Here is a 72,089-nt window from a genome sequence, read left to right on the forward strand (position 1 = left end):
AGTGAATAATGAAAACAGTTAAAGAAGGATGTGCACAACTCAGTCTGTTTCGTTTATGGAAAAGAACATTACAAATGTTTTCTTCACAGTTTAATCACCAATTTTCACAACTGCCATAACTAATGGCTCTTGCATTCAGCAACCAAACATACAGCAGGAATCAACTGATGGAAGTTGAAGCTAGAAAAAATTCACCCTAGAAAAAAAAAAACACAAAGCAGGAGTGGAATGACTGATCACTTGCATTACGTATCTCATACATTGTGATGGATCTTCCCTCATCAGAAATCTTAAACCAAGAAAAAGAAAAACGTAATCATCTGAAAGATATGCTCCAGATCAACCCTGAAGTGGACTTTGTGTTATAGTTAATTCTGGGGAATTGTAATGACCTCTCCAATACCAGAGCTAATCACTTACCTTCCTACATATTCTACAAGCAATTCAGCTTGCAACCCTGAAGACTGAAAATGGAAAGCAGTATAGTTCCCCCAAATAAATACTTTTAATCCATTTTGAGGCTTCTGTGCTATCCTATGACCTCACAGGGATATATATTTGTACGTCTGTTATGTGAATTACTGAAAGAGTAGGTTCCTGAAAGTAGCAGATATCAGCATTCAAATTCAATATTTGGCTCAATTCCATCTCAGCAACAATAGCTGAAAAGTCATGAAGTGAAAGAAATGAAAGAAAAATGTGTACCCACATACATCATGAAAATGGTCTTTCTAGCCGTCTTCGATAAGTTTGAGAGTAAGTGGGACAGATTTTTGAAAGCACCATAGGCTGCTCCATCTGAAGACAAGAGGCAGCTCTGTGCCTAAGGCTCTTCAGGCCTGAGACTTCAGTTGGACTGTGCCATGAACATCAGCAGTTTGTCCCAGCACACTCCAAGCTGTCCTGTCCTGCTTCCCCATACCGCTGTGCCATGAAGCTGGGTGCTTGTGACAGCTCTGCCATCCAGTTCCCCAACTCTCCCAGGTTTTAACTACTAAAACGGCTGCTGGCCACTTTTCCATTGCTCCCAGTAAGAGTGAACAGAGCACCTAAGCTGGTAGATCCATTTTGAGCTCTGAAACTCTCACACTTTTCTTTTGTTGGTAGATGAAACATAAAAGGGAGACATCCCACTTTGATTATGGATTTTCCTAGGAAAGTATTTTTTAAGGACAAAGATCTTTTGGTGACTGGGAAGCACAGAAACAACAAAGCATAGACCTGAAAGCCAGGCTAAATCTTAACCTGTTTGCCATAACCTGGTCACACTTGATTTACAATCCAGCAGACTGGGTCATCTCCTTTCCTCCAGAGGGAATCCAGTGTGCTGAAGCTTAACTGGCTGTATTGTGCTAGTCTGCCAAGCTCAAGTTCTGCTCCTTCAGTAAATCTCTTAGATTTGATACTCTAATTTCTTGGATTCCTGAAAGAGACTCTAAAGCTTACCTAAATCCAAAACACACTCAGTGCATTTCTGAGAGCTAAAGACAAGCTAGGCTGGGATTGAGGCACTGCCATTTCCTCAGCTCTGATGAGCTACACACTTAGGTCTCCAGGCAGCTGAACTCATCCTGTCACCCAAGAATCATTTCCCTGCCCGGAAGGTGAATAGTAGAACAACTCCCGCCTGTAGGTGGGAACCCTAAATTCAAGTTGGAATAAAGGAGCTGTGGGAGGATTTCAGAAGCCTCCTGCCAGTTGTATTGATCACTTCTAGCACTTCCCAAAGAAGCCACTGACACTTTGTGTCTCTCTTTAGTCATCTTCCAAACACAATTGGAAGGTGCTGTGAGGTATAATGAATCAAAATGTGTAATGCCATTTGATGCACAAGTTTCCTAACTACAAAACACCCCTAGTCTTCCCCTGAACATTTACAAAATGCTATGTACAACTCAAAGACTCTCAGAGAGAAGTGATGACCAAACTCTTATCACTGACTGCCTCAATGACTATAGTGTCAATAAGTCATTCAAAGTTAAGCCTGAAATACTCAAATGGAACTATCTTGGAAACAGCAGTCCTTTAGGCCATCAACAGTAAAGCAGATCATCATAAAAAGAAATTTTCATAGAAAGGGTTTTCCTATTTAAACACTAGGATAACAAAAAGTCAGAGGTAAGTGGTCTAGCAGAGAAATGTAAAGAAATTTCATGCTTTTCCCTGAAGAACAAGCATGAGATAAATAAAAAAAAGCTCTGGGACAACCCATACTACTACAGTCTGTTTTCTGAAGGGACTTAAGATGGCAAATTATTGTCTCTAATCTATGATATTCCTCAGTGTGACAATGAAAAGAGGAATTTGATTTTGGAGCCTGAGAAAATGTTGCAGATGTTTATCAAACCTTATCCATAATTGCTGCTGTTCATAGATGTGGTTATTCTAAGGAACAGGCAAATTAACTACTTTTCAGGAGGAAGAGGGCTCATCACCAGTCTGCTGTAGGCAGACCCATTCTGAGCAAGGTACAGTGCAATCAGAATCACTTAGCAATTCCAGCCAGGAAATGCCTAGATTTAGGTTGGAGCCAAAAACTAGAAAACACATCAGAAGAAATGAGTAGATGAGCATCCATCCTCCAAAAGTGTCATAAGGCTATTGACAAGACTGTACTGTTGTTTGACACTTACGGATTTGTCCGTGGCAGACCCAAGTCCCAGCCTCACTTTCTCTCTCTTTGGGTCTGATTCTCTGCTGAAATAACTCAGCTGAACATTTGTCTTTCAGTTGCTGCAGAAAATAGGAGACTAAGCCTACCACATAATAGAAAGCAGTAAAAGGAATAAAAATTGTCAGGATTATTACTTGCCTCTAAAGGGGTAGTCAAAGATCTTAAAAATCAAAGCTTGGCTGTCAGGAAAAACAATCTAGAAAAAAAAGACTAATTGCTGTATTTCCATGTGTTGAAGCGAGAGCAGTGTCTTTAAGGCTGCCTTTTTAAGAGGAGTGTGTACACTGATACATAAATGACTCACTGCTGCTGTGGGTCATGTATTCACCTTGACAGTGTGAATGTCAAGGGCAGAGGTTTCACGTACTGCACAAAAGACTCCTTGGACAAATGGGAACAGAGAGTATAAATAACTGCTGATATCTTCTTACCCTATTAATTCAAGAGCATACATTATGTTGTTTTTTCTTAATGAAGTGCATATATCTATTTTATGTGTTCATGTACGTTGTTTCTTCTTTCAGCATGTTGAATGCCTGACATTCAATCACTGAGAAGGATTTGCCATGACAGACCCAGAAGACACTTCCGTAGTCTGAAGAGGGAGAAGCTCAGAATTCCAATCCCCATTTAATAGTGGTGCTTCTGCTGTTTTCAGAGATCAGAAAGAGATTTATTATTTTCTAATATGACTAAAGATCATCACGAGCAGAAATCTTCCCCAAGATTTGTGGAGTCCTTCTCCATGTTCTTGCTGCAAAATATCCATTGTATATCCTCTGATAGTTCCAGTGAATTAAGTGCAGTTTCGGACAAATGGCAAATACAGCAGTCAGCAAAAAACATGAAGCACCATCTTTATATAAAGCTTCATTTAATGTCCTTTGAAACCAGTGTAAAGCCTTGCATTGACGTCAGTGAGCTTTCAGTCAGACTCATATAACTGTAAATGTAAATTCAAGCTTTCCAGTAGTAGAACTCATGTAATAAACCCCATTTTTCATGTATTGAGAGGCGCAATCAGGCTCCCTTTTGATCATCCACAGCAATCGCCTTCTGTGGGTTTTTAAGAGTGTTATGAAGAGAGGAAAGTATCATCAGCCTTGATTTACAAGTGAGAAAGAAGAGGCAGGAGGAGACAAAGTGATTAGCAAGGCTGGCTAGTACGTCAGTATCAAAATGAAAATATAGCACATGCTTCCCGATACCAAACTGGATTCTTATTAGAAAAGTCACACTGATAAGAGGATCTAGTTTGTTACTGATATATCAAACAATCCTTCCTCTTTATCTTCCTATGCAGACCTTTCAGAAGGAATGAGCTCTGAAAGTTTCTGACACAAATTCCAATAGAGAGATTAAAAAAACACAACCAACCAAGCAAAAAGGACCCCTTGAAAAGTAATTTTAAAAATTGAAATGGTCCAAAACCCCTGTAAAAATCTTATGTGAACTCTGCACAATTCACAATCCAGATCAGTCCACAGTGAAATTTCATATAGGAGCCTTCCCTTTAGCTCAGCAAGGTTCAGGCCAGCTATAATTTGGGTACCTCCTGGCTCATTTCTCCTCCTGGAGGTGGGCTCCCTGGCTGGATCACAGCTTGCATGATATACCATTATCTCACTTTTTCCTGAATGAGTCATCTCCATGTCTCATAATGTGTTCTCCCAAGAGGAGGTGGTGCTTCATTCCAGCCATCTAGCAATGTAGAGTAGCCACGGCTCCAGTTTGCACACAGAGGTTAACCAGAATTCAGAGGGGGCAATAGCTCTGTGCACAGCTCTGTGCCTGCCCAGCTGTGGGGTCACCCATCTCTGTGTTCATCTGCCCCAGCAGTTAGTGGTTCCTCTGTGAGCTTGCCTGCATGATGCTCTACCCTTCTGGCACCATAAACTTGTCACTGGGCTACTTAGCTATGGCACTGTTCTGCACCCCATCTTGGGAACTGCTCAGGGTCTGCTGGGGCCTTGCAAACCCTCAAAGTGGAGGAGGGAATAAAAAAATTCACTTTCACAATTGAAATTTTCCATTGTTGTGGTCAGGTATAGCACCATGTGTTGACCTTACACAGCACACAGGTACAAAAAGGAGTAAAGCCTGATCAATTTTTTGTAGGTGAAGAAATCATATAATTATTCAGGGTTGTTCTTTTTTAAAATCAGATTCATTCAAATAAAACACTATATAGTACTTTATACGTGATTTTCCCTTCTCAAAACCTACAGCACCATCTTGCACCACTGACAGTGATTTGCAGTAGTTTGCTTTCCCTAAATTTTGATGGACAGCATGAGGATAGTAATATCAGATTGCTTGCCAGAAATCCTCATCATTCATGCAGAGAAAAGCCTGATTAATTAATCAGTCTTTATTTAAGTACAGAAGAAGAAAGGAAAGCAGAGATGCACAGGCAGTCCAAAAGAGATTCTGTAAGGAAATGCTATTTTTAATATAAAAGATTGGCTCACAGTGCAGTGTTCAAAGTCAGAAGGACTTAAAAACTGTTTTCTATTTCTGTTAGCAGAGCAGTTGCAGTCAGGAGAGCTGGAGATCACTGCTGCATGTGCATCAGCAGCAAGCCTATTTATGTAAGCTGCCAAGCACTAATGTACACAAAATCACAGTGTGCAGAGTTTGCAAACAGGCAGACAATGCTGTAGTGCCAGGGACATACACATGCACATTCTCCAGCTCCTCTCTGAGACGAGCGGGAAATGCTGTGCGCTGAACGACCTGAACTTTGCATTCAAAAGTGCCTCCACAAGTCAGATCTAAAGCTGCCAGATAAATGTTCTCTCGGATGCATCCCTGCACATGGGTGTGACATCCTGTGGCAGGTTTAGTTAGGCTCAAGTGCTTGGTATTACCTATGTCTCCCCACTGCAGTACCACAGCTCCTGTCCTCCCTCCCTCCCTCTCCTGGCCCTGGGAGGACAGCAGCTGCCTCATTGCAGCATGCTGCACTCAAGGCCAGAATGAGTGAGGGGGTTTTACTTTAACCACCTCCTGGCTTAATTATTACCTTTCCCTCTTTTCTTGTTTGGTAGCCAGTGTTGCACTCCTCTTATAATCTCCCTTGCTGGGAGATGCAGGCAGCATCCCAAGCCCTCCTGTTATTTTCTCCTGCTGCCCTACAAGAGCCCAGGTTCTGCAAGAGGACACAGGGCACTGCCATGCTTGCTGCTCATTGCTCATCATGTCATTTTTCACTATTTTACATACAGATCCCTAAGTAGCAATGCATTTTTCTCTGTGACAGGACATCTACTACATGGCCAAGCTACTGCTACAGTCACCCTGTCCCCAGCATTTTGTGTTTCTCTAGGGTGCTGTTACATTTAATCCTAAAATCCGGTCCCCCTCTTAGGTATTTCCCACTCCTCTAGAGGACCATAAGCAATAGCTTTCCTCTGTGTCAGAAGAAAATGTTCCTTTAGGTTTTGAGCTATGCCTTGCCCCAGAGGGTATCTCAGATTGCTCAGAGACCTGGCTGGAAGCTTCACTGGCATGAAACACATGAGATCCTTTATACAGATGGCATCTGAGATAACACTGGTTGGACCTAAGGAGGTCAAAATCATAACTATTTTAAAAGAGGCTGTTGAGACACAGCTAGTGAACTGACAGACTGGGGAGCCAGGCTGTGTCCCTTTCTCCCTTGATGATGGTGACAGAGCCTGTTCACACCTCACACATGAACAGTTTTTCCATTAAAACAAAAAATAAAAGGCATTTCTATTTATTTGCAGGAGCACTTGCATAAGAACTGCCTGGAGCAATATTAGGACTGTGCCTCCACAGAATTTGCTAATCACACATAAAATAGGTACATCGTTCCCCTGGGACTTGTTAAGAGGGCTGGGGGTAGACAGGGCTGAGACTGCCCTTCTTGATGTCTAGGTGGGAAAGGGAGCTTTGCCTACTGGAAAGGCTTGAGAAGCAGTGCCAGAGTGGGTTGTGATTTAATGCCAGGAAAAACTGTATCCCCTCAGTAAATGTACTTGGACTAGATTTTATGTAAGCAAACTCAGAAAAACCTTACTCATTCTTATGTCACTAATCCACACACCTCATAATTTGCACAGGGTAGGGGGAGGAGAGGAAAATCGTCACACTGCTGCTTGCCAGCCAAAACACAACACTGATTTCTTACTACTCGGACTTCATTAATTTTCTGCAAGACAACAGCAGAGTATTTACTAATATACAGGAACCCACATATATACCCTGTAGACATTGCCTTTACTCATCGATAACTGCTCTATCTAATTAGGCGTCTATGCACAGGCAGATGCAGAGACACAGCTTTTTTTGACATGCTACATTTTAATGGTTGTAATGAAATGAAAGTATACCAGTGGCTGCTATAGGGACATCTTCCCTCTAATTCCATGTGGTTGAAGCTCAAATACTTTACAGATCAGTATGCAGTGTCTTAATATATTCTAGAGACAAGTCAATCTCCCTCTGCATCCTTGTGCCTTCTCTGCTCTTGAAAAGACAGATGAGTTATTTTCTCTTCTGCTTTTCCATTCTTCCCTCTACACACAAACACTTTGGAGGCATTGAGTAATTCAGTCACTGCTTTCTCAGAGCTGCTTCCTTACCACCCAGCCTACCATGAGAGCATACTTCTGAATGTCTTTGAGGAAGCAAGGGAGCCTGAATGCACAGTGTAGGTTTCTTAATCAGTAGGAATACACACACATCAAACTCCACATACCCCAATGCATGTCACATTAACAGTCAAACTCAGGGACTTTATAAGCTTTCACTCCATGAAGAAATGGATGTGTTTTAATCACCCACTGGCAGCACTAAAAGAGTATCTCCGCCTAAGCAGAAAAAGCAAATAATTTATTTGCCAAGATCTTTCACAGGATACACATTACCCTCAGATGTAATGATCTCATCTGCTGGTTGCTCGCTTTGTGGTTCTCCTTAACAACTTGGAATTGTCTTGATCCTCTTTCCCTAGGAATGCTTCATTTTTCATACACAGGCATGCAATTGTCAAGGCCAAATGGTAACATCCACTCTATTCAAAGTTATTGCTCTGCAAGTACACCACCATGTTATGAAAATGTCCCAGTACTCCCAAATCTGTCTTGTTCCTCCTTAACCAGGCAGGCCTACAAGACTTTTGGACTACAAGCATCAAGAAGAAACTGAACAAAAACACATACCAGGCAAGCCAAAACAGAAATATTTTCCAAAATGTTTCTACATGTTATCACCCCTGGAAAGTTTGATACCAAATACATTGTGGAAAGTAAAAGATATGTCTTGACCTCACTATCCCATCACTTGGTGTTTGGTCAGAGTGTCTCCCTGTCTCTTCAGTAAGGAGCAGCCCACCACCCAGATTTTCCTTTAGTGATCTCCCACACACAGGGCTCCATCTAACCAGCATCTGCCTCACCCATCCAGCAGTGAGAAATGCTCATACCATCAGCCCTGCCAGATCCTGTTCACAGCAGCACTTTAACACAACACAGACATTGGCACATGTGGAGCCAGAGGCACCCTTGGCATTTCAGCTGGCAACAGCACAGCCCTGCTGCCATGAACAGCAGGATTTCTTCCCTCCAAGGAGAGGAGAAGATGACGATGAGTACTCCTTACTCTGTGGTCATACTCTTGCAACCCTCCAGGAAAATGCAGTATAAGCTATGGGGAACTTCACCCTGCATATTTCCTGTTTTGTCTCCACAAAGTAGGCAAAAATGCGGACTTGGGATCATACGAACCTGAAGGAAGTTGACAAGTGCTCCCAGCTCTGCCTAGCCAAAAACAGAACTCTATGTTTTGAAAGAGACTAAGTCAGTCTGGAGATCCTCCTGAGGAGCCAGCTTTTTGTTTTCTAGTGTATAATCAAACCCCCAAACTCAGACATCTGTGAGTAGTCCACACCTCTCTGTCAGGTGTGTTTCACTGTAGCTGCTGCTTCAGTCACTTCTAGCAATGAATGCATGAAAACTGACACCAAGTTTCATAAGTTTTAGCTGTCCTCTGGTTCACACTTTCCTGCAACTATTATAATTTAATGATTTCTAACTGCTATATTTTGATCCTATTACACCTAATCATATAAGACATGGCTTTATGATGAGATGGTTTTTTACACCAGTTGATGGCTATTAAGTTCGATGTGACATCCAACAATTTTAAAATTTTGATTCCTATTTAATTTCGGCTTTATTCCCGACACAGTTATAATGAAAGGGTGGATTCCTGTTTGCCTTTGCCTTCCAGTCTGTAGGCCTGGGGAACAGAGCCCCCTGAGAGCAGAGGCAACACAGGAGCCACATCTCACCATTGTCGTGTCACCAAGGTTCAAGTCAGGAGTGTCGCAAACTTGCCACAGGGACAAGTGACTAAGCACATGGTAACACAGACTTCAGTAACTCACTATTGGCACTTCATACATGCATAAAACAGTATCTCACCCTCCCTGAGCACCTCTCTTGGCAAAGGAAAGCATTGGGAACATCAGGATCTCTTGGGAAATTTCACCATTAAGTTAGGATGAACGAGAACGTTTTTCACAGTATTTGGTGTAGATATTTTCAGTCAAAGTACAGATGTCTCAGACTCGAGACTGTTTCCAAGTCACCTTTTAAGCTCTGCATAACAATTCCATCAACCCATCATTTTCTCTGATGGAAATTTTTATTTACAACTGCCCATTTCCACCCTTTCCAATCTGAGATAAAATGTTATCTCTTGAGCAATCTCAGTCATAACCTATGTTCTCTTAACCAAATATCCCCTTTGGGATTAACAAGGGACAGATGTGGAGAGGATTGTGGTTCTGCTTATTATTCAGAAAGCTACTTTATCTTTATAATATCTTAAATTTGCTTCTTGCAATATATTTAATTCAACTTTTTCTCACCCCAAATTTTATGCCACTAAGAAACTATTCAGTCCTGCCTGGCAGCAATTACTATGGCCCCAGTTTGCTTCAGGATTTATGAAAGGGCTTCTATAGATTCTGGCAGCAGATTTGTTTGTTATTTTTATGGAATACTCATAGACTGTAAGTGATCACTGTGGGCAAGACTGTTGCTGCTAAAAAACTTCCTTCAGGCTGGCAGTAGCTCAGTTTCCCTGCCCATGCACACAGACCAAGAACAGCAATGCCTTTAAACAAACTGTGAAGACTGAGCTGCCACTCACTAAATTTCTCTCCATATTAAAAAAAAAAAAACAACAAAACCAAAACACACAAAAAAAAACAACAAGAAAAAAACCACCCCACATATTTTAATGGAGGACTGCAAGTTCCATCCGGCAGCTGGGTTTTAGTGATGCTGAAATCCATTGCCAACTGATACATTTCTCATATGCTACAGGTATCTCTCAGCTTTTGGAAAGTACCTGGCTGGTCTGGATCTGACAAGTGACCTGACAATATAAATGGACTTACCCTGTCACCCTTCTGCTGAGCCACATGGTCACCATAAGCTACAGAGTTTACACTCAAACTCAACACCAAATTAGTTTCTCACGTAGAAACCATGCTGTTCATTAGGGAGGAAGGAGATCACAGGAGCATGGTGCTTCAAAAATTGAATTTTTCAGATTGGAATAGCTTAGAAGTAAGGCATTTACTTCTTTCCAACTTAGAAGTTAATTTAAGATATTCACTGGAATTTCAAAACCCAGTGTTGCTATCAGGATTGTAATGCAGTAAGTACATAAAAATCTCAACACAATTAAGGTAAAAATGTTGTAAAGCACATTAATAAAATAATTACATTAAATAATTATCCCCTTACTTGCATTCAAAAAGAAATCCTCTAAAGGCTTGCTGAATAAGATTGAAATAAAATTAGTCGATCAGCCAGCTAGTATGTGATTAGGAGGACAGAAAGCAGGCTGGCTAATTGTTTGTGGAGGGTTATTTCTGTGGCATTCAACTTCAGGGTCAGGTAAGGAGAAGATTATGAAGGAACAAAGCTGAGCCAGTGTAAAATAAACAGCATGAACTACCAGTAGTGGGAAAAATACACTGTCAGTGGTTTTTAGGTGGAACAAATTGTGAGCATGACTGATGGTCACTATCCTCCATGGAGTCAGGAACTATAAGCAAGTGGTAAACAGTGGTGCTAAACATGGCAAGGTTTAACAATCTGGGATTATATATAACCATTTTCAGATAAATACAGAGATTTTTGGCTAGAACTGCCAACATTACTAAGTGATTTTAAAAGCATGGGTACAGCAAAGCAGACATATTTTGTAATAACTCCAATACTGTGATTTTGATAACCAGATTGGAATTTGAACTTTCACTGATTTTTTGTTTTGGGTTAGATTGGGGCTGATAAGGAAGAAAAAAGGACCACCTTTTCTGAGAAATATTGTGTTCTGCTTGGAACAGGGTAATCAAGCAGTCAAAACAAAATAAGAAGTGGGGATATAATTTTCTTTAAAAAATAGGGATTTTTCCTTATGAATTAGCTTGAACTTTCCATTTACAGAACAGAGACAGAACCTGGGGTAAGGAGCAAGAGGAACTAGGTCTGTGGAAAGGGCAACAAAGCTTCCAACTCCCTGAAAGCTTGAGCTTCAGGCAGCATCTGCAGGGCTTTTGAAATCAGTCATTTAAGAGCGTTTCACTTTGCAGGACCTTAGAAGCTTTGGGGAATTCAGCCCCAAGGCAGTAAAAGGAAAATAAGATATTTAAAAAGAGGTTTACTCATTGGTCACTTGGACTTCATTGGAGGGCATAGACCTATAATTGTAGAAGCACCAGACTGTCTCTCAATATGCATCATTTCCCACAACTGAGTCGTACTGTGCTGAGACATCATCTCTCCTTGAGAACAAAGGATCCCAGTGCCATCTTCACAGGGTCACCAGCTCGACAGGTTGGACACCCTCAGCCGTGCTCTCTGTTTTCCTGGTTTCTAAACTTGAGTTTGTTCATCTTTGCCATGCTGAATATTGGGACAGCTTCTAACTGGGGTCTTCAAGAAACCACACATATCTTTCCTGAGACCTCTGTTCAATGCTCTCATGCAGAAAATACCATGGCACAAAGACTCAGTGTCTCTTACTTCTTTAAAAATTCACTCAAATTACTAAGTGCAAGGATGCTTTTGAGGAAATTAGATTGGTAAATGCTGTGATCACAGGTTTGTAAAAATTTTGCTAGTAACATTCAAAAACCTCTATAAACTTTTAAAAAGTTAATTCAGAGGAGGCAAACCTAGTATCACCCATGCAAAGCCCAAACTATACAAACAAGACACGAAGTTCTGAAATTTACATTTTAATAGAGAAATGTTGCTGGAAAATTTTTTTATTATTTAAAATAATACTTTTTACCTCACCAGTGGTGTTATCTGTATGAAATATAACCAATGTCACTGACAGCTATCCGGCAAACAATGTGCAAATGCTTAAAAAAAAGTAAGAGGTAGATTATCAACTAAATAATATATGTCTAAATTATCAAGGTATTAAAATCTCTTTGAGGCATAGTTTCCTTGCTTCTAACTCGGCCTTAGATGGCAGGTTCTTCACAGAATTATGGTTTCATCATAATTATGAACCATTTTGTTCTTTTTGGCACATTTTCAGGTGATTTTCTTACATTGTATAGCAGGTCTTTGTATCAGCTTCTACTGCTTATCCTCTTTCATCACAGAGGAACCAATTTCAACATGACGCTTTCTTCCTTTCACAATTCTCTTGACTGCATTAAACATCAAGCCTCCTTTATTCAGCACTAATCATCACTAGTGAATACCTAAAACTTTTTGTCACACCTCTGAATGACCTAACATAATTATACACAAAGGCATGGGGGGCATAGAGCTGAAAAGACAACAGGAATGCTTTTCTCCCAGGATAAATTAAATGCTCTGAATTACAAAAGCCATGTGTTGCCTGTATCTCTAGCCTGGTGTTCAGGCATACCTTGATTTCTTACTAGCCTCTTGCAATGGGAAAAATATGCTTTTCTTCCAGCTCAGAACAAGCGCAGCATTTCAGACATACAGATGTCGGCCTAGCCAGGCACTAGGAAAGCAGAGCTGAACAAGTCCGCCATGGACAATGTGAGACCCTTGGCTTTCAAGCAAGGGAACTTTGATACTCCCTGCTTCTTGAGTTGCTCTTTGGCAATTCAAAGCACTGTATTGACTTTAGTTGCATAATATTGTTTCACAAACTTATTAATGTTCCTGCTCTAATAATAAGCATTCCTATCACATTACCACATGCAGCATGTCAAGTGCTTTCAGGGAGAACCCAGAGAAATGTACCATGGTGGAAGGGGAAATAGACGATCTTTAAGGTCCCTTACAACCAAAACCATTCTGTGTTTTCATGATTTGCTGCTTAGGCCAGTTTCTCTAGAAAGGCTTCCAACCTAACTTCTTCAATCCACACTTCCTATGAGGAGAACTGAGCCCAAGATGTAAGCAATTCCCTTCCCTCATTCTACAGATGAGAATGAGAATTAAGATCACAGATCAGCACATAAATACCTGCCTGCCCAGAAAGAGAACCAGAGACAAGGAAACCTCCTCTGACATAGCTGCAAGGTGAGATCTCAAGTCAGGGAAATCAGCCCCTGCACTGGCTGGTGGCCAGCCTTGGGTCAGGATGTCTTTCAGATAGGGGCGGAGGGAGTTCACATCCCTCAGAGTATGAGGACAGCATTGCAACAGCCAGAGCACCCCCACTAGCAGCATGATTTGCTCTTCATATTGGCTTGGAGTTGGAAGTTTCCAAGGTCCCCAGCTGGGCTGGACCCTCACCGGATCCAGCACTGAATGTCCAGCTCAAACACAAGTCTCAGGTCAATAGAAAACTAGGAATTGCATTTCTCAAGACTACAAACTTATAACTCCCAAGTCCTTCTCTCACATTTTCAAGATATCAGGTGAAGGCTTTTGCCACTAAACATAGCTGAGTGCTTCTAGTCTGAGTGCTCCAGAGAGGATCAGACAAACAAACATCAGTTTTGCGCATTGCAAAAAACTGTCATCTAGAAGGGAAGCTTCACTTTCCTCCAAGTCTGGTAGGCTGAAGAGACTGAAGTAGTTTGGGAAAGTCTGAAACTCTGGGAAGTCTCTGTAACTCAATATTTTGTTTTTAAGATATCTCATGAGCGTAAGAATATGTTATTTTCTATAAAAAGAACTTCACCTTCACATTAAGACACAATGCAGGGATACAAATCTATTTGCTCCATCCCCCCTTTATAACCATACAGTCCTGGTACAACAAATACATTGCCCTCCAGGCAAGGCACAGTCACCATGCAAGCACTGTCTGCCATTGACACAAACATTTTCCTTTCCCAGCCACAGCCCCACAAAGTCTAGTTTAGCAGCAGCATGACTGCAGAGACCATGCTGTGGGACATGTTGCTTGAAAACAATACAAACGGGACACAGGAGCCTCTTTCTGTTTTTCTTGTCCCCCACAACAGCCAGGCTGGACCCTTCTCCTACCTTGGTTCCAACCACAAGTGAAATCTTGGACTTGCCTGGAAGAGCAGCAGACACATTACAGGATGTCAGCACACTCTGACATAATTAACAATCTGGGTCACACTCACGAAGGCTGTGCACCAGTGGTCCTGCTGATGACCCACACCAGCCCTGATAAGGTACCTCCACACCCTCATGGTGCTTCAAAGACTGTAAAACAAACAAGGTAGGCAGACAAAGCTCCCCTCCCCCACATTTACTATTTGGTACTATTATTCAGTAGGAAATATTGACATTCCTTACTAAAAGAAACAGCATAATTTCAAAAACTACCAGCACTGAGCCATTTAAAAAAAAGGTTCATTTAGAGATTATCAAAAAGGTTTAAGAAAAGTCAAAGCACTTCTTTCCAACAGCAACTTTATTTCATTTTAGACATGTATCAGAAGATGAAGTCCTTTTTTGGGGTAAATGAACAGTTTCATTGCTAAAAATATCAGTGTTACACTCTGACCTTATCAAAGTTTTTCTTCCCAATTATTTTCTAAACAAAGACCACAGTAGCATTACGCATTCCATGCAGTGACTGGTGTTAATGAAATTGATGATTTTCCTAATGAAAATTCAATTATTTTCATTTCACTAATGAGTAAAATCAAAAGATCTTATTCCAAATATTCTCATCCGTTCAAGTTAAGAGAGAATTACCTAAGAGTACAATGGAAATAGAGCAAATCAGCTTCAGATGTGCACAAAGGGGTGCTCAGCCTTGGCACCCACCCACCCTGGAAAATTTTAGCCCCAAGTAGCTCAGGTTCAGTTATGTTATAAAGATGTGCTGGTTTAAAGGCGAACCAGCAGGGGAAATGAACTCACCACGAGAGAGATTATAAGTCCGAGCTAAAATTTAATAATAATATTACAATAACAACACTGACACACAAGGGAAATTGCTTTCAACTCACAAAAACCCAGCAATATAACCCAGTGTCCTGGGGCACAAACCCAAGGGGGTTTGTTTGCCCTTGTGCTGAGACCCCTGTGGTTCCCCCAAGTCCAAAACAAAAGGAAATGAAAAACCTGTTGGTGCAGGTGAGGGCTGTGGTCTGGGCGAGAGCGGTGATCTCCTCCTGTCAAGGTCCTGCTGCTCCTCTGGATCCGACGAGAAGTTACCAAAGTCTTCTTACCCACCACTTATGTACCCTCAGGGAGCACCCAGTCCCTCCCCCTGGGCGGGGACTCACACAATGGGTGATTAACTCTGGGAGCCAGGGGGTGTTGAGCTGTTGATGGCCCATTAGCAGCTCTGCCCCCTCAGGCTGAGTGTGAAGGTGATAATGGCTCCCTGGGCAGCTGCTGCTAATGGCCCATTGACCTTGGGGAATGAATAGAGGGGGTAGAATACACAGCTTTGATCACCCCCACACAGTGTCAGCTGGTCTCTCCTGCTCAACTAGGACAAAGGAACTGAAACATGAGGCTTCTTGTGATAAGTACAAGGAAACCACAGTAAGACTAACAGAGTCAGCAAGGTGATGACAAAGCTCCCAAGTCATCTCCATGAGGTGACAGAATTTAACCTTCATGGCAAAAGGGCTGCAGGAAAGCCAAAATGGCTCTCATGGAGGCAAAACTGCCAGTAGGCTGGATATCCAGCCTTGTCTCCCAGCATTAGGATTCCAGTTGGACCCAACTAGCTTCCAGTCAGCTAGCCCCAGGCCCACCCTGGGAAGCTGGGAATCCAGGAGATTCTCAAAACCTTGGCACACAACGATTCCATTGCCTTCTGCAGGTATCTGGTCTCAACCCAGCTCTCCCTATGACCTAGAGCAGGGAGTAAGGTAGACTTGGCCACATAGAACTTCCTGTCTATATGGTCACTATTTCTATCTCTCTGAACCAGGCTAATATCTTAAACAAATATATGAAGCAAAACTAGTGCCTTGCTCTAGCCCAGTTTCCAGAACCCATTTATTTCATTGTTCTGCAGCTCATCTCAAGAGGTCCAGCCATCAACTCCCAGAGGTGATGTTTTCAATTCTCCACCACTTGGCAGAGATCAGTCCGAGATTGTCCCTCAAATCCAGGTGAGAAGGAACTCTTACTTTCGCACCCAGTTTTCCATATGTGTGCTACCCTCTGTTTCTTCACATCTCCCTTACTTTTCAACAAAGTGGTTATATTTTTTCCACTCTCCAATCATTAAAAGCCTGATTTTCTTTTCACCTTAAAGGTGAAAAAGGAAGCAAATAGAGATACTATATCCAGTTGAAACAGAAAGGAAAATTTTAATAGACAAAACATCAATACTCGGTGAGTGTAGACCATGTGCCTGGAGTGCTACTGACGGCACAAGGCAGACAGAAACATAGAACAGAAGAGGCTAAAGAAGTAAAACTATGATCATATACTTCCTTGGGATCTTAGAATGGTCCAGAAATCCTTTTACCCAGTTTCTCCATACATGACCCTTACTCTTGACAGATTGCACCAAGTCATGGCTCCTCTGGTTCCTCATGCACAATGTGTGGTCATCCCAGCAAAAGCAAGGCAAAGGTAGCAGGAGTTAATTTTCTTAACTCCCCTGTGGTTTATCCAGCCACATCCAGCCCAGCCACATCAGGAATTCAGCTGGGAGTGCCATTATGTTGAGTCAACCCCAGATTGGACAGCCTGAAAGAAGCAGCTCCTTGCAAAGTAGTCAGTGGAGAAATGCTCAGCTCTACAGATGCCTGCCTTGAGGTGGGCTGGTGCTGACCAATGAGCCATAGCTGGCCGCCAGCATTCAGCCCACACATTCCCACCTCCTCAGGGTGTGCTGCAAGACGCTGCTGTCTAACCTGGCAGTTTTCAAAGCCACCATGATATGGACAATGAAGAAAATAGTTGAGGAAAGAATTCCTAGCTTCAACAGGCACTATTATCCTGTCCCCACACCAGAACTCCTGCCTGCTCAATACTTTGTGACCTGCACACCACATGGGTGCAGAAGACTAGATTCCTCTTGAGCAGTCAAAGCAGTGGTACCATCATATCTGTGCTTGTCCTGCACTATATGGTCCCTGGCTTTGCAAAACCTTCCTTTCTCCTGTAACACCAAGCAGGCAGCACCCTGCATCCTGATGCACTGTGCATCCTGCCCTAAGCAGGAACACTTCCTGAGTTACTGTCAGACTCCCACTTTGCCTTTCTTGTGTGTGTAATCCCTGACTTCAGGGTCCCATCACAAGGACTTCAGGATGACTACAATAGTACTGAGTGCTGCTAAAGACTCAGGTGCAGTTTTCAAGAGGATCTCACATGTATCTCCAGAGAAAATTTTAACAAACACAGTTTACACTGTAGTCACTGAGGACAGCAAAGAAACACAAATTTGGATTACTGACAGCACTCACTACAGCCCCTGGAAAAGCTTTGTGCAGGTGTCCTAGAGGAAAGGGGGAAAAAAGCAGGAAGAAGCACAATAGCATAGGCCATTTCCCTAAAAGTGCTCTCTGAATTACATCTGCAGGCTACAAAGCAGAGATTGTAGCAGTGTAAAGCCATGCCAGCTTTCTTCAGTGGAGTGAGGGAGTGCGGGTCCCACCACACAGCTGCTTGTGCTGCACAGGTGATGGTCACTGGCACAGGCAGCAGCCCCACCACACTCTCAGCCACAGGACATTCCGGTGCTATGGTTCACCGCTCACCATCAGTGATTAACAGTCAGACTCAATTGCCTTAGAGGTCTTTTCCAACCTTAACAATTCTGTCTCTCTGACTGCCTGCACTGCAGGACCTGCCAAACCAGTGCTCCTGCTCAGCCTAAAATCAGAGTTGAACAGACATCAGGGTATACTCTGACAGTGTCCCAAAATGCTGCAAAACCCCTCATGCCCTGTGTCATCTCTGCCATCAATGGGCAGCCCAGCCACAGAGAAGTCCCTCTAGGGCTGTGCTGGAAGCTCATCTTTTCCAAATACGTCAAAAACAGAAGGCCAGGGCTGGATGCAGGTTTGCTGAGATCAGGGCTATTCTGGTGCAGACAGGCTATGTGCTGCTGATAGGGAGGATTAATGAGCCAGGCTGCTCATCCGTTGTAATTAGAAACAACATTACAACTATTTTGGTGCCATTTCTCTGCAGAGTACTCAAACAGCTTACCAGCCCCTTCTGTATCTCCACATAATCGTGGCTTTGTTAAATATAGGATGGTAACAGTATACAATACTGTACATTTGGAGCTAAGGTGCAGAGGACCGTTTGCTAATGCTCATACAGCAGAAAAAGGGGTTTACTGAATGGCACTAGTAAGCCTACATAGAAGCTAAAATTGGTCTGGTAATTTCAGTACATATAGGACAGCTGGACACAATGAGGACCTAATTTGCTCTGGCTGCAAGGAGAAGGGCCTCAGTGTCTGAAGCTGCAGCTAATCATCACATTTATCAGCAACCAGCTGAAGTTTTAAGAAATGGCTTTGTGATGTTAGTAAAGTAAGAGGAATTCTATGTCCTGGGCTCTGTTCCTCTCTCTGACCTGTGGCCATGGACGTTCCTCTCATCTGCCCCAGCAGCAAAATGGGAGAGAACACTCATCTAAATGATGAGGTCTTGCCTCCTGCTTCCACATGGTTTGTTATTTACAAGTGTGTGTGATACTTCGAGGCAGAGAGGATTGCCAAAGAAACCCCGTCTTCTCATGTCCAACATACTATGTTTCATACACATCCTATGGAGCTGTAAACTTTTTATCAGCCTAGATTCCTTAACAAAGGTTATGTATTCATGACTGTGCATACAAGTCCTCAATACACATCAAAATTCAGAGTAGGAACTGGACTCTCTTCAAACTTTCTGAGATTTTTACTGATGCTTCAGGGACTAGAGTTTAGCTGAGGCAGCTGGAAGCAACAGCTCACCCAGCACACTAGTTCCCCTTCCAGGCACTGTCACAGACCCCAGCCCAGAAGGGCTAGGCCCAGAGGGGTTTCTCCATAGGTTATACTCCAGTTGGACTCCACATCATGACCTGAGGGTCACCACAGTTCTCATCACTCCAGGATCATGGGTGAAAACCCCAAGGAGTGTTTGGAAAAGGGGCATAAAGCATCAGTGTGCTCCTTAGCACCTGTTTGCCCCATGTGGGGAACGAATCCCTACAAGCTGCTGTCAGTTGCTGCACAAGTTTGATCTCAAGTGTTGAGACCTTACAAGAAAGAGCAAAGTATTTCAAGGCAGATGCACAACACTGCATCAAAGCTGGATGCCTTCAAAAGAACTTTCAAATAGAAGCTATCAGGGCAAAGCTTGATTAAGGACTGTCAGACCTCATTCAGACCTCTGAAAACTTAAATGGCTCCAGGCAAGCTCCTCAGGCAGGTGTCAATCTCTCACAGTTTTTCACACCAGCATCCCTTTCCATCACCCCAGTGGATTTTAACCAATGACCTGAACATGCCCTCAGGGAAGCTGCTGTCTATGCCTCTGATGAGACTTTTGCACCTACATGTGTCCTGGACCAGAGAGACACCTTACAATGCAGCAGCTCTCTGTTGAGAGGCCCTGCATCACAGACCATCCTTATAGCAACTTACTACTCTGCTCTACAATGTGATCTTCTTTAAACGCTCCACTGGAGTCTGCCAGAAGCGCAACTTGATATGAAACCCACAAGTGCCAGACAGCTCCTTCATCTCTCCATGACAAATAAATTTCATGATAAATCCATGCTCTCCAATGTCATCTCTGTATATATATAGACAATCAAAACAGATAAGGTACTGAAGTGTGAAGACAAGGCATATGAGTCAAATTATATTTAACCTCTGGCTTAGTGATTTTTATCTATCAGAAATAGTTTGTTACATTTTAAACTTTACTCCCTGATGCACATTATGGGGTTATTTTTAAATGTTTCTGTATTGTGCTGAACTCTTCCCCTCCAAGATACAGCCATTCTTATCCTCAGGACTAAACCTTTAGGTTATTTTTCCTCATCACTGAAATGAACTGAGCCCTGAGGCAGAAGCTCACAGGGTCTCTGCTCAATCTGAAAAACTCATGTCTCAGCCTGAGAAGATGCTGAACAGATGGGCATCTCACCATGGAGGATATCAGCCAGACTGGATCCAGCCAAATTCAACAGGACCTCAGACAGTTTCCAAGGCCAGGAACTGTATCTCTACATACTCTGGGATATTGGCTCCATAAAAGATGCATAAAGCAGATCACTCACTGAGACAACAGCAGGATTTCTGGCTGCACATTTGGCAAGCTCTGCTATGGCTCATGGCACACCTGACAGCCCTTCCCACCTCCAGTTCTGAACTCTCTGAGAGAGATGCTGCCTGGATAACAACCAAATCAAACCTGGGGTCCATCAGAGTTACTGGAAACATTAATCCTTCTGCAATATGCCTGAAAAATGACTAAGTTGCTTTCCTCCAGTCTGAGGAGGGAGAAGACTGGGAAACATGAAGAAGACATTTAAAGCAAGGTAAGAAAGGAGCCTGCTCCTCCAGCTCATGCTCCACTGGGAGAACAGACCAACAGAAAGACTGAAGATAGCAGGGTAAAGAAACCTCTCAGCAGAAGGAGCACTGGACTGAGCAGAGAGATTAATACTGCACCCAGCAGTGTAAGGATGACAAGTGCTGGCAGCACCCCGGATCAGTCCTGGGAACATGGCAAGGCTTAAACTTTGTTGCCAGCAGCTACATCTCATGGAGAGAACAAATGGCTCCAATTATCGGCTGCTGCTCTCAGGCTGTGCTCAAACCATTTGAAAGCAGCTCAACAGTAACCTCCTCTGTGACACCTACAGGAACAGCAAGGAAACAGGCCCCAGGAAAGCAGATACCTGCTAATGAGACACCCATCTTGTTATCTCTCTTTGATTACATCCTTAACTCAGTCAAGAGATAGGATGCTTTATTTCTCTCCTCCCTACTGAATAAGCATCTTCAGTTCCCAGAGGTTTTCCTGCTGCTGGTAATACACGTGCCAGGAGCCAGCTTCACCATGGCTAAGCAGAACAAACACTCCCCATCTGCTTGGCCCTTTCCTACACCCCTTGTGGCTCCCATCTCAGTCTCTTCAGCTCTTGCCTGTGCTTTTGAAACATGCCTCCCTACATGAGTCCTTGGCAGATCTTGTCACCATAACGTACCAAGGTGCTTTCTCACATGATCTTTTCAGCTCAGAGCAATCCGAGTCTGTACCTGTCAAGCACGTAGGGGAAGGATCTTTTGTGCATCTTTCCTGAAAACATGTTGGCACATTTGTGAAATGTAAAGCCATAGGAAGCCTCAGCAAATTGTCTGCCAAGATAAAAAGGGAGATTCAATTAGGCCTAAATGGGGACCTATGCTGACTAAAGCCAAAACTACTACATAGCCCCAGTGTGAGCAAAAAGAATAATGCACATGAGCTCCTTAGCACAGAAAGCTAAACAATCTCCTGACTCTGAGAGTCAAACCTTTAAAATCAGGATAGCTTTCAAGATTGTTGAACAATTTTGCTTTAACAGAGCTTTACAGCAGGTATAACAGTCTCACACACTGAGAGGTCATCATTTATAAAGAGAACCAGAAGGAGCACTTGCTCCAACACACTGCCTTGCTTTGCAAGTTGGATCTTGGGGACGCACTCACAGGATCAGCACCTTGAGAGTGATGTTCTCAGAAACAAGCACTCAGGAGAGAAATGGAAAGAAAGTAAGTTATGACGGAACCAATTTTCCAGGACCATGCCTATTTTAGCACAGCTCACACACAAGCACACAATGCTGACGCCAAGCAGGGAAAAGCAGGTCCTGTCCTCGTCAACACCCACGTACTCAACAAAGGCTACTGAATGATTTTCCTATTTCTTTTTAGCCATGCCTCATCTGGGAGCAAGTGAGGAGGATGTCGCAGCCAGCACTGAGAGCAGGGGATGGGTGATCAAGCCTCATTTCTGATTTTAAAAGTCAGAAATAACATTTCTGGATGTTCCTGGGTCAAAGCAATACCAATGCCTGCTTAAACTCCCCCAACTCTGGCCACCACCCCTTCAGCCTTGCTCCCTCCCAGAAATGAGGGTATATTGGGGGGGTTTGTTGGTTTTTTTCTGACTAGGAGCGTGTGATGCTCAGGCAGGGGTTTTCTACTAACACACAGACATGTATTTGCAGTACATTATATCCAGTACCAGAAAAGGAGGCACTTCCAACACATACACACACACACACACAGAGGCACAGCTTCTGGATGGTCTAACACTCATACAAACCCTAACTGCGTTTCTCCTGCACTTAGTATAAAGATATTAAATGATCATTCATGAGTGTCAAGAAATTATGCTTGAAAAAAAACAGCATTTCCCTCCAATATGCCCTCCTCTGAAGCAATTCCCAGGCTGCCATTTCCCAGCTTGGCTTCAGTGTGCCATGACCCTCTGGAGGTCCTCTCCTTCAACCCAGCTCCAGCTTCCACCAAGGGAACAGGTCTGCACAAAGGAGGCTTTTGATGATCAACAGACCAACAGCAAACTCTGGTCACTCACAGCCTTACATTGCTCTGTCCCACCATTTCCAAGATCATCACAATGGAGAACAAAATGAGGCATTGCTTCTCACAGTGATAAGCACACAAGCTGACAGGATTCCTGCAGCTGAAACTCCAACTCCACATCTATGCATACGGGAGCAGCCACACTGCTCAGCTTTACTGAGGTAAACACTTTGGATCCTTGACTGCCAGTAACTTAAATTTAAGACTGCTCAGGCTGCTCATTGGCTAAAGTCAAAACTAAACACAAGCACTTACATGGCTGCAAACTTCATCCTAAATCACGGCAGCATGTGGCAAGCGAGGCTGAACCAGAGAGGATGCTACGAGTCATGGTGGTGCAGCATACCCTTCCTTACTCTTGAGATGTTCACAACAGGCCATTTGGAACAGGAACAAGGAAAGTGGTAACATGGAAGATGGATTTTGAATGAAGTCCTCCTTCCCTTCATGCTGAGTCCCTAACAGGCATCTTGCATGCTCCCCTTGCTGAATAACCTGTTTCCCTGGCAGAGCATTGGCACAGCAGCAATGGCAACAAACACAGGCTGCAAGGACCAACTTCTGAGCCAGCCCTGCTGCAGCTGCTTCTACTTCTCTGGTAAGAAACAAGGAGGTTTTCTAACCTCTTCCCTCCTATCAAACAACCAGCACCTGTAGTTCATGGAGAACAGTTGGAAGACATTGGAGCCAAACACAACGAAGGGGGGAAGGAGGGAAGCAGGGAAGCGGAGCATCTTTGCTAAAGGATCTCCTTCCTTCCCAAAGCACAAGATTCCCAACAAGCAAGTGGTACCTTCTCAGTCCAACCACTTTCTCCTTAGCCCCTGGAGTGGACCCTGGGCAACACTCGCTGCTGAGAGTGTTTTCAGTGAAAGGACCGATAATTATCATAGAAAAGAAAAGTTTTTGAAAAATCAATTCCAGTAGAAAAATAATTTAATAAAGGGATAAGTTTCAAGAAAATAGCTGTATATTAACAACATTTTAAGTAAAATGTCCACAAAAATATACATGTCTAATGTGATTATACATTAAGTTTTCCGACAGGTCCTGTTTTACACTTGGTTCAGTCCATCTTGGAAAAGCCTTACTGCTATCAGACTTCCTGGGATGGATCAGTTTGCAGAACAGAATCATAGGATAAATGTTTTCTAGCTCATTTTAGGCTCAGACAGATAAACTTTGGAGTTGGTAACAGTCCAGAAGAGATCAGGTTATCCTGTACCATTAAGAATTTTTTAAAAAAAGTAAATACAAACAAGGAAAGAAAAAGTCAGCCACCCAAGGGACACTGTCAGGCAGAAACATCAGCCTACAAAACACACCACACAACACCAACACAGCTGGAAAAAGCAAGGGGATGAAGGAAAGATGGGCAAGAGGGAGGGGAATATCCCAGGAAAAGGATTCCCAGGAACTGTGGAACTGCTAAACAAGGGGGCTACAGAGAGGCCGGGGAAAAGCACACACATGATCAACGTATTTCTAGAAACCGGACAATTTTGTAACATTGAAGATAAGCTAATTACAGGAATATGGAAAGGAATCAGTGGAGAATGTTTATTTCTTAATTTTTCAAATGGCTACTGAGTTGCAGAAATAACAGGTCTGTTCCAAAGAGCCCTCACCAATAATGCTAGTTCAGCCAAACAGAGGTGAAAAATCCGGTTACAGAAACTGAAAGATGCAAGAGTACAGAAGAAAGGAAAGAAAACATGTTCCACCAGTAGAGGACAGGAACAAAACACTGAAGAGGAGATGCCAAACAAGAAATACCAATTTTGTCAAAGGGAGATGTACAATGCCACAAAAAAATAAACCAAAAGGAACAAAACAAAAACCCCATCCCATAAAAAGAAAATGGAAAATTGCTAAAGAAATAAAAAGACACACATTTTCCAAAAGATTTTTTTGTTTTATAATCAAATTTTTTTTACATAGACAATTGAACACACCAATATTTTGTGCGAAAAATATTTTTAAATAAACTTCTTGATTTTTGTACATTCTGATATACATATGTAACAAGGTTCATGGCACTGTAACCAGGATCAAAATCATATAAAGGAACAAAATAATTGCTCTCATTTATCCTTTCTGAACCAAGCTGGCTGCTGTTGCACTATTAGACTAAAAATTATTATTAGTGGGCAGCCAACTCTAACTGGTTAAACACTCAAAACAAAGCCCAAATTATTATTGCACAAGAAGCCAGTGAAGGCATATGGCATAGAATGATCGAAGTCCCTTACTGTTAAAACCCTACACCTCAAAATAGAAAAATAGAACTGGAACATGAAACACGCCAAATAAACTTTTTTTCATCTTTAGTTTGAGTCAGGAGTGTGAAAAGTGCCTTGCAGACTTTTTAAGCTGCTGATTTCCTTTGCATTGGTGAGCATTTTGCTAGGTTATCTTTAGCAAAGCCTTTGCAGAATGAAGGCCATTACATTTCAGGGAGGGTTTTTTCTGCTTTGTTTTGGCTGTTTGTGTTTTGTCTTCAACTTAGGTTTCTTCAGTCTATGAACCTGCACAGACTACTTAGCCATAAACTCTACAAGTAGCTGGAAAGGTGGGAAAAATAAAAATTAAAAGAAAAAAATGTCCAATATTTCTTCTTTTTCTTATTTTTATTTTTAAAAAGTACTCCTTTTGCTCTGAAGCCTCCCTGCTCTGCTAGTGTCTGAGAAGGAAATCACAACAGCATCCCAAACCTAGCAAAGTTCTTGGATCTTTTAAAAACCTTTCCTTACAAAAAAAGGTTTTTATTCACAAAAAGTTTGCCGCAAAACTCCCCTTGAAAGCTAAAAAGAAAACCCACAAGCCACCCATCACTGCCCCAAATCAGGTGAAGAACAGGTTAACCCCTTCACTGATCGCCTTCTTGCAGCTTCACCGTCACACGAGAGTCTCTACGCCGATCAATTTTGGTGTGAGGATTCGCGGTGTGACACCATTGTTTAGATCTTCTTCAAACTCCAGTAACTGCCCCATAAAGTTAAGGTTAGGGGAAATGATTGGTCGTTTGCCTTTTACAAATTTATAGGCATCCGTCATGGTCATGCGTGTGTGCTTCATTAAGTATGCGATAACTATGGTGGCAGATCGGGAGACACCAGCCTGGCAGTGGATGAGGAGACCTTTTCCACATTGATGAGCTTCCTCTGGAAATGGGAAAGACAGAAGAAAGATTTTTGCCATTTTGTAAATTAGAACAAGCTCAGTGCAATTAAGAGTAACTTAACGTGAAAAGTCCCTTGATTTGATTACAAGCACAGCAGCACCTCCTCACCTTCCCCTCCAGCCTATCCTCCTCCGAGGTTGTAGTTACTGAATGTGAAACACCCAGCCCAGTCCAACACTGAAAGTCCTCATAGCCACTTTTATCTCTTTATTAGATGAACTGCACAGTGAGAGATACTGTCACACTGCTCACATGCACTGCCAGGGAGTATTCATTTGGGAGGCCAAGGGCCATGGTAAAGCATCTCAGGCTCTATTTCCACCTCTGCCACTGCACAGTGGCATCTCAATCTCCCTGTCTTTCAATGCAGGGCACCACCTTTTTTAAAAAAACAGGTGTTTTCAGATTCAATTCATAACAATACATCTGTTTCAAAGCCCTGTTCTTTGAAGCTTTTACAAAGCTACTCTTGAAATGAGCTTCAATGGGGCACTCTGCTGTGGTGCCTCTGCAAAAGCAGGAGCTGGATACACACACGCAGACACATCCTCTCCGCCAAAATACATCACTGAGAGGGAGGCAACCTGGGCAGTGGGAGGACAGAGTCTTTGTAACCACATATTAACAGGACAGGAGAAAAAAGGAGTCACTACTATACCACCCTCATCCCCCACAGCTTGTTTTTAAAACAGGAGATAAGATGTGACTCTTCAATCTACTTCTTTTGTTTTAATTCACAGGAGGGGTGTGAATTTATTTTGCAAGTTTTGGCAGAAATCCAACCCCACCATGAGTACAGTTCATCCCACCCCACATGTTCAACCTGTACTGTGAAAGCATAAATGAAGACAACTTCCCTCTAGACATTTTTGGCAGTTAGTAATTCAGAAGGCTGAAACTCTCTAATGCATTTTGACACACTTTCACAGAGAGTTTCTGATGATTTCATTTCCTATGGCTTTAGTCTTAGCTAAAGCTGGGGTTGGTTGTGGTTTTTTCAAGACATATTTAAAGAAACATAGGCCAACAATCTGCTATTTAAACATTTCCAAATCCTCTCAAATGCAATTTAAAGTATACCTAGAGGAAGGGAAAGCTTTGACTAGTTATTTCCCCAGCTGGCTAGATGGAGAAGTATTTGTTTATTAAAAACAAAGACAGACCCCCAAGCTGCAATTATTGAAAAAGGAAAGTAAAATGAGTTTTGAAACACTTCATAAACCTTTTCAGAGCCAACCTGCTTTCTCTGCCCTTGGTAAGGTCACAAGCCAAACACTATCCTTCAGTGGTTTTGAGAGCTCTAATCCTTCAGTTCACAGGGATGCTGGGTGCAGAAATCTCCCTCCGACCCATAAAGCACCTCAACAGAGCTTTGCAGTCTCTTTATGTAAGCTTAGCCTACTGCATCTCCCCATCTTCTTGAAGGTTTTATGGGACTCCTTGACACAGCATTTTTCCCAGAGGATCAAAACAAGGTTCCCTCTCTCCTACTCCTCACCCAGAATGGGGTGTTCACTCTCCCATGCACATAGTAATCAGCAGCTTGGAGAGCTGACGACACTACTGGTAGAGCTGGGGCTGAGTAAGGAACACTAGGGAAATTTTGGTTTAAAGTAGAGATTCTTTGGTCCTTCACACTGTAGAGGACAAGGATTCCCAGCAGGAGCTCTCAGTGGTAAGACTCAGGTTTTAATGCTGCTCTCTATCTGAACTGCAGGGTAATCAGTGATTTCTCAACTCACATTCACCATAGTAGCATGGCTACAGACCACACATATCAGCACACCACAATCCCCTGCCCATCCGAGCACAGCCAGGCGAGGCTCACAAGCCATCTGCCCAGGCACACAGCAGGTGCAGATGGGCTCAGAACAACATGCTGAACTTAGATCTCCTGCCCTGGGACCCAGTTCTGCAACTGGAGCCCAATTCTTGCTGAACCTGAGAGCACCTCCACAGAGCCAGCACATGCAGGCTTAAGTTTGAGGAGACATAAACCCATCCCTTGACTCAAGCGTGATAAACACTGATGGTCTGAGGGCAGGGAGGAACATGGCTCTGCACCCACTTCAGTATGGGGTCAGTTAAGGATCTAAGCTGTGACATGGCATAGAAGCACAGTTCCCTTGTCTAGGCCACTCCAGCCTGAAGTACTGGTAAAGAGATTAGCCAAGCCTCAACACGAGAAAACCAAACTATATGTCAGAAAACCCCCCAGGACATGTACTTGTGCTGGGGAAGCACAAGTTGGACATTCACTATGGTGCAAAAGCAGCATCCACAAACAGTATCACATGCTGAAGTCCTCTCTGACCAGCCTTGCTTAAAGTGGCCATCTGGCTTTAGACTAGCTGATAAACTAGAGCTGAGTGTAGCCCTAAATTTGGCTGAGGGCTGTCCCATGTTGATAATAGAGAGGTTCAGAACAACATGCGCAACGTTGCTGGGTCATTTCATCTGCAATCTCTGCAACAAGCTACGTGCCTGTACTGAACTCTTTCACACAGCCTACAGCGTTTAGAGGCTAATTAATGCAAGTTTTCATCACTATCCACTCAACCACACATACACTCTGAAGCTATAAATCTATTGGTAGAACAAGCCAAGTGTGAAAGTTTGTCACTTTTCTCATTAAGTTAGAAAAGACTGAGCCATCGTTAAGAATAGTTACTACAAAAAATTGGCTGTAAGCCACTGTGGAAACCAGGAATGCAAAGAAATCAAGAAGAGGGGATGATGAAAGTCTCAGTTTTCTGGATTTTCCTGAATTTAGAAGCCTAGAGGAAGGTGTTAATATCAATGGTTAAAAATTGTAACCCTGGGCTACTTAACTGGATATGCTAGAGAAGAGAAAGAGGAGAAATATGACGTTCTCACCATTTCTGACAACCTAAACAAAAGTAAATATGGCCTAACTCAGCCGTCCGTCACAGTAGTTGGCAAAGCATAAAATTCACTCTAAATTCTTACAACAGGTAAAAATAAAAGAAACTCAAAACCAAACAGGAGTATTTTCAGGAAAGGATTAATTACCAATGAACTCAAAAGCCTCTTCAAAATACTGCCTGAGATTCTGCTTGTTGCTGTCAGTGGCTGGGAGCCGCTTGTAGTTGAACATGCCTTTCTCATAATGGTACAGGGGCAGGTGGGTGGTCACATTGATTACGTAGCCTATGTTCATCCTCTGCATTTTCTCCAAGTCCTGAGCATCATGCTCATTTCCGAGGAAGAGGAAGGGAAGGATGGGGGTGAGCTCAGCGTTCTCGATGTCTGGCGTGGTAGGGATGGACTGAGGTAGCATGGGGGGCACAGCAGAGGCACCGCCGCCTCCTCCCCCCTCTGGGCACTCCTGCAGCTGGAGGGAGTTATCACAGAGGTTTTCATGGTTCTGCTTGAAACCGCTGAGTCCTCCTGGGGAGAGAGACCAAACAGATATTTTGATTAGATATCCCAAGGCTGGCAACACTTTGGACCCACCTTTACTCATAGCACATGCTGGGACCACCAGCACTGGAGCTGGCTGTACTGTCTCCACCACCACTGTCACAGTGACCAGTGCTGGGCTGTCAACAGCAAGGGTAGCATGAATCAGCATAAGGCATTGTCCTCCCCTCTGCAAGGCAGATGGTGCCAAGGAACAGGCTCACAGACAAACAAACATGCCTCTGTGCAACATCAGTGTGCTGTGGCTGCCTCACCTAGCAGACCATGGGAGAAAGTATTTTTCCAAGAAGGAGAACATCACCAAAACTAGGGGCAAAGAGGCTACCAGCACACTAAAACAGAGCAGCAAGCCAGCTGGGACAGTCTTAGCTGTCCACAGCAGATTTGCCTCTGGGATCAGACCTGTCAGGCATCTTCCCATCCAACACCTCAGAGGATGGGTGTAGGTTCACCCCAGCATTGCTCCAGGGAACAATACATACATGTTTATGCACGTGAACAAAAGAACACCACTCCTTTTAACCTAACAGAGACTGAGGTGCTTGCTTAACATGTGGCAAACAGCTCTCCTTTTGGTGCCTTGGCTGCCTTAAAATATCTAGCAAGAGCTATATTTAGGACATTAATATGGATTGGGAAACGAATCTGAGGGGGGAGGGAGAAGTCACTTTTTCAGCTCGTGCCTCCCCTGGCTCTACTGTCCACCTTGCTGGCTTTTTCAAGCACTATCTTCCTCCCCTTCCCTTTTTGGTTTTTTTGTTGTTTTTTTGGGGGGGGTTTCTTGTTTGTTTTTTTTTGTTTTTTTTTTCTGAGGAGGAGGGCAGCTTTGCAGAGCTGGAGCAAGCAAAGCAAACCTTCTTTCTACACCTCATTCTGCAGTGACATCAGTCCCAGGCTCCCCACCTGCCTGGTTTCCATAGCGATTACACAAAGCACACAATGACATCAGCTGGCATGACATCAGCTCTTTGAGCGCAAACAATACAAGAACTACTACTTTGTTCGAGGTCTTTGGTTGGAGGCAGTGGCGTTCCTGGGAGCCACTGATGTAATGCTAACAGGTGGCTCCTCCGAAAGAAAAAGGCGGAAAGAGGAGGAATGCAATGATACATCCCTTCCCCCTCCACCTCGTCCACAAAAGTGCACGTTGCTGTTGTACCAGGACACTTGAAGACATGCTCCGCATCGAGACGAGCCAATTGTTCAGACTCAATTGCACTTTGTTAACTGCATGCCAAAACCCAGGAGGGGGGAGAGCTACTCTGAAGTTACTAGAAAGAGCTACAGTAGCCAAAATAAATGCTGAATGTCATCATCCCAGTAATGTTACTTAAAAAGAAAAATAAAATAAAAAAAAAATCAAAGAGAGGCTATTTATCTTTTCCATGCTCTTTCACAGTGATCTAGTGAAGGTTTAAAACAAAGCAAAATATGCTGTCACTCAGGCTGTGGATCAGACACAGCAAAGGGCTGCAATGCCTGTTCTGAGTGCTGCAATTCAAATGTCTGCGACATATCTGCTCATAGGGTGGTACCCAACCTGGGCCATTTCAGTGCCATCATAGAATCACAGAATGAACTGGGTTGGAAGAGATCTCTGAGATCATCAAGTCCAACCCTTGATTCAACACCACTGTGACTACTAGATCATGGCACTAAGTGCCACATCCAGTCTCACCTCAAAAACCTCCAGTGATGGAGAACCCACCACCTCTCTGGGCAGGCCATTCCAATGCCTAATTACTCTCTCTGTAAAGAATTTCATTCTAATATCCAACCTAAACCTCCCCTGGCAGAGCTTCAGCCCATGCCCTCTTGTTCTACAGCTGGTTGCCTGGGAGAAGAGACCAACCCCCACCTGGCTTCAACCCCCTTTCAGGTAGTTGCAGAGAGCCTCCTCTTCTCCAGACTAAACAACCCCAGCTCCCTCAGCCCCTCCTCATAGGACTTGTGCTCAAGTCCCTTCACCAGCCTCATTGCTCTTCTCTGGACACCTGCAGTGCTTTCAATATCTTTCCTGAACTGAGGGGCCCAGAACTGAAAACAGTACTGAAGGTGTGGCCTCACCAGCACTGAGTACAGAGGAAGGATCAGTTCCCTCGTCCTGCTGGCCACACAATTCTTGATACAGGCCAGGATCCCACTGGACTTCTTGGCCACCTGGGTACACTGCTGGCTTATGTTCAGCCTCCTGTCAATCCAGATCTCCAGGTCCCTTTCCGCCTGGCTGCTCTCCAGCCACTCTATCCCTATATGCTGTACTCCCTGGGGACAAGGCACCCAGACTAAGTTACAACCATCTGAGCCCACAAAAGTCTCAAAAAAGAAGCCAGACAACTCATGAGTGCTGTTCCACTCTCACCACACACAGTCCCTGCATCTAGTTGATTTATGAGGCACTACTCTAATTTAAGTGAAGCTCATGCATGCGTAATGCTTAGATTTTTCTAAAGTTTGCAAGACTACTTCCCAAAACAGGTCCAAGTCAATTATGATCAGTCCAAAAGGGTAAAAGAGGAATGGACTTTCCACATGAAGGTAAATACAAGGTACAGGCTGTTTAAATGCATTTGTGTTCCTTTTTCAAGCAGCTGCTATTTCAGCATTTAAAGTCTTCACGTAGGAGGGGAGAAGAGGCCAACACATAGTTCCTGCAAGCCTGGTCTAAGAGTTGATTCATTCAACACAGTAAGGTCCAAGACATACCACTGCTACTGATCACAGCTCCAGATCACAAGGAAGCTCAAGGCATAGATGCAGAGACTCCACTCGTGGTTCTAACAAAAGCTGTTTTGTGGCTGACACTGCCCAAGCCTTCCCAATCCTGGGGCATGAAGGAAGCATTATACAGGACACGAAGCATTATACATGGTAGCCGAGAAGCACAACCCAGCAAAAGATTCTCACTAGCACAGAAGTAAGCTACATTTTTAAAACAGCTTTTCAGATGCTATTTGAAATATGCAAAAAGTCTTCAACATACAGGAGAAACTTCAGCAGAGAAGCAATATAATACATCCAGCATGAAAGCCCATCAGCATTCATAGCAGTGCTGTTTGAACCATGGCCATGGTGTGTAGCCACGTTCAGTGACAAACCAAAATGCCAGTAGCCAGGTAAGCCACCAATTCACTTCAACAGAATGTCATGCTGGTAGCCTGCCTCTTCTGGCTTTAAACACACCACACAGCTGTAATAACCAAAGTACAGCAAAAAGCCTGAACTGCCCAACAGCCTGATGCAGCCCAAGTGTGGGTGCAGAGAACATCCCAAGTGCTTTTGTGCATACTCTGCTTCAAAACGGCTGCTGGGCAGGTGTTCAGAGGGGCCAAACCTACCCAAATCCAAAAAGAGAGGGACATAGAAGGATGTTCAGCACTCTGGGGAACTTAAGGTATTTCTTCCATAAGGAAATTAATCAGTGAAGCAGGACCCGTCCTGACAGCTGGCCTTGGCTGGTATCTAGCAGGACACAACATAGGACTGAGGACTCTGGCTCACTACTGATGCCAGAACCAGGTACCTGGGCAGTTATAACTGCATGTCATCTTCCTGCATCCTGCCCTGCCAGAACAGTTATCAAGTGACCATAGACTTTGGATTGTCTGAGACTTAAAACTTTTAGGAAGTTTCAAGTCAACACCGTACGTTCTCCGGCTGCTCACACTTGTTTGTTCGAGTTCTTTGCTGCCATCTGCCCATAAACATCTTGCTTAATGCTCCTCAAACTCCTCTGCTGAGCAGCACCCAGGCAGCAGCTGCACACAGATTTCCCAGCTCCAAATCCACCCAGGAGTCTGAGGCTTGCACCAGTGCTATGAGACCAGGTGAGCAGCTGGAGAGGAGCCAGAGCAGCTCTGAACAAATAAAAAAAGACAAGCAGCATGATGCTTGCATAAAAAAATCATGCTAAACACAATGTCTGTCATTTGTCATCAGAAGAGGGCAAATACAATGCAAAACAGGCACAAAAGGTAAAGCAGGAACTAGGCAATCAGCTTTTGGGATAGACCATGACCTCACAATACAATCATCTTCAAAGAAAGAAAGAAAAATAAACCTTACTTGCACACATTTATAAAAGTGGATTGATTAATTGGGGGTTGGTTTGTTTGGGTTTGTTTGATGTAGTTTTTTAGTTTGGGGGTTTTCTTGTTTGTTTTATGAGAACATTGAGAATTTAAGTACAAGGAGTACAGTAATACCTGCCCTCCTCCACTGTCTCTCCTTTGGCACCTCCTTCAGCCACCACTGGTGCTCTCTAGCTGTGTGACTATATGCAAACTAGGATATGAGTTTACAATCTATTTTGGTAGATTTGCAATATGTTTCTACCCCACAGTGAAGAGAGTAAATAACTTTATTCCCTCTCCAGTGAGAAAGCTTAGAAAGAGGCAGCTGCAATGAAATGCCCTTACAACAAAGCAACACCTTTGCATTACCTCATCGGTGTGGACGTACTTTGTTCTGAGTGTGGCAGGTACTGGGTGTTCCTGCTACAATTGCAAACAGGAACATACTTTTATACATGACAAACTGCAGATGTGGGAGCCACATTTAGACATAACACGTGATCTCGGGAGACAACCAGACCTTTTTTACAGCTTTCAAAGCTGTCCAGGAGGATTTCTGGATCCACTCATCCTCGATTACAATACCACAAAGCCACTTAAAAAAAAATAGAAACCAAAATAAAAGCAACAAAAGCAGAAATCCCAGGACACTGGGAAGTATCAGCAGAAAAGATGTTCAACCTGTAACTTCCCCTTCTCTTGTGTTGCTGGGCTCTTGTGGGGTGCACAGCAGAGAATTCGGCAATACCGCAGTTCTGGCCATCACAAGCATTACTTGTTCAGGAATAGAGCCAAGTTTTGAAACACCCACTCAGCATGTACCCTGTCAGTACCACCATAGCAAACCGAGCCCCTGTGGCTGCATTTGAGTGTGTTTGAGGTTGAAATGTTACAGTGTGCATTTGGGGCGCGGAACAGAGATACTCAGACAATCGGTGCATATCTGTTTAAGACGATGCTTTGAATTTGTGCAAGTACAGCGTGTTCCTTTAAACCTGTGACCTCATTTATTTACATTACTGCAGAAAAGCACTGCCAGAAGCAACAGCTGATGACAGTCTCATGTATTTTTCCACTAAGACAACAATTAAACTGCTCCTGTGTTATTAATGAACAGATGACTTTGTGTCAAGTTGATTCAAAGCACAGGATGCCTCAAGGTTAAGTAAACGTGACTCCAGCATGTAAAAATAGAGGTTAGGTATTGTCCAGATGCTTTGCCCACACAACACTCTATCCCTTCCTCAGCCTGGCAGGAGGGTCCAGGTCACATGGCCACCCCTTGCCACACTGCCAGCGACTAGAGGTCCTTCTGCAGAGTGGCACACTGGTGCTGAGCCACCACCACCTTAATGCCAGCATTCAGGCTGCTCCTGTACCATGGGCTTTCTACCAAGGAAAATGCTGCTGTACAGGTTGAAGCAGAATTCTGCCATTATAGGTCACATCCACTCCCAGGATATGGACAACCACCCAAACCATCTCTTCATGTCACCCCATATACACAGTTAGGTATGCAAGTGTAGGTCTACTGAGTAGCCAAGGCACTAGCAGGGAGGGCATAGAGGCACTGGGGTTGCACTCACAGGGCATGAGAGCTGCAACCACCTTGCAGTAGAAGGTCTGGCTGTGGCACTTGCTCACAGCTGTTGCTGGCATGGTTTCAGACAGAGCAAAGATGGTTCATGGTGCATACACTAGGGTTTATGCTCTGTTCATCCTGAGGTGCTTAGGGATACTCAGATTTCCTGAATAACACAAGACAGACCTTCCTTGTCCAAGTAGGGCTCTCTTTGCTCTCGGGAAGCACTAGAAGTGGGGGAAGCACAGTTGAAAAAGGCTAATCCAATCAGATCATTGTAGGAGTGTACCTACTCTCCTAGCAGATGTCTTTCTCCTCACCACAGCTGTTGGAGAGTAGTACTCAAGGCTTGCCCTCACTGCTGTGGGCTCACTCTACATGAAAGCTCAATATGACTGAAAATACTGTATTTGGCCCACAGAGTGGGAAGGGCAATTCCCCTCTGTTCAAAGCAGTGGGGACCTATTGAACCCCACTCATCCAGGTGAGATTAGGAGTTGCTCCTTTGATTTCAAGGGTATTGTGGCAGGGTTTCCATGTTCTGGAAGTAGCTTTACATGAGATTAAGCTGACAGAAGGGAGCCCATCCTTCTGCAGTACAAGGAAGCTACAGTGTAAAGCTACCTTACCATTCCTGCTGTTAAGAGAAAAGGGGAAAGAAAACAAAATATCTATCCTTATACAAAGTAAGTATCCACATTTACCTCAATAACCCACATTGACTCCATCTCCAAAATCAAAGACATAACTGAAAGTTTTTCTACTTCTGTTGCTGATAGCAAGTACAACAGGTCTAACTTTCTGGTCCTGTTGAGTTTACTTCTCACCTATTTGCAGGATGTTCAAAAGACCCATCTCAGGGTTTCTTTCCCTGTCACTCGCATGGCACTCAGCATCAGCCTTGCCGCAAAAGATTACATTTTAAACAAACATAAAAAAGTAAAAGTAAACAGTTCACAAAGAACAACTTCCACCTCGATACACTCAATCTAATCTAGTCTCTCCCTCTAATCAAGCTGCCAACGGCACTTCAAAAACAGGCAAAACTCCACATTCCAAAGAATTTGCAAGGTCAGGTTTTTTCCATGTGGGAACTACACTGAGAGGTCAGTTTGTACACAAATTCTGGCCTAGAGGATTTACAAGCACATCCTTGACACAATGGCTTTGAGGTCCCTTTAGAAGTCAAGAGTGTGACACCAGACAAATAGAAAAGGTTTCCCCTCAGCATGGAGGGATGTGTGCACACATTTGCATGTAATTTCTAATTTTATCTTGCTGCAGCTCACACCCCTTGCCACAGCACATCCTCTCCTGCTGGCCTGTGAGGTTCCTGGTCTCATTTACTTTTTTTTTTTCCTTTGACACGAGGCACAGCACAGCCAGCTGTCCCAGGGATACGTTCCAGAGAGGCAGGAGAGAGGTTTCACCAAAAGCCCCTTCCCCTGCCAGGCTGTTCCAGAGATGCTGGCTCTGCCGAGCTCTGCTCTCAGCTCCTCCCATCCCACCACCGCCTGCTCTCAACCACACCACCAATATCCCCATCCCCCACCCCATTCCTCCCACACTTCAACACATGACTTCCTTCTTTCCACCATTAGATCTCACCTCTTTCTTTTCTTGTTCCAAGGACCACTAGGTCATCCAAATTCATTCCAATTAGAAACAAACTTTTTCTTTTTTTTACTTCTCAGTAGGGAACCTTTTTTGGTATTTCAGTTTGATTCTTTTTTCTTAAATGTAGTTGGAGGGGGGAGGTGTTTGGTTTGGGTTTTGTCTTAAATACAGATTTTTTTCTCAGACCTTGGACACCCAGGCAAATACTCCACACCCTTCCCTACTTTACCTTTACCTGCCAGCTTTTTCAAGAGATGCTACTACTGAACTACTCACCAGCCTGTCCAGAAGCAGCTCTGAATACTTCTGGACTACATCTCTGCATTCAAGACAGTCATTACAGCTTGAAACTGGAAATCTATCCATGCTATGACAGTGCTGAGTCTTCCCCTTCCAAAGCAAAAACTAACCAATTCATGGGAAAATAAACCAGCATCCTTCAAAGCACTGTGTTTTCCTTGAGGAGTGGTCAGGAAGGTGAAAGAGGAGAAGGCCTGCTCTGAATTTTGGTACAAGGATTAAACTATGTAAGAACATAAATAGGAACAAAACAAGAAACCTCAGATCCCAAACATACTACAGTGAGACTGAGCAGCCACAGAAGAGGACTGGACTTGCCCTGCCTGGAGGGCAAGCGTTTATAACAGAAACTCAAAATTAGACACATTACAACTTCTCATGGCAAAAGTATGCATTCCCATGGGGATGTAGGCTAACATGAAGACCAATTAAATAATCACTGGAAATGTCAGCGTAAACCCTGAAGGAATACATACTTCTACTGTGAAATGCTCCCACTGGAAATCACATTAACAAAAAGGTCATCAAGAAATGCTAAAGCTATGTACAAAGGAGGCAAGGGAAGTGAGGGGGGAGGGAACAGATATAATTTTAAATGCAATAAAATACCACAAATGGTTTTATATTGACAAAGAGCTACGGGTCTGTTTTCACAGACAGAGGTAGAGCTGAGTAGATTTGCCCAGAACATCAAGTTTTGTTTGTTTTTTAATCTATTATGAATTCTCTCCCTGACCATCACCACAAGCATCTCTCAAGCAACTAGCCTGGAGACAGCCAGCAGCCAGTGTGATGGCACACGAGCAGGATGCAGACAGCCACAGCTCCCTGTGGCTGAGCATGTCTGGAGAGGACGAGCAGTCCTAGCACGGTGTCAGACATCTGTAATCCTGGATATGTAGGAATGGACCTTTCTGTTTAATTTGCATATTTTTGAGAACACAGACATTTTCACGGTTCAGCCATCCATTTATTCTCTTCACCCTTTTAAGGGCAACCTCTTCAGGACAGCTTCTTTCTAACAACAAAGCAGGCTGCTTTGTTTCTCTGGAGGATAACACAGGCTCTTTTCCAATCCAAACCACTGCTCCTCCTCCACATCAGAAACACCAGCACCATTCACATTAACACAAAAGGAGAAAAAAGATGCTGATATACCACACTAGCATTTGGGAGTGCCATCCATTCCTGCTGAAGGGTTTAGATCAAAGAGCTTCTACCTCTTTGGCTAGAAATAAGAATAATACCTGGCTCCTAATTGACACTTTCCAGCAAAGTATTTCAAAGCTCTTAAAGAAAAAACAGAGCAAATAAAAGGTGCTGACTTGACATATCCCAGTGCCACATAGTTCAACATAAAAGCAGCAACCTACTTGAACTAGCATGGTGCATGCAAGACCCCACTCTGACAAAAGCTTCAGAAATTAAATCCCAGTCCTAATGGTCAAGGAACCATGGCTAAAAAACAAGGTCCTAAAAACCCCACAGGGAAAGAGAAAGTTGACAGAGATTGCATCCCTATACTGCAGAGTCAAGGGAAGAGGGAGCAGAAGGTGGAAAAAGAAAAAGGTATATTTACAGAATTCAGAGCTGAATAGCAATAAAACAAGGAATATGTTCAAGATCAAAATCAACCCTTGTCTCCAAATAAAGTAACTCCTTGTCTCCACAGGTGAATTAACACTAATGTTTCCCAGGAAGCGTAAAAACTGTGTTATCCCTCAACAGAGATGTTTCTCTGCCCTGGAGGACTAACACAAACCCCTATGAACTTATGATTAACCTCACATTAAACAATCAGAGCAGTTTTGTACCTCAAATATGTCAAATGCTAAGAAGCAGCTAAAGTCTTATTTTTAGCTTTCATCAGCTGGACAGACTCCCATTACCTTAAGATCAAGAGGAATTAGAGCCCATCATCAACACAGTACAGGTGAACTGCTCCAACAACTGCTTTTGCTTTTAAAACATTAGTGTTCAACTGCTTACATAAGCCTTAATAACACCCTTTGGCACAATGAACTGGAGAAAACCAATTCAACTGATATGACAGAAGTTTGCAAGTTATCTTCTATTTTCCAAGTCTCTTAAGGACATTGTGAAAAAAAAATATATATATTGTAATTCCTCTGTGGACAAGGAATAACATCTGTTCTTTTTATTACCTTTAATTAGGAGCAGTTCTCTATTGCAGTGAATCAAGTGAGAATTAATTCAGGTGTCCTGTGGACTTTTTAAAACCAGGGTATAGTAAAGGAATTGGAACAAATGTATTCACATCACTATTATTGTTCTCTTAATTTATTTTTTGCAACTTCCTCCTTCAAAGTCATGCTCTGGAAAACAGCGTGTGGAACACATGCAAAGCAGCACCTAACCCTAGCAGGAGCAGTAGCTCCCAAGCCCTCCCACCTACTATCCTATTCATGTTCCCTCAGCAGCAGATGATGACAGATTTGCAGTCCCTCACCACCCCACTACCCCAGACCCCTCCAGTGTCAATAGTCCAGGGCTAGGCCACACAAGAGCTCACACCACAGGGAGCTGTGGATGAGAGGCTCATTCCTTCAGGACAAGAGAGACCAGGTGGCACCTAGAACTACAAGGTCCCAGTTCCTCCCTGTGGACTTGCCAGCTTGGGTCTCTTCTGCATGCACTCTCCTGGGATACGCTCGCTAAAACCAAGTGCCAGAAGATCAGAAGCTTGTATCCCATTCTGGATCTTGGTTTCTTCATTGGGAGCACAGTTTTCTTTCAAAAAGGAGGTAACCTACTCACTCATGCAGAGAAACACATGAAAATGAACCTTGAATTTTTAAAAGCACAATAACCACCTAGAGGCAAATCAGAGCCTACAGTTTATCACGTTAGCAAAAATGCACCATATCAAGGGAAGAGGGGAAGGGGATGCTCCTAAGTCTGACTCTCACCTTCTGCAGCAAGCAGTTGTGTTGTTCTCAGGGAACCATTGTGACTATGGATGAACCTGGATCAACAACAATTAACACTGGTGGCAACAAGAGAGATGAGCTCAGTGTTACAAACAGTGCAAAGGACAGAAAAACAAAAAAAAGCCCAGTCATAGGAAAATTACTTCTCTAAGGCCTCACAGCAAGTCTGTTGTGTGTTTGCTTAGTCACAGAGCAGGAGACTAACCATCAACTCACCCTTGGCCAGAGTTCACATGGCCACAAGACCACTCTGCTATCTACTCCACAGAGTATCCCTCTAGCCAGATCACCTCCTTTCTGCACCATAAAGGAGACAGACCTGCTCCTCCCATCTCTTCCCCTTTCCACTAAGCCCCAAAACACTGCTATACAGTTGTAGAACCAGGCCAGACCACCTTCAGCAGGCTCCTGGTCTTTCAGAGCAGCAGAAGACACACCAAAACTAACCTTTGGTGTGCTGAGATACTTCCAGATGTAAGGTTGCCTCCATCACAGATATTAATTGAACCAAAGAGTTTCCTGTACTAAAAAGGCAGAAGGTTTAAAAAAAACAAACCAAAAAACAAAACAACAAAAACCCCAAGCATCACTAGTGAAGCTCAGAGCATTGATCAGACACCACTGTGCAGAGATCACGAGCACCTCAGGACTTTCCAGATGCAGAAAAAGGCCCACTGAATCCCTCCATGCCTCCTGCTCACAGCAGTCCCTGGTCCTGCCTCCACACAGGGTGTGCTGAGAGGCACAGCCAGGACTGGTGGCTGAACCCAAAGGCACCAGTGCATGTTTCGGCTTTTCCACATTCAACAGATCAAGAGGAGGTGAAAGGCCTGTCAGAGGAAGTTGAAGCAAGTGCAGTGCTCAAGACAGCACCTTTATCCAGTCTAGTCTCAACAGGATTCTTTGCCAGCCTTGACTTTTAGATGAGGCAGGGAAAGATGACATGCATTATATGTATTTTTCTTTAAGACCCAGCTTACTAAACACCTTTGTGATAACCACAAATTAATTTTTACAGTACAGAGGTGTTTAAAAAACTGCTAAAGACAGATTCAGGCGAGCACTCTGAATCAAAGCTCCAGAAAAACAACTACTAACAGTAATTCAGGTCAGCCTTGTGATTTCTGTAGCTAGCACTCTCCCAGGCCCACCAGAGACTTCCCAACAAGGTCACAGCACCATGAATAATCTTATCTTACATACAAAGGGACAATGCATTAGGTCATCTTCAGATTACCATAATCTATTTCTTTAAACAGCATGACTTCTATAGCCCTGCAAGCTGATGCTGAATATTTGAGAGGTGTTTCCCTCCTCACTGGCTAGTGAAATTGCAAAACAGACAAATGCTGTGCATGCTGTTCATATTTATGGCATTTCTTTACTTCCAAGTTGCTTGCCTAAATAAAAACCCCTAACTGTATTGGGGCTTTTCATAGAGTAAAGGAAGAGTCATAGCCTAAAGACAAGTAGATGATCCTCCACTTCAAATGCATCATAAAGCCAAGGTGATCCCACTAAAAATGTTTGTGCTAGTTAAGTGTCATAAAAATACGAACTGTTACTTTGCAAGGCAAATCCCCCGTGTATAGGTCTAAAATAAAAAATTCCATCTGTATAAGTTAACATGCAGCCACTCTGAGCCTCTCCAAAAGGCTGTGCTCACCTCAAGAGGAAAAAGCCAGGAAACAGACCGGCAAGCAATCTGATAAAGATTTTACTAGTAGAGTTTTTCACCTCTGTCAGAGCAAGTGTAAGGGCAGCACATCAGGCATTTAGCTAATTATAACCCAGTATCTACCTATGAGCAACATCACAGGGAATGTTCCACCAGTTCATACAGAACTGGAACAGTTTTTCTTTACAAGCATCAGACATGTCCGCCTAATGTAACAGTTTGCTTAGCTCCTAGTTTGGTTTCCAAGGGTATGACAAATCAGAGAGCCAAAAAAGGGGGAAACAAAACAAAAACTCCCCAAACCTCATCCTGTTCCTCTCTTTCCAAGGCAGTGTCAGTGCTCTCTTCCCTGCAAGGACAGTTAAAATGTGATAGGTACCATGTAAGCCAGCACTTCAAACTCAGATGTCATTATCTGGAAGGAAATGCCACACTTTGTGTTACTGTTGAACAAGCAAAGGTTGTTGTACTACTCTCTAGAAGTATCCCCTCAAAATACAATAAAGACTATGGTGTCCAATCACACCATTGCCCCAATTTATCTCTATGCAAAAGGTACAGACACACACAACCAATTTTCAAGAATTATGGCCGAGAAGATTATTTATTCCAGTGGAAGGATACTTTAAGCTCCAGCAAGCACTGAAGGTGAAATCTCACCCTTAACAGAGCCAGCAGAAGTTTTTTCCCCCAGTGACTGATAGGGCCAGATTTCTCTGCAACAGAGGGAACACACTTTATTTTTAAATGTTAAGTAATGCATGTGAAACAACCAATGTGTTTAAAACTACACATTTCCCTATTACAACCATGACCTAATACTTATTCAGTGGAGATCTCTGGTAGAAATAAGTGCCAGGCACATGTTTTGTTGGTCAGCTGGATTTGCTGACCATTACATCAAGTTTTACTTTCAAATACTCTTGTACAGTGCAATCCAATTAGGATTTAAAACAACACTGACACTGTTGTATTATATAATTAATAACAAATAACGTATTTGCACAGATTATGATCAGGTCAAGTATTTCTCAGGCAGCTGATCACAGTATTTCACATGAACACAGAACATAAACCAGGTACTTATTCCTTGTGTAAGCATCTCGGGCCCTCTGTACGCGTAAAAGTCTCAGCTTCGCTGATATGCGACTCTGGTGTGGTCAGAGATCTGAAGCTATTCTTAGACCATGGCAGAAAACATGAAGTGGTTTGTTGGCAGGTCTTATACTCTCCACTATAATGCGAGCAAGTCACTTCATTTATTTCCCTGTTAGATGAGCAAAGAGAAGACTGAAAGCCAGAGCATAAATAAGCTCCTCAGACTGGGAACAAGAACAGAGAATCAATCAGTTTTTGGGGGAGAACCAGCCAGTTCCTCTCCATCTTCCTTGTAGCAGTCCAGCCATCAGTTTACAGCATGTAGGGGGAAGAAAAAGAATGAATTATATACCAAACTACATTCTGCACCTCTGCTTTTGAATTGTTTCTCTGCAGTCAGACACAGAAGCCTTTACAAACTAAACACAAGACATGGGCCGGTTCAGAAGGCTCCCACTGCTGCGCCTCAAAGGTAAAGGAGGAAGAGCAGGATGGACACAATACAACCAGATACTGGTCAGGGAGACAAAGGCAACTCCTCTTGTGTTAAAAGCTGTCAAGATGTGCTGGCATAGATGCTGTAATTTTTCATTTTTGTTTCCTTTGTAGATTTAATTTAACTTGGGAAAAAATGCTGAACTCCAAACCTAAACATTTCCCTCCGGGTAAAATAATACTTTTCATCTGAATGCAAATGAATTTCCCACTTTCTATTTTTAGGTCCCACTAGGAAACTCAAGCACACAAGCCCCTAAGACTCCAGGCCACTTTCACTATGAGCCAAAGTGCTCAGGAAAGGCAGAGATGCCTCACCACTGGGTTTGCAGAACGGAAAGGACCACAAACTCACCAAGGAGGGCCAGGGCTGCTGACCCAGCCCAGGACCACAGAGCCATGCTCTGCTGCTCCCCAAATTCAGCAACAACCTTGACACTGGCCTCAAGCAAAAGGGACACTGAGTTCATATCACTAATTTTGCCTCCTTTCCAATACTAAGAAAGTAGTAAAAACAGGGAAAAAAGCATCCACAAAAAGTGAGGCCTTTAGGTTTCAGCAAGCATGCAATATCATAGTCTAGTACGGTGTAGGGGAGTGTCGGGGGAAACATGATTTCTTCCTATATTGCATATAAACAGCAGAAGCAGAAGCTTCAGCCCTGCTAGCTCAGGCTGCTACAGCTCATGAAATACAAGATTCTTATGGGTTTATTTTTAGGGCGTTTCTGCCTGTCCCACATGCTGTTGTGCCTTGCGAACAAAGAAATAAGCAAATCTTTCTTCTAAAGAGCTTAAATCCAAACTACGCATATGTTATGTTTATGAGCAAAAATATGCTCCATGTTAAATGAGACAGCAAAGAAAGGCATGAATAGAAAGGGAGGAATACAGGTCTTGAAATCCCCCCCATACCACAGCATACATAAACCCTCTCATCACAATGCTACTTTATATATTGGTCTGCATCATTAAAAATAAATCCGGCCACCTCATTTTAACTGGAGCCTAGTAAGGTGCACTATACATACATTTATCTATAGACCACCACAGTAGCACAGAGTTTCTCTACTGCTTAAAAAGACTGAGGGATTTAAAAACTAAATGCACACAGGGCCACATTCGCCACCCCATCGTGCTGTAAACCAAAGCTGTAACTCAACCCTTGGCTTTGCCGATCGGATTCACCCCACAACGTGACACCGTGCCACGAAAACGGCAACGGGGCCACAGGCTGACAGGCAACACCAAACATGGAGAAGGTGGCACCAGATCAGGGGAACATAAACTTGGACAGCCAGGCTAGCAACCAGTGTTTGCAAACACAACACAAGGGATCAGATGGGCCGGCAATAAATTAAGAGTGGATAGCAAAGAGCAAGAGGAATCACTCAAAATAACAAAGGTAGCCAAAGAGGGCTCCCCAGCCACCCCCGGTTTCATTTTAGTGCCTGAACCCAGGTATGCGATCGTAGCAGCTCCAGGGCTGATGAAGCATGATGGAAAAAACACAATCTGTCAAGGGAAACTAAATAACGAGTGCTTCCAGCACCACGCCTCCGGCTGGGAATCTTAACCACAGCCTTCCGAAATGCCACTTTATCCAATTCTCAACTCCATTTGACCCCAGTTTGAGCCCCACTTCAAAGAACGGGAGAGGAGTTTAGGTGATAGGGGGAGCTCCTCACTATGCACTCCCCCAAGTGAGGTTTGCTTCAACCCAGATGATTACTGCACCCAAAAAAGCAAAGGATTTGGGCTTCCTCTTTTCTCTGGCATACTTCCAGATCTGCTGGCAGACCAGTGTGGGGAGGGTGTTTCTACTAAGCAGGTCTCCAAGGTAGATGCTAACACTTCTCAGTGGCTGAAAACCAAAAATTACCCAAGGGCTCCCAAACACACTTGGTTAAACCCCATGCAACACCCAGAGTTGGAAGGTGGGAGAAGGCTCTGGCGACAACACCTCAGTGCTGCCCAACTACAGCTCTGCAGCCTCTTCTCCACCAGGATCTTAATCCAGGTACTGAAAAAGTGCCAGTTTGAGCTTCAGTATTTTCCTCTATATTTCTCTGAAAAGACCTTCAGTATATCATTTTTCTAAGGAGAGGAAAGCTTGCAGACTACAACCATCTATCTAGTGGCAAAGGTAATTCAACAGAATGATTACCACCAGAAAAGCAGGACTCCAGCAGTAACCTCACTCTGCCAAGTACTTTGCCTCCCTCTTTTACAGATGAAGGGCATCACCATAATCGAAGAGACTTACTCAAAGCATATGGGGAACCTGTAGCAAGTATCAAAACAAACCCAGCATGACCATAAGCTTTCTGGGAGCAAGGAGACAGTCCAGCCATTTTAAGCCTCCACAAGATACACCCACAAAGAAGTATCTCACAGGACTCTCAGCTCCTACAAAGCTATGAAACTCAGCTGAGGAAAAGGGATAAACTATCAGCCCAATCCATTCTCCTGCCACATTGTGAAGGTTGAAAGTAGTAAGCTGCACAGAATAATTAAGCAAATTAAATACATACAGTATGAGGTAAGCAGCAAATCCTTCCATAGTTTCCCAGTGCCACAGCCAGTCTCTGCCAACCATGCCTCTGAATGGCATAAACACCCAGGGGAAATGAAATTCAATCTAGAGGGCAGCATTGTTATAAATAGGATCTACTGAATAAAATGAAGAAAGGGAACTGTCCTTGGATGCTGCCTTAATTGGTGGGGCTCATTTCCACCAAAGCATTAAGGGATAAACCAAATACCACACTAAAACAAGAACTTTACAAGAAAGCAATATACATATATAAACACATATACATGTAAACACACCACCTTCAGGTCAGTTTTTGAATGAAGTATCTCCCTCTGTCCATTATTCTGACCTCATACCACCAAAACAAGTCTTGATTCCTTGTTTTGCTGACTTCCCTGCCTTTCCTTCTCCCTCCTTCTACTCTCTCACTGCCTATCTCCAGCACTTATGAGTTCAGTTTTATAGACTAAAATAAGGCCGCTAAGTAAAGGTCAGTCTGACAAGCTAAAAGAGAACTATCCTCTCCTGGACCTCTGCTCCTTGGGCTATAAATACCAAGAATAAGCACTGGGGGAAATTCTTTGTCTGCACAGACACCAAGAAGCATCTTTCCTCCTCCTTTCAGTTCCCACCCCTCCTGCTACTCAAGGACAACATTCAGAGAAAAGGAAGCATCTCCATGGACAAATCATGGAGCCAGTAGAAGGAACAGCATTTGCTTTACCACCAGTGACTCAGGGCATAACAGGCCTTCCTAGAGATAAGCAGATGCTTTCAAGGTTCAACCATCAGTGAGGGTGACAGCAGAATGTACATGCTGCAAAACAAACCATGAGATTACGTGTGGGCAACCAGGAGAATTACCTTTTAGGACTAGGGGCTCCTTGCCTTCTCGCTTGAGTGACTCCAGCACTATGTGGAGTGGCTGGGAAGGCATTACTCTGCTTGGCTCATTGGTATTCTCATCATAAACTATAATTTCTTTGGAAAATATTCTCTTGAAGGAGTCCTTGCCTTCCCGGCAGGAGATCAAGTCCAAGACAGTGATCTTGCCCTGCTGGAGCCTTCTCCGGCTGATTTTGTCAGAACAGTTAATGTGGACAGCCCCTTGAATGTGGCTCTTATTATACTCCATGAAAGGCCTGCAGTCAATGATGACAGGCCCTTGGTTCTGTTGGTGGCTCTTGCTGCATTTGGTCATCTTCTTCGCCAGATCATTGGGGTAAATGATTTTGATGCTAGCGAGTTGCTTGGTGGTGCCCGAGACAGGGCTCCCCACTCCGCCCAGTGGGCTCAGGCTGCCAGCATTCTCATTGTTGTTGACCATTTGGTTGGCAGGGCAGGCAGTGGAGGCTCCGGTGTGGGTGCTGCTGGTGCTCGCTTGAGTTTGGGTCTGAGTGTCCTTGTCGTACGTTGCCACAGTGCAGCAACTGGCACTGCTGCATCCACAACTCAGGGAGCGTGCAGAGCCGTTGGATGAGGGCATATACGTGAGATTAGCAGTCTTTAGGGACACAACAGCTGCACCGAGCAGACTGGAGTGGCTCTCACCGGCAGAAGAGGCAGATTCAAGATAGCTAGAGTCTAAACAGAGGTTGAGATCCTGAGGTCTCACTGGCCTCGAAAGTGCCACTACTACCCTGTCGTCTAGAGGAGATGGAGGCATGAGGAGGCTGAGCACTAGCAAGTTAAGAAGAACTCAAGATCACCCTGAAAAAGAAAAAGTGGAGGGGAAAGAAGAAAAAGGTGATGAAAACAGACCATGAAATCACACAAACCTATAGATACAAAAAGTTACTTTGCCAACACACATTACCCTCAGACCAACAATCCCTTCTGACAGTTACCAGCTCACAGCAGTTGCTAAAAAGCCTTTTCAAGCCAGCAGCAAATACTTCAGCTATCTGCACGTGCACACATGGCACACAGAACACACGCGACTAGCCTGGATGTGCAGTTACACCCATGAGGAGGCATTTGGCTACATGCAGATGGTGCTGAGCTATTCTGAAACCCCAGGCCTTTGCAAGGCATGCCACTGATAACGACAGAGACACATTCTCTCATCCCGTTGTTTAGTGCAAGGGAAGAAACTACTGGGCTGACTCTGCTACTGGAAGGAACGCATAAGAACTGAATAGCTGAATGTGTCAGTGGTGATATGCAACTTTTCCAGCAAGATGGAATAAAATTAGCTTGCGAACAAATTTTCTGAGACAGTTACAAACTTGAACACATAAGGCTAAGCAAAAAATACCCAGAAGAAAAGGAAAAAATTGTGTTCCAGAGATCCTTACAAAAAGTAAGTGCACACATTGCACTCCCATCTCCCTGTTAGAGAGAGAGGGGAATCAAGCCCCAGTTAAGATCCCTGCTCCAGGCCCGGGAAAGCTGATGCTCTCCAGCAGTCCGTGAGGCAAGTTCCCGGCTTCTCACCACATTTCACAGCATCAAGAAGAGGGGTCCCCTCCGCTCCAGCCAAGGTCACTGCCTGTCCAGCCTTTGCCTTCTCATTTGCTAAGACACAGCGTGCAGGTTTAGAATCCCCCCATGTCCACTCGGGAGGGAAGGAAGACGATAAGAGCAAAACAACCTAAACCAGTCCCGACAGTGCCTTCCCTTTAGCAGCAACTTTAGAAGCAGCCGCAGCTCTCGCTGAAAAACACAGCCCAGCACCAACTTCACCAACTTCATCAAACCCCCGGAGCGCGGCGAGCTCTCGCAGCCTTGGTTTGCCGCCCAGTCAGTCGGCTCCGCACAGGGCCCGCCGGCAAGGGGTATGGAGGTGCCCCATCCGCATCCCGGCGGCCCGGCGGGCACTGCCACCCGCAGCAGCCATCGCTTTACGGGGAGAACCCGCGGGCACCTCCGGAGCAGGGAAAGGTGTCGCGACCTGCCCGCCCGGGGCACGCCGGAGCTGCCGGGGCCGGGCGGAGCGGGGCTGCCGGCGGCGCACCGGAGAGGCTTCCCAGCCCGTTACTTCCCCAAACCTCCTCTCGCCCTTTTCTGAGATAAGAAAGAAGATAAAGGAGCCCTGAGCGCCTTCGCCTGACAAAATTTTAAAAAATTTAAATAAAGGGGAGAGTCAACCCGGCTCCCGCAGCGAGGGGAAACAACTGAGGAGCACACGAGAAGCGGGAAGCTGAAGTTTTGCCCCCGAGCACAGGGACCCGAGGCCGCCACCGCCAAGAGGTGCTCCCCGCCGCGGCAGCCCCTGCGCGGGCTCCCGCAGCCCCTGTCCCCGCGCCGTGCCCCGCATGGCTCGGCTGACTCGCACTCACCGGCGCGGCGCCCTCTGGCCCGGTGCGTGGTGGTGGTGCTGGCGCTGGTAGCGATGTTGGTGTCGGTGCTGGCGGCGGCGGCCGCTGGTGCCGGTGCGTGTCGCGCCCGCTGCCCCGCGCGCCGCCCGCACCATCCTCGTTACTTTCTCTTTTGCTACCGCGTAAATGTACGGCCCGGCGGGGGCGGGGCCCGCGGCGACGGGCGGCCACACTGCCCAATCAGCGCGCAGAGGCGGGGCACAGGGCGGGGCGGTGATGTCATCGACAGCCAATGCGCAGGGCGCGGCGCCGGCGCGCGCCCCTCGGCGGTCGCGGCTCGCGCGGGTGGGCGGGGGCGGGCGCAGCAGCGCCCCCTGCAGAGCGGGGAAGCCCCGACACGCACCCGCCGGGAGCGCGCATCGGTCCTTACCGGGGACAGCTTTGCACAAAGCCGTGCTGAGGCAGAGCTGTGTACACGTCCCACGGTAAAGGGGCCAGGAGAGCATCACCCCCGCTTCTGGGGCAGGGGATCGTGCTGCCTGTCCCACTTCAGCCCCGCAGCAAGTGGCTCGGTAGTGTACGAGCGGCGCCAAACCAAGGAGGATGCTTTTAAGTTCTTTTCCAAGCAGTCCTCCCGTAACAAAAACAAGCATGCGTGAGATACTTAGTGTGGAAAAACAGTAAGTTCCCCACATGGCAGTGGTGAATCATAGGGAGGGCAGGAGATGTGCCCCGCACGCTGCTCAGAGATAGCCAGGCCTAGAGGTCCCCACCTGCCTGACCCCCCAGGTTAAAGGTGGATCCAGTTGCTCCATGTTACGGAAATTCAGACCAAATGCAACTTCTGACACTGGACAGTAAGGGTCACGAGTGCTCAGATTAGACTGGACTCTCCCTATGGAAAAAGAAAAGCAACAGGGGCTTGAGGACAAGATTTTAGGAGTCTGTTACAAGGACAAGCAGAAATCCCTTTCATCCTTTCAGTCAGATGTTGACATGGGTGAAATAATGAGCTCTCACCCTTGCTACACACACACTACAAGGCAAAAGGTGAGAATTGATTTTCAAGCCATATGGATCAGCTCAGCACTAGGAAGGTACTGGCAACAGCGGAAAATTTTTGCACCCCTTCCTCGCCCTCTGTGCAATCTAATTTTACATTTCCTGGTTCAGCAACCACATCTCATCATTTATCAGTCCACATATACCAAGCCACCAAGTAAGAGACAGGGAAAGTGGCATCTCCAACACAATGCACCCCACCATATCCTCCCTGACCACGGGAGCGCCAGAGAGTTTCACCTACAACTGGGAATGCAAATCCTTTGAGCTAGAGGAGGAAAGGTGAAGTTAGGGCTGATAAGAAGTTGTCAGCATGATAACATTGAATCCAAATTAGCCCCTAGAGGTTTTGGTTCTGGAATGTATGCAGATAATTGATTTTTCAACTGGGACTTTCAAAAGCTGTAAGTACCAATCCAAATGTATCTATTAAAAATAGTTTAAAATGAAGTAGTATCATCATTCAGCAACTCAGAGTAAAAACACATGGTGAAAACAGGTAGCAAGATTTCAGATGCACTGAATACCTGATTTTCTGATTAATGGTTATAAGGCAAACAGCAAGTCAAATCCTTTTCCACACAGCCATTCCTTAAACAATCAGCTGCTTTCCCCTAAATGTTCCTCTTTGGGACAGTGACTCATTGAGCAAAAATTCAAGCTTTTGGTTTCCAGTGCTGTGATGCCACACCAGTGCACCAATTCTCCAGCTTGCGGGGACGGAAAGGAGAGCTGGGAAAAGGCTCTCACATGCAACAGCTTCACCTGCAGCAATCTGCTCCCATTGAGAGCAAATGTGTACAAAGACTTTGAGCAATTAAGTCACAGAATGGACTAATCTCCAGGTACAGCAAAGACTGCAGTTGGAAGGTGTTACCTTCTGAAAGCTTATAAAATGTACGTCACCATGCTACGCAGCTTAAAGGCAAACCAGGCTTCTAACAGCAGTGTGCAACTGCTGCATTAACAATTGCCCTGCCCAACAAGAGACCAAACAGATCAATTGACAAATGCATTGGTCTCCGACTCCACAAACACTGTTCAGTTCCCCAGAGGTGCCACTGTGAGACATCACTGTAGCGTTTCCTTGCTCTCTACTCCTCTTTGTCCGTGGCTTGCTGATGTTGACACTGGGCTCACTACAGGGGAGGGTTAGCTCATGCCTCACTCAAAAAGTCCCTTTCAGGCCACACTCAAGCTTGGGAAGGAGCTCTCCATGGGTTTGTGTTCAAAACACCACCTGAAATGGTCTTTCCAACCAAGGGAACTGGAAATCATGTTTCTGTGTTAGCACATCTTCCAAAGCTAGGCATCTCCTAAGACAAATATTTGCTAGAAAACACTTGGAATCACTGATTTAGCAACCTTTTACTTTCAGAACAAACTTCTCAGTACTAACAATCTGCACCAAGAAAATGTTTTGTGAGTTGTTTATGGAGCAGCTCACCTCTCAGAAGAGCTGTGCAGAGCTTACTTGCAGCGAGGAATGCTCCCTTCTGAAGGATACTCAGCCTTTGCCAAGTTTTTTAAATGCAGAATCCTAATGTAATTTTGCATCATATTTTACTTAACTTTTTATTTTTCTATGAATGTCTACTCTACATTGCTATTCCTCCCCAGTTTCAGAAGATTTCCTACAGAACTTTTACTGACTTCATGCTTAATACAATTTATTAGCCTACGACATAAGATTCTAGGACTTCACTGTCACTGTCCAAGCTCGCTCGGCCGTGGCAGATGAACCTCAGGACTTAAACAGTGGGGCCAGTTCTGCACACACTGAGCCTCACCTAAAATCCACTGCGCAGGCTGGAAGGGCACACCCACGTGGGGACGGCCCTTCCCAAATCTTCGCTCGCGAAGCCGAGCCCCACACACACACACACAGACACACAGACACACACACACATACACACAAGACTGGCCTTTTTCCTGCTCTCGGAAACCCACAACCCACTGTGGTTTTTTTTTTTTCTGGGCATATTCACTGAAGGTTTTCTAAAGGCTTTTGCTTTCTAAAATTCAACATTCAGAACAGACAAGACTTATCTATTTCCTAAAAACTAAACTATTTTCTGAAAAGCACACAAGAATTCTTACTATGAAAGCTGGCAGATCTTAGTTAAACTTTCAGTTCCAGCAGTAGCAGCACATGAAATTTTGACATTCATTTTCCTCAAATGCTTTTGCCACTGCGGTGCACTTGCTCAGATATTTGAAGAAAATCACAAGCAGACAAAGAGAAATCATCTCAGAATTGAAACAAATCCTCACAAACTCTCACAGTATACTAATTGCATAAAATCCAATCAAACCCGTTCAACCTCATAAAAAGGGTAAAGATTGCTGAGAACACATGCTGAATATTTAACAGATGTGAAAAAGAAGCCATCAAAATTCTCACCAGTAACACATCCTTTAAGTACTCTCAAACTAAACAGTTCCTTATTATTAAAAGATTTCTTCCACATCAACCATTCTTCTACCCTACAATCAGGGACCTTTTCTCTTGTTTAGGATTAAAAGAAATACGTAATTACTTTTGCCAACACAGCCATGTACAGAACTTGCCCTGCACCTAAGCAGAGAAGGTGGTCTGCTCTTCTATCCCAAACTGAACATTCAATTCTCTGACGTCAAGAGTGAAGAAAAGATTTAACCTCTTGTGCAAGAGGGTTCTTCCCTCCACCATAAGCACCCCATGCTCTGCAGTCTATATGGCCACAGAACTGGGCACTCCAGTGTTCACTGCTCTCAGTGCTGCCCTCTCTGTGGTAGCATTATTTCGATTTTGGAAGCACAGTAACAACCAAAGTCAGGTGTTCACAGGTAATAGGCTGCATTAAGACAACAAAGGACATACACCTGTTCCTTCTCAGATTAGAATTCAAATAAAGATGAGCTGGTTTAAAGGTAAACCAGTGGGAGTAAGGAACCCAACTCAAGAGAGATTAGAAATCAGTTACAATTTACTAAAAAGATTACAATAAATACAGTGATACAGAGGAAAAACTGGTCTTAACCCACAAAAAAGAGATGTATAACCTTGCTGGTTTAAAGGTAAACTAGCAGGAGAAACAAACCCAACACAAAAGAGATTATAAGTCAGAGTTACAATTTAATAAGAATATTACAATAAATGCAATGGCACAAAGAGAAATTGGTTTTAACCCACAAAACCCAGAAGTATAACCCAGCACTCTGGGGCATGAACACAATGGGATGTGTTAGCCCCTTTGTTGAGACCCATGTGGTTCCTCCAAGTTCAAAGTAAAAGGAGTTGAAAAACCTGTTGGTGCAGATGATGGTTGCCATCTGGTCAAGAGCAGTGGTCTCCTCTTGTCAAGGTTCTGGTCCTCCTCTGGATCTGCCAAGTGGTTCACCAAGTCTCAAAAACCCCTGAGATTATATACCCTCAGGCCCAGGTGGGAATGCCCAACACCTCCCCCAGGGTGGGGAATTACACAATGGGTGATCTCACTCTGTGAGTCATAGGGTATTTTTGGAATCATTGATGGCCCATTAGCAGACATGACCCCTCAGGCTGGGTGTTAGAGGTGCTAACAACTTCCTGGAAGGAAGTTATCACAGCTCTTATCTCACAGGCTTCTTTAACACCTAGCTTACATCCTGTGAGGTCGGGTGTGCCCTGGGCAGTTGCTGCAAATTGTTAATAATTCGGGAGAAATGGCATACAGGGTTTAGAATACACAGCTTTGGCCACACCCACACAGTGATAAACTGGTCCCAGCTTGCTGAACTAGGACAATAACCCATCACCCTGGGACACAAATAGAATGGTGTTCATCAGTCCCTGTGCTGAGCGCCACATGGTCCCCCTGAGTGTAAGGTAAAAGGAAAGGAAACATGTTGGTGAGGATGATGGTCGCAGTCTTGTCAAGAATGGCAGTCCCAGTCCTGCTGAGGTTCTGGTCGTCTTCTGGATCTGACAAATGGTACCAGAAGTCTCAAAATCTGAAGATTAGATAGGCTTAGGTTCAGGTGGGAATGCCAAGTCCCTCCCCAGAATGAGCAGTTTCACAATGGGTAACTTAACTCTGTGAGAATTGGCATGTTTTGGAATCTTTGATGATCTAAGTCATTGCAGCTTCCTATTATGCCAGTCCCTAATGGACCCTCAGGAGACATGACCCCTCAGTCTGGGTGTTAAGGTCCTAACACCTTCCCAGAGGGGAGTTATCACAACTGAGTCACTGGTGTGAAGACAGAAACATTCCCATGCCTCACAGGGTTCTTTAACACCCAGCTTGTAGCCTGAGCGGTCAGTGTGTGCCCTGGGCAGCTGCTGCAAACAATCCATTATTAACAGTTCATCAGAAATGATGCAGAGGCTGTAGAATACACAGTTTTGGTTAAACCGGCATACTGATAAACTAGTCTCAGCCCCTGTAACTAGGACAAGAAAGTTCCATATTTTACCAGCAGAAATGGGAAGCAAGATTGAGTGACTTGTCTAAAGATACACAACAGTCTACACTGTTGAGCAGAAAACTGGGAAACTTGGGGAAAATAAAAGTGCTAACCAGCGTAGTATTTAAACTACAAACCAGTATTTTGCACTTCAGCAGGTATCTCAGGAACTGGCTAAAAGCACATTTCCTGGGGGCCAGGCTGAAGTTCTATGTGTTCACTACTGAAGTTTGCCCTTTTGTTTTTTTTAAGCATTCTTTGATTTTTTTATAGGTTTTAATGCACCACATTGTGCCTTTGTTTATCCTCATTAGGAATGCCAGTTCACTACACAGGATAAACTGAAAAAATGAATGGATTTAGTTTCTGTTAGCCTTTTGCTAGAAAAGAATACCCCTTTTTCTTTTTAATTTTTTTTCCTGAAGTCTGTCTTCAAGGTACCTTCCTCAGTAAAACATAAACTTCCCTCTTAACTAATCCTTCAGTACAAGAGGAAACATAACCTGTTTTAGAAAAACAGTTAATCTTCTAAGTAAGGAGGTAGATTTAAAACCATGCACAAAATGAATTTATAAAGAAAATGAGATCCAGTAGTAAACATAAAGATGTATCCTTGTACTTCTGCTTGCTTTTTATGGCTTTTCCCCAGTGGGGAAGCTGTTACAAAATGATCTAAGTGAGAAATTAAAACACAACAGCTATTTGGCACTGTAATTCCACGTGGATGATTTTGCTGCACAGTAACCAGCCTGCACTAGTTTGGTAAGACACAGCTGATGCCAGGTGTCTCTTCCCTGAGGCACACCACAGGACAATTAGGACAAGGAGGTCATGGCAGTAATCAGCATGCTTTAAACAAAGCAACAACGCAGAGGGTCAGACAGGTGAAGTCAACTCATATGTGCTGACCTCCATGCCTGCTCCAGTTTACCTCTCTGTCACTGCCATGGGGCTGTGGTCAGACACTCACCCCATAGCCTTTGCAGACGTCCTTGCTTTCCTGGTTTTTGGGGGCAGATCACAGCTCAAGACCATCCTGCAAGCACCTTGAGCTGCTCCAGATGGGATCGGTTAGGTTGATGAAGTAGGGGACAAGCTAACCTAGGGGCATTTGCCTCTAGCAGCCCCATCAGCACCCCTGTGACCCTTCTGTCAGCAGAGTAGGGGGACAGCTGCATGCTAGAAGGAGTGGCAAGTGATTCAACACCTTCAAGACGTGGCACTTGAGTGAGATAATCTGTGCTTACACTCATATTTATACAATTTCATTAAGCAAATGCTGCTACAGATTGACATTTTAATTCCTCTATATGACATTTACCCAGGGCTTCAAAACAAACATATTTCCACTTACCTGGCACTATATGCCACCTTTAAAGCAACAGAGAAATGATTAAATAGGAGTTTAAAGTCAGCTAGTTTTTCAAACCTGCCTGGGTCCAACTTGCTCGTTTTTATTTAAGCTTCTCTAATCACCTCTGCCTGCAGCCTGGCCAGAAACATCAGCAGGTTATTATTTTTTTACCATTATTATATCCCCACTTAAGCTGTGGCTGTTAAGGTGCGCAGGCAGTTACTGGGCTCCCCAGGATACATATCCCATAGAGAGCAGAAGACGCTCTGGTCACAAGATATCTTCAGGTGTGTTCCTGCAGCCCCTACACCACCAGCATGAAGCATTGCCAGGAGCACATCTGCAGGACAGGACAGGCAGCACATCTGTGCTGCCCAGGAGAGGCCATAAGGGCCCCGGAGGGAAGGAGTAAGAGTGTGAAAAGAAAAATGGAACTGCTTTCCAAAGGTCTTTATTTATAAAATGCCTTGAGGCCAGACACAGTCTTACTTCCTTTTCTTAGAGACTGGGTGAGATCTCTCACTCTGTCTCTCCTTAGGAGAGCCAAAGGGGAAGACACTGGTGATGAGGAGCAGAGCAGGAGGACTGGATAAAGTCCAGCTGGAGTCACTCCTACAGCTCTGTTCAGCAGTTTGGGGTCATAAAGCCTAGTCCCTCCTGATTGCAAAAAGAGATCAAGAAAGGTGAATTATTCAAATTGGCCCTGTCAGAAGAAAAGTGCGTGAACAGTTGCTGCCCTGACAATAACTGTGAGCTGAGAATGCTGCAGTCCTATTGACAGACAGCTGGGCCAAATACCATTCTTCATCACACCCAAAGCACCCAATCGATTCGGTGAGAGCAAATATTGCCTTTCTGTGCAGTGGCACAATGTCTCCTTCCCAGAGGCAAATATCTGATTGTCCTGTCCTGGCAGCCTGGGAACTGCAGGCGGACATTCACAGGGTAGAGGAGGGCATGCTGCAGCTGACAGTGTGGGACAGGGTACTTCTGGGGGTCCTTTCAGGTCCCCAGCTGAGAGATGCTGTAGGTGTGCTCCTGGGCTGACCTGAGCCCTACTACTCCTCTGCAAAGCCAGGTAGGGTGTCTCGGTTTGAGGGGAAAAAACCCAAAATGTTTTACCCACAAGCAGGGGAGGGGCCTCCTCCACGATAATCACACCACTCTTTATCAATTTTAAGAAAAGGAATTTTAATACAAGAAGGATAACTGAGATAGATATATATATATATATATATATATATATATATATATATATATATATATATGTAAACAGACTAGTGCAACCCACTTCCCCAACACCACAAGAGAGGAAAAAAACCAAAAAAAAAACAACAACAAAACCCAGCAGGTTTTTTTCTCCGGGAGGAAAGGTTATACTCAAGTGTTCATATCACAGCCCGGCTGGCTGCAGAGTGAGTTTCAGTCCCTCAGTCCCTCTCCAGCGAGACAGACGAGCAGTGAGCTTTCAGATGGACTCAGTCTCTTCCCCCTGTGTTCCCCGTCCAAGAAGCAGAAAGATACGAGCAACCAGCAGCAAATCCAAGGCAGGCAGCAGCAGCACGGCACGAAAAAGTAGTCCGAAGTAGGCAGCGGCAAAACAGCCAGGAAAACCCCAGCAGTAACCAGCAGGGCAGCCTGCCTCCTTGGAGTCCCCACTCCCCCGTTCCGCCGAGCCAAGACTGGGGAGAATATCCAAAAAAAAAAAAAAAACACAAAAGAGACAAACCTGCCCCCACCCCAGCGATCAACAGTTAACTGCTTCTTTTGTTAACCGCTGGCCTGGGCAGTTAAGTGGCAGGGGAGAGAATTTACATAATAATCCCAAACTACAACATAGGGCCAAAGCCTTTCCTCCTCACACCAGGGAGTATAACTCCCTCCCGGCTAAAAGTGACAGCTCTTGCCTATTTTGTGCTTTACCTCCCCGTTTTAATTTCATGGACCAATTTGGCTCCTCTCTCCTGAGCCACAGCAGTGAAAATACTTTGTCTTGCATATATTTCTGCATCCACCCCCAAGAAGCAAAAGGGGAAGCAGGACAGGAATATGACCTTTATGGCTTATTCACACTTGGAAGTGTACCAGAACAGATCATCAGGGACACTTGTTTCAACTACCACTGTAGGTGCTTCAGTAGCGGCCCTGTACAGCCCTCCTTCAGGAAGGGCAGTCTTACATGAGAAGATTTTCATCTTCCAGAGCAAGCTTCCACATCAGATCTTCCACACGGACCTCAGTTTTGGTCCTGTGTGGCTGCAAACATTAGCCAGACTCTGAAGGTTAGGGGTGTGAAAAAACAAAATGCAGATGAAGTCCTGCTAAACTGCAGATTTCTGTTGGCGGTAGAGCTGAGCTCTTAGCAGCCTCACTCACCACCATGAGCAACCTGACTTTTGGGGGTTAAATTGCAGCCCAGATAACTGGCATTATTTTTCCTAATTTAGAGGCATTTTGTGCCTGCATCACTTCCAGCTGCTGTTCCTGTTCTTTGCTGGCCTACGCATGTGTGCAGACATATGGCACAGGGGCTCATCCCACTAACACAGGAACCAACAGAAGAGGCCCAGATCTCCCTTCCTCTGCCTCTCCTTGCACCAGGTCTGTTCTTGAATGTGCACCATCACTTGTGCCAAAACAGTGGTGGGGCACAGAGCAGAAGAACTCCATGGGCGAAGCACCACCCATGCAGGGAAACCACCAGCTCCACTTCTTTGCCTGCATCAGCCTTTCTCAAGGCACGATTAACCAGGACAATGGGCTCCCAGCACTCCCCCCAGCCCAGGGGAGATGAGGAGATGAAGGACATGCACAGGCAGGCTGCAAGGGAAAGCACATCCATCTCCTGTGGTGCGCTTTGTCATTTGCAGGTGTTTTGGAGGAAGACAACTGAACTACCATAAAACCACTCCAAATGTTTGTCCTAAGAGAACATCCTAGCTAATTTGTTTATGGCGGATGCTTTGCACTGTAAATTGCTGCTCATTTAGATTAACATTCAGTGCCAGTTTCCACCCCACCCCATTTCCATCTGTATTAGACAGAGCTGTCAGCATCTCATCTCTGATGAAAAGAGCATCAATATTCCTTGGCAGCAGGCAGAGGAGGCTCTATGCAAAGCCAGAGTTTTAACAGTTTAATGATGTGAAGACTTGTGAAGCTGGAAACTTTTGCACAGTCAGACTACATGGTTGACCAAACCACCTCCCTCCTTCAGTGCAGCTGCTGCCAGAAGGGAAGGAGAACAGGTCCTCTTCTGACCTGTGTACCTTCTGTGTGGCAACACTGATGGGTGGGAACAACTCCTGAACCATACAGACCCTGCCCCATGGGCTAGAGATGCATTTCTTAAAGTACATTTTCGAGCGACTCTTCTCCTTCTGCCTGGGCCTCAAGCAACTTCCCCTCCATGAGATAAATGGCCTCTTCCTCAGCTTGATTACAGCAATCCTAAAATTGGAACTGAGAAGCTAACAGGAAGAAAGAGCTGGGATCTTATTGAGATCAACTCTATTTCTGTCATGTTGACTGAAATAGGCAGTTGACCTTGTTCTACTTATGACTACCACAGCACAAGCCACAGCTTGCTTTATCACCAACATGGGGCGAGCAGGTACAGCTGAGGTTCCTGGGTACCTTCTGCCTTGTCTCACAAATACCATGCCTCCCACTGCCTTCAAGCAACCAGCGGTCACCCCCATGCAGCCAAGGTCAGTCAACAGGGAAAGTGGAATTCGTGTTAATGGGCTTCAGATTCTCAACTTGTTAGTGAATGAGCAAAGTGCTCTGGGTCACAGGACAGGCTTTTCTCCCTCCTCCTCTGCTTCCCTGAGGCGGTGAGCAATAATTATGCTCACCATCTTCCTTATGCTGATATGACAAACCAGTTTAACTGCAGAGGGTACTTCCCTTGGCAGTCTGTTGTGACAAAGGCTAGCGAGCCCCACTTGAGTTTACACAGCTTTCATTGAAGAAATTTTCCTTTTGAAAGGGATGACAGTTTAATCAAAAGCATCTCTGCCTCCAAAGAGCCTCCCTCCCCCCAGAAAACCACTCCTTACTTCCTTCTGCCCTCACAGCTGCCAGCTGAGTCCCTCAACATGCTTGGGATCCCCTTTAATTTCAGCCCATCAGCTGTGATGCCAGGGGCTGCCAAGATTTGCCAGAGTGGGTATAGGAGGCCAAGGCCCTGCTTATCCCTGCAGGTGAGGTGATGCAATGCTGGACAACAGCTCACATGTTGCTGGTGCCAAGTTCTTTCCTTGGTAGGTCACCACCACTTTTATTTTAGTGTGATGCTCTGGCCTTGCTGAGCCTCTAAAAAGGATGTTGTTCCAAAGGGAACAGCACATTCTCTTGCCATGGTTCAGATGTCCCCTCTTCCTTTGGGAGGTGAATATATACCAAGGCCAATAGGAGATGAGGGAAGGACATTGAGGATTAAAGAGGGTAAGAGAAAACTAAAGATTGATTTGGCTCTTACCAGATGAGTTTGTGTCCATGGTTTATGCTTGTGACCAAACTTCAAGCAGGCTGAGTACACTCTTACCACATAAATCAGTGACAAAGCAGGGGGGGAGTATAATCAGCTAATCAGTATTATCAATGCTTGCAATTGATAAACATTTTATGGCAAATCGTGCTCACTTGACTCACAGGATTGAGGGACTTCCTAAGGGACTTCTACCACTCTTTGTAGAAAGAAAACAACATGATGTAATTGAGGGAGAAGAGGAAGCTGGCTCCATTGTGCCCACTTATGAGAGCACAGCAAGCAGTATTTGGCCATAAATATAGATCTTGTGCAAAGTGGTTACTCTCACTTAGCAGGTAGATTACCCACACTTGGGTTAGGCTGTCTGCTCCTAATAGGAAATCACAGTGCTCTTCTCTTATACAGCAAGGTACTAAAAATAAAACCAAGTTTATTTATGGTTAATATTAATGTCCCAGGCATTTCTTATGATTCCTGTTTTCCCACGCTGATGATCTTGCAGCTGAGGGATTGTGAAACCACAGTGCAGGGACTCACACAAGAGATGTTAGCAGTGGAGATTGCACACTATGGGGTTGCCTCCCCAGCCCACTAAGGATTATCACCACACCTACCATCTACTTAGATACCTCCTTGAGAGGTTAATGCGTTGGTTGGATGAATAACCATTTTTCCACCTGTTACTCGCTGAAAGCAATTTAGCATGCAGCCATGACCTGACCAGTCCTTTTTCCTACTCCAGGCAAATTCTGTAGTTCTGAACTCTAATGATCTCCTTCAGTCCTTATAAATATCCTGTTCTCAAAAGGCAACACATGGCTGCTCCTGAGTTGGCTGTAAAATCCTTATGAACAAGCAGTGGCCTTGGCTCCAGATCCCAGAAGCACTTTATCCCGCAGCAGGTGCAATATATTGAAAAGACATCTCTTAGTGAGATGTTCATGCCACAGCTTTGTGTTACACATCTCTGCTCTGCCTGTGGGATTCTCCCAATGCAGCTTCACTTCAGGGTCTGCTGGTGGGCTTGGTCAGCTCAGTCCTTGTTTCTATGTTCAGCAGCAAACTGCAGGTATTCAAAGCTGGATGGGCAAACTTTAATGACAACCCCCTTTCCTGTCTCAAAGCAGCACCTGAAACAGTGCACACAGTGTTCAGACAGTTGTGGGACAGGCTGTCACTACCAAAAGGATCATTAGCCTCCAATACCATATTGCTCAATCACTTCACCATGATGGCCTTTTGCAGGTGATCTCTAATTCATGGCTTATCCTTTTGGCTCTGACTGGAAAGAGTCACTACCGACAAAAACAGAGGTAATGCCAGTCCTCCACAGCTAAGGCAGTGATGCCCATGCCACCCACATGACAACAACCACACCAGACCCCAGGATGGCCTCTTTCCTCACCACCAAAGGAGAGTTTAGTGTGATGGCGTTGTACATCCTCAGAGCATTGACAGCACATTGACCAGTGCTCCATGCCACCTGAATGAGACAAGGAAAAGACGACATGGCACTTTGCAATCCAGTCAGAGGGTGCCATGTTCCATAAGTGGCCCTGTAGGGTCCAGAGTGACTGCCTGAGATATGAGATTCTGTCCAAAGAGGGGTCATTGGTAGCTTGGAGATATCATGTGACTTAAAATCAGACTGTTGAGGACATAAAAAGTGTGAGAAGCAGATCCAGAAAGAAGAATCCAGGGCAGATGTCTCTCAGTCTCAAGTTCAAACCAGTAAGAGCATGCTGGGACACCCACCAGAATTTCAGTTCTACATGAATCCTGCATCAGCAAGAAAACACTAAGATAGGCTAATGTCATAAACAACACCTGTGTGTTTTTCACCATTGGGTTCAAATTCTGCTCTTCTTCCTAAAGCACTGATGAATTTTGCTTTCATAAACACATTCAAAGAATACTGACTCCCCTCCTTCTTCCCCCAAACAAGGCCATTAATTACAGAGATATAATAATAAAGGTACAGAAAACTTACAGGACTTTGTATGTTATTTATGAGATGGTGACTCAGCCTTAAAATGCTGTGGAAGCCAGCATAAGTAGCTGTAACCTAGCAGGAGAGAAAGATTCTTATAGCAAAAACAATCACCTTTACACCAGGACAGAGTGTTGTGCAAATATTTCTGAGCCATGCTGATCACTTGTGCTGCATCAGGCAAATCAAGCAGATTTCCTCAAAAATTAAAAAGATTTTTCCTAGCTGAGCGAGTATGTTTACTATTATTCTGATTAAAGTAGTTTTCAAATATGACTAATCCCATCTGGCCAACAAGAAAGTAAATAACAGGGTTTTTTTTATCTGTCAGATACAGCTATACTATGGTAAACACTGTAGTTCCAGGTATCAGTTGGGTCTGATCTGAATCCTGTGAAAGGACTTTCATTCAGGATTTTAGTCCTCTTCCTTTCTAGGCAGCCATGCCATCCAGATGAGACACTCAAACCACCCAGATGAGGCACCCAGCTGTCGCTGCCTAAATTAGACACCGCCCACGGATCACTCCAGTGCTCTGAGTCACTGTCCACTGCTTATCCCTGGAGATCTAAGAGGAGATGCCAAAGTCAACAGTGTGAGTAATTACTCAAGGTTTTAATCAAAGGAGTGTAAAAATAATAAGTGATGATATAATGAAGTGAAAGATTCTTTCTTGATGAGTGTTAATTAAGTCATGGTCACACAGGCCCTGTGGGAGCTGTGAGTAGATTACGGTCTTCAGGTGGGACAACAGATCCACCTGGGTCTGCTGAGCCTATAGCCATTATGAGATTAATGTTCAGTGAGGTTAATATACCCACCCTCATCCTGTGAGAGAATTATCTGTCTCATCATCTCTTAGATCCATTTTGGCTCTTCCTCTTCACAAAGAGGGAATTACACCCTTAATCTGGTGTAAAATATCACAGAATCATAGAATGGGTTAGGTTGGAACAGACTTTAAAAGATCATCTAGTTCCAACACTCCTGCCACGAGCAGGGACACCTACCACTAGACCAGGTTGCTCAAAGTCCTGTCCAGTCTGAAGACTGCCAGGGATGGGGCATCCACAGCTCCTGTGCGTAACCTGTTCCACTGCCTCATCACCCTCACAGTAAAGAATTTATTCCTATAAGCTATTATAAACCTACTCTCTTTCAGTTTGAAGCCATTCCCACTTGTCCTACCTCTACAGTTCCTGATAAAGATTCCCCCTCTGCCTTGCTTGTAGGCCCCCTTCAGATACTGGAAGACCTCTGAGGTCTCCATGTAACCTTCTCCATGTTGAACAACCCCAGCTTTCTCAGCCTGAATATCCCAATGCCCCTCCAAGTCCCATTTTATTTTACTGTTTTGCCAGGGAAAATCTACTCCATATGCAGCAATCAGTCACACACTGTTTCAGAAACATCACAGAAAATCACTAAGGAAAAAAACTTTTTCCCAAGAGATATTTCCAGAGGCATTGCAGTAGATGTCCGTGTTGACAACAGAGGCTACCAGATCCCTGCATGTCTGTACAGGCACAGCACATGTTCAGGAAGATTTAGCTTCTCTGCTTTTTTTAATTCTTACAGTACAGAATGACCTCTTCAGAAATAAGCACTCCAAAGGGACTTTCCCCCTTATGTACTGAAGATGTACTTCCCTACCCATACAGGGAGCCTTACATCACAATTCAGCAACTGTTAGCATTAACAGCATTGCTTGTGGAGGACAGAAGGGGATGGAAACTGGAGTTTCATTACCCTTTTAAGGGCACAGACAGGTTCCAAAAAGAAAAATGTAGAGGATTGAAGCAGGGTTTGCATTATCTTTAAACAAAAATATTCTTTGTGGCATCATGGCCAAACAGAGGCCAGGAAATGTCGCAACTCAGCCCAACTGAGTGTTCAGAAGCATCAGTAGGCACAGCTGAGTACACCAGTGTGTCCTTGTGTGCTGTTCTTACTGGTGTACATGGAGAAGCTCTGGGGTGTGCTACATGCCCAGCCATATGGCTGCCTGCATATTTTGAGATCAGAGAAAAAGCCCTGAGTCCACATCTGAATAGTTTCCCTTATAGTTTTGTGCCCCATACCTGCAAACTGTACGTGTAAATCTGTGCCTTCAACTAATGGAGGGGGACAAATATATTTACTATAAATTTCCCCAGGAATGAAAAATCTGTGCTATAAAAACCATACCTTCTGTGTGTTCACTTTTAGAGATGAGCAACTCAATGTTAGGTTTTAGCTCTGAACTAATTTTAATGGTTGAACCGTAAGCACTCACACAGCAGGGTAATGGAAATCGTCACAAGCCCTTATCTGCAGCAGCTCTGCCAGCTGCTGCTGTGCTGCTGCTTCTCAATTCTAACTTTTTTTTCTCAAAAGAGTTTTTGCCTGTCACCTAGTTATCTGCGGAACGAGCAGAACAGGGATTGAGAAATGTGCAGTAAAATTGTTTCAGACCCATGGAGGCTCTGATAATGAGTCACCAAAGCTTTCTTTGCCAGGGAGCACATTTCTAATCCCAAGCACAGCCTGAGCACTGCTTCTCCTTTACCCGCATCCTCATAGCACTCTCTTTTCAGTGCATCAAGACCAGAAGTGGGGGCCCGCAGTTCTCAGGAATCCTGTTTTTTGTCCTGTTCTCTGGCTGGCCCCTCCTAACTCCTAAATCATTCCTTCATTCCCAAGAGGGCTTGGGATAGCTCAGGGCACCCATGGCAGGGATAAACTCTGCTCCTGATGGAGGGAAGAGTGATGTTCTCACCTACAGGTTTAATAAAATCAGTACCACTTTGTGTACTACTCACTTAGTAGATTGACTACACTGCTCATGATTAGCACTAATTGTAAATGTCAGGGGAGTGAGCAATGTCCCTTGTGTTAAACACAGAGCAAACACAAACAATTAGTGCTCAATACACAAATAAGGAATTGTTTCATCAGGCAAAGGATGTATGTAACTGCCACAATGGACGACAAACACCATGTCTCTTCATCTGTTCCATTTGTCACTGCAAACACAAGTCATCTCATCCACAGCATTTCTTAAAAGACTGCATTGTATTATAGAATTATACATCCTTTCAAAATAGATGAAATAAAAGCTTAGGAGGACAGTGATCTTATAGATATTTCATTTATGACTAACGTTTTTCTGGCAAACTGTGTAAATAAAACTTAGCTTGGGCTCAGGAGAATGATGGGGGCTTCCAAGCATTCTGTCATCCTGGCTGGCTCAATGTCCTGCAGCCTGGCCTGCTGGGGAACAGCAGGGACCTCGAGCCACTGCTCAAAGCATTAGGACATGCACATTCCACTATGATATTTCAAACAAACAGAAGTATCAGGAAGAGCTCAGAAATTTTAGTTTAAACTGCGAACCTTTGTGTGAAGATCTTAGGGCAGATTTGGGGAGGGAGTGGGGAGAGGAAGGGAAAAGGAGGTTGTTTTAACACGATTGCTTGTTCAGCCCATTATAAAGAAAAGATTTTGCAAAACTCGAACTTAGCTCAGTGTAGGATTTGGGAACATGCATATGTAAGCAGCTGGGAAGCTTTGTTTTGATTTTTTTCCTTGATATTGCTGTCTTCATTGCTACATTTGCTGAGGTCAGTATATAAAATGGAGCCTGCAAGCAAAAAGGTGATAAATGGAACATTTCTCCTTGACAATGTCATGCCTTCAGATTTTTCAGCCATAAAGCTTAGTGAGGTCTGAACAACTATGCATATTAAATAGTTCCAATTTACACTGTGTGCACAGGCATATCTACACACACACACAAAACACTTTTTGCTGATTCTCTCCACACTGTACAAATGAATTGATATTGCCAGCAACCCCAGTGACCAACTACTTGATCACTGAGCTTCTGAGAGCAGAGAGACTCAGCAAAAGATTGAATGAATCCCCCAGTAGACAACTAAGTCACAGCTACAATATCTAACCCTTGGCAAATGCTTCTGAAGGCAAGACTCCTCAGAGCTCTTGACTCCTTCTAACAGAGCTGTTAGGAGCAATCTCATTACCCGTCTAAGTGTTTAGTTCACTCTCTTAATCCTTCTCTCCTGCCTCTTGATCTCGAGACTCTCTGAAAAGAGTTTCCATGCGTTAATTATGCCTTGTGTAAAAGAGTATTATTTCTCCACACACATTCACTACCTCTTAATTTTTCTGGGATACTCCTACACTGGGGGAAGCTCATAAAAATTTGGTGAGCTAACTTCCTGATTCACGTGCTAGTCAGCTGAGTGAAAAGGGCTGTGATAGTCTCAGGCAGTTTCAGTGAGCCATTCCTTAATCTTTGAGTTCCAGAGAAAATTGAGATCTTTCCCATTACAGGAGCCTTTCTGCTCCTCTGTGACTTTATTCCCCTGCAAATGAAAATGCCTGGGACAAGAGTCACGCTGGGGTCTAAATGCTAAATGATGAAGTCACTCCTTTTCATCAAGGGATGAGTCTTCATCAAGGGACAACATTGCACAATTTACAATCATTTACAGAAGTGATGACTGGAGGTGATCAATCATGGCTAGACTAAGGGGAAAATATTCATTATCAAGCTAAGGAAGAGGGAAACACAACGTGACTCATGAGTTTTAACCATTAAGAAATCAAAACTGTCACAGAGGTGGCAATTACACTGGGAAGGTGGTGCACCATATTAAAAAAGAGGTGAATACTTTCAGCCACTACCCTCCCTGCATGAAGCTTACACCCTGCAGAGAGAGGATTTTCTTTTCCAAGAGAATTATATGTAACCATTGCAGGGTATGAGAAGAGGGTCTTTGTTGAAATGCCATCTCAAGTAGAAGGGATCACGTGTACCCAAGGGTTTCATGGTGCCACAGTTTATCAGCTGTTAGGTGGATGTCGTATAAAACTTACCTCAAGGATTATACCCCAAGGGCACTGCAGTCCCTCCTGAGACTTGAGATATTTCAAGAACAAGACTCCTTGGGCTGCAAAACACCTTCCTGCTGGTACAGTACCACAGCACCCTAACCCCTTGAGCCAGCCTGGCTCTGAGTGCATGCTATGCATAAATATAAATTCACAGGCAGGAAGGATATGGGTCTTTTGACTTTTCAGCTCAGGCAGTTTACTTTTGTTTTCCTCTGAAGATACCTCTTTGTTGGCAAAAAAACAAAAGACTTCTAGTCTTTTTCTGTGCTGTGGAGTTCTTTCTAGGTTTGCAGGCTCTTGAAGAGATACCAGAGAGCTGTTATCACCAAGGGTGTAAAGCCAGACACTGGTATTCCAGTGTCAGAGGAGCACGATAACCCATCAGTACTGCACACCCACCATACAGTAGGAAGACCAGGGACAGTGTTTCTTGAGACAGCTGTGGGCTAGTGTTGCCAAATATCTCAGACTGCTTCTTTCTGCACAGACATTGTGAGCTAAATATTACAGCAAATTTAAAAGTCTGTTTGTCTCCTAGTTCCCTTAGTGCATCATTTTACATAGCATTAAATCCATGGAGCATTAAATCTAATTCTCTATATAGTTGCATGCAAAATAGTAAGCATCATCAACTGCCTGAAAGTTGATATTAAAAGGAGAGATCCCCGTATATAGTATGCTCATATTAAATACTCATCCTCCCTTTTCATAAATCAGTACATTAAAAATAATGACATCTTATGTTACTGTAAGATATAATGAATTATGCTAGACTCATCCAACCCTGCTTAGTCACCACACATATCCCATTTGAAAAAATGGTATGAGTAATTCTGACTAGAAATCAGAAAAAATGAGGAACGAAGGCCAATGTAACAATGAGGCCAATGTCCCCTGTCACATTGGGTGGAACAGCTGCAACGACACCAAAGGAGGTTTTGCCTTTTTATGCCACTGAAGGCTCATGCAAAAGGAAAGTGGAAGCTATCAAGAAATCCCTTTAATAATCCTGAAGAAGAACAGACAGTTTGCCATTACTACCAGACCCATTAGTAACAACTTACTGATTAAAGGCTTCACTCCATACCTTGACCCATTCTCATGGAACAAATGTTTAACATTTTGTTCCTTCAGAGAAGCAAGTGACCAGCTCTGATATTGGTCCAATTTCCTGATATGTGCTGGGTGACCCTGGCCCCAGTGAAAAGCTTTCCTTCCCCAGCTATATCCACTGGCATGGATGGACCAGATCTACAGTCAGCAGTGATGGGCACAACAGCAGCACTGGTCTATTCAGTCACTGATCCGAACTTGCCTGCTGAAGTTGATGTCAGAACCATTGCCTCCAGCTTACAGGAACTGTTAATATATATTCAGGTTACATGTATCATGAGAAAAACCCCAGGAAATAATTACAAGGGTTATTCAGTGCACATTAGCAGGGCACAACAATCAAGAATCTGTATTCCAGATTTGGCAGTGAAATCAACATCCTCACCCCGCTGAACATAGCACAGATTTGCCACTGCTCTCCAGCTGAATGGAAGAGCTTGAACATCATTCAAAGAAGAAAAGATTATTTAGTGTCATACTAGGAAGACTGCTATGTCAGAAGCCCGGCTACAATCACTTTCAAGTGATGCTTCCATTAGCCTTGAGGTGTATCCTGTGTTACCATTCTCCCAAATGCTAGTATGGCAGGAGAAGCAGTGCTCTGCTGAATGAATGACAGATGGAGGATGGGAGGTGATTGAATATCCTTCTAAAATAAATTTTTATATATAAGTACACATGCATGGATGCACAGAAACTAATGGGGTCGAGGTCTGAGGTTTTGGGGGTTTGTTTAATTGCAGAGTTTCCTTGAGTGCTTAAAGCTCAAAAAGACAAATATGCATTTCACCTGCTCCTAAATTCCCTGCACTTCCCACATGCAGCAGTCCAACGTGGACTTTTCTGACTTACAGAAGTCCCTGTTGTGCAGAGACCCAGTTCAAGGTCCATGTGGCACCTCTGTCCCATCTAAGCTTTCAGCTACAGCAAATCAGAAATTATGACAAGGGCTCCCAGTTACTGGAGGAATGAGATTTACCTGCAACCACCTCTGCAGTTCATCTTTATCTGAGAGATATGAATAAAACTGCCTACAAAGCTCAATAATTTTCCCTGTGCTTCCTCATACCTCATGCACTAGACATGAAAGAGAAGTCTAGCATTTGCATCATGCAGGCTCTTGCCACATCAACCCCCTTCTATTCAGAGCCCCAACCGCAGTAAAACCCCTGCCACTCCCACACCACCTCCTGACTGCACTCATGGTCATGGGACACCCTGTGCCTGAACCATCCTGGCCTGAACAGTCACTTCCAGTAAGGTTCACCTGTGTAGGGGAAAAACCTCTGAGTCCATCAGATGTCCTCCACCCCAGAGAAGAACAATCAAGGAAGTGACTGGGTGGTGGCAGAGACACACAGACACATCTCTTGGAAGTATGCTAGCTCCTAAGACAGGACTCTAGAGAAGCATAAACAGGGATGGCTGCATTTGTAGGCAGAGGCTCTGCATGCATTTACCTCCCGATGAGGATCTGGCCCCTTTCTATTTGTCCATATCAAAGTCTCTGTTTTCACACAGAGCATTTCTACACCAGTGCTTCAGTTGTCTTCTTGTTGCCAGCATCAAGTAACCACAGGGAAGCACATCAGAATAAGGGGGAAATGAAAGGAAGCAATATGTGGCAAAAGATAAAAAAGAAAACCTTCTGAATTCAAAGCACTAACATTTTCCTGCAATGTCTTATGATACATAGTCCATGAAATGCATCCTAATCAAACAGATGAAGGGAGGGCTACTCAAGGCTTCCACTTTGGATCATCCTTCTTGGAAATCCCCCAGGAGCTGCAGACAAACCTTGCCCCTGGAAATTCCCTGCTCCTGGCAGTTCAGTCCCTTTGTCTATGGGCAAAACCCCAGCCATGCACTTTACTCTCCTATCGCAGGGTCCATCTGGCACGAACAATGTTCAGAAAGAAGGCAGAGATTATTTTTGGCCACTCTGATACAGAAAGAAGTACAGGCTGAGGAAGAAATGAAAGAATCAGATATGCCTCAATTATTGTCCTACCTGGGGTAGGGGGAAGTTCAGACTGAAGAGGTAGCAAATGGGAGTATCACATGGATCAGACCCAGGTCTTCTCCATGTTCCCAGTCCTTGTGCAGCCCAAGTCAGGCAAAGGGGATATATCCTGACCACACAACCATGCTAAGTGGTCTGCTATGGAGAGGTGGCTATAACCAGTACAGTGCTGGCAGGATTGTTCCTCCATCCCAGTGGGCTCCAAGGCCTGAGATGACCGAGTCCCTCCTGGGTGACCTGGAAGATGCAGCCACCAAGTGAGTGCCATGGTCACTCAGATACTGCAGCAGCCTTAAAAACTACCAGCAAACCTCAGAGATAGTTGCAGTTCCCAATAAATGCCCCCTCTGCTGTGCCAAGATCTGCTTGGCACAAAGAAAGAGCTTGGCACAATAAACTGAGGGCTTCCCTTCAATGAAATCAATGCTGGCAGCCACAACAAGCATGTCTGAGTGCAGACACGTGTCTAGCATCTCACAGCACTAACATGTTGGCCTTCAGCAGCAAGGTGAGCTGCCACCTTCCCGCACAAAGGGTTAAAGCAATGTGATTTCATGCACTGAGGGGCGGCCCAGCAAGCTGCCAAAACACACGTCCCTGCTGCCAGCCTGAAGCTGTCCCACATGAGGGACCCAACACCTCCTTGACCAAGTTGCTACACAAGTGGCCCTGCAGGAAGATATCCATCACAGCTCCTAGTGGGACATAAGGAGATGCAATTTTCACTTAGGACAACATTCATCCCGACTCATCTGCCAAAACTGGAGGAGCAGTGACAGTTTTGTTGCCCAGTACAAGAAGCTAGACCACCATCTCTTCTCATGCTACCTCATCATAAATAGAAACTGAAAAAAAAACGTGAAATATCCGAAGAACTGCTACCCTGCAGCTGTGCTCAGTCGCATCCACAGACCCAAACACTCTCACAGTGCTGAGGTCAGACTGAGTCTCCCTCCAGTTCCTGCGGAGAGGGGTTGAGCAAGAAGCAAAACTGCTGAGACCTTCCCAGTCACCTTGCTATGTGATGAAGCAAATACAATCTCTTTGTGGGCTGCATGGTGCTGCCACGGTTTGTACTTTTTCTGCCACCTTTCCAGTACTTTCTAAGCCTTAGCTCCTTGAGCTGTTTAATACTTTGACAACAGAGGCCACTACAATCCTTTCCACTCTCTAGAGGGAGAAAGGGAGACAAAAATGGGAAGCATAAGTCCATGACAGTGGAAATGGGTCTCAGCAGGCCTAAATTAGACCTTAGCTTTGTCTTAGCATCAAGTTCAGCCTTCCTGCTTTCCCTGGTGCTTCCTACAGGTCTGAGTTTGGATCCTAAAGGTAACTGAAAATGAAAGGAGGTTGTGGTCCTGGGACTCGACCAGAAAGAGAAAGCCAACACTCAACAGACAAAGCTTTTATTAAATAAGCTCTAGGTCAGATCAAATTCTGCATCATGTAGGTCCTTGAATAATACCATTTTCTTCTACAGAACAGTACCAGGCATAAAATAACACTGATGGTGAGGAAACACTAAGATTAAGCAGCAATAATTTCTTGGTCACTGAACAACTAATTAGGATGCAGGTAAAAGAGATAAAGCCTTATCAAGGTAGTTCACAGGCAGGTGGATGCACCTGCAGCCAGCTCTGCACTAGTGTGTATGTCCCCAGGGGCCTGACTTTGACACCACTCTCACACTGCAACAATACCGCTGATATTGGTGATTCAGGTAGTATCTCTAGAGGTTACCTGGTGCAGCCACCTGCTCACAGCAGGGCTTGCCTCAGAGATGCAGCTGACCTTGAAGCCAGACCCTACAGCTCAGCATTTCTACAGAGTTTTAGTAAT

The 72,089-nt window shown here is 44.4% G+C and overlaps 1 protein-coding gene across 1 annotated transcript; it reads right to left on the reverse strand.

The window, feature by feature from the left end:
• Positions 1–23,588: 23,588 nt before the first annotated feature.
• On the reverse strand, positions 23,589–49,051 carry DUSP10 (dual specificity phosphatase 10). Its single transcript, XM_071579181.1, has 4 exons — positions 48,905–49,051; positions 46,488–47,333; positions 28,884–29,261; positions 23,589–25,830 (listed from the first exon to the last, which is right to left on the reverse strand). The coding sequence occupies exons 2-4, from the start codon at positions 47,287–47,289 to the stop codon at positions 25,565–25,567; spliced, it is 1,446 nt and encodes a 481-aa protein (XP_071435282.1). The 5' UTR covers positions 47,290–47,333; positions 48,905–49,051; the 3' UTR covers positions 23,589–25,564.
• Between the last annotated feature and the right edge of the window lie 23,038 nt (positions 49,052–72,089).

This window comes from Pithys albifrons, chromosome 2 (genome assembly GCF_047495875.1).
Source record: "Pithys albifrons albifrons isolate INPA30051 chromosome 2, PitAlb_v1, whole genome shotgun sequence".
Lineage (NCBI taxonomy): Eukaryota > Metazoa > Chordata > Aves > Passeriformes > Thamnophilidae > Pithys > Pithys albifrons.

Excerpts from the sequence above, each read along its gene's own strand:
- DUSP10 (XM_071579181.1), bottom strand. The coding sequence starts at position 47,289 with ATGCCTCCATCTCCTCTAGACGACAGGGTAGTAGTGGCACTTTCGAGG. Across the intron at positions 29,262-46,487 it reads GGAGCCCCTAGTCCTAAAAG|GAGGACTCAGCGGTTTCAAG; the intron begins GTAATTCTCCTG and ends CTCTCTCCCCAG. Across the intron at positions 25,831-28,883 it reads AGAGGCTTTTGAGTTCATTG|AGGAAGCTCATCAATGTGGA; the intron begins GTAATTAATCCT and ends TCCCATTTCCAG.